The 72,089-nt window shown below is 39.2% G+C and overlaps 2 protein-coding genes across 2 annotated transcripts; both read left to right on the top strand.

Annotated features, from left to right (window-relative positions):
• The first annotated feature begins 43,276 nt into the window (after positions 1–43,276).
• Positions 43,277–47,035, top strand: LOC138883737 (uncharacterized). The gene is made up of 4 exons (XM_070164444.1): positions 43,277–43,516; positions 44,176–44,268; positions 44,602–45,070; positions 46,308–47,035. The coding sequence occupies exons 1-4, from the start codon at positions 43,277–43,279 to the stop codon at positions 47,033–47,035; spliced, it is 1,530 nt and encodes a 509-aa protein (XP_070020545.1).
• Positions 47,036–51,819: 4,784 nt separating this feature from the next.
• On the top strand, positions 51,820–52,155 carry LOC104245567 (aspartic proteinase CDR1-like). The gene has a single exon (XM_009801188.2). It carries the CDS (start codon positions 51,820–51,822, stop codon positions 52,153–52,155), a length of 336 nt encoding a protein of 111 aa, XP_009799490.2.
• Positions 52,156–72,089: the final 19,934 nt, after the last annotated feature.

The raw sequence follows: 72,089 nt of genomic DNA, 5'->3' as shown, positions 1-72,089 counted from the left end.
GTTATATCTTGAGAATAGTGAGTGCTTTAGTTGTGACGGTTAGGCTCAGATTTTGACACTTGTATGCGTACCTTATATTGTATGATCTTATCTTTGCTTAACTACTTCTACTAGAGTGTCGTGATGAGTCTAATCTAGAATAAGTTATATGACATGTGTGTGTGAGGTTTTGTGTTAGTATGTTCATTGTATTTAATGTCTAAAACTTGCCCTGTGTGTTTGCAAAGCGAAATAGTAGTTTTATTCAGTCTTGGAAGTGATATATATGTTTCTTTGTTGGGCTAGTTATATGCTATTACCCACCTAATTTTTATGTATCTTAGTTAACCCTTTTGAGCCTGTAATTTTATTTTTTGGCAACCACCTTACAAGCCTTACCTATTTGTTTGAATTGACCATCTATTTGAACCTTGTACCTCTCGTTAGCACTTGATTTTTTATGAACTTTGTAAAAGTTGAAGTTTGGGGTGGTTGGTTTGTATTTTGAGTGGAACTATTGAAATAAAGAGAAAGGTGCATTGTTGTGAAAAAGGAAGATCCACTTGAACTGAATAAGAAAAGAAGAAAAAAAAAATTGGTGTATTGTTGTGAAGAAATACATTCATTGATAAGTGGTAACTCTTGATGTAATTGTGCTTAAAGAAGTAGGGAGTCAATGTATATTGATGTGAAGGTGGAGTTCTAGTTTGACATAAGTGTGGGGTATTGAAAGGTAAATTATATGTATTAAAATGCTTAGGGAGGTGTAGTCACTCTTGTATCTAAATGTATCCTACCTGTCCCGTAGCTTACATTACAACCAATGAAAGTACTACTTGATCCTTGACTGAATAAGCTAAATTAGTGGAGTAGTACACTACGGGTAATCCTATGGTGCATCTTTTATGGCATATGAATGTTGTTTTTGAGAATGAGTGAATTCTTTCTATCTTGAGTTCCTGATTGTTCCTAATTTTTATGGTGTGTGGAACTACTCCTATTGTTGTGTGAGGGCACTTGATTCATGAAGGAAAGGTAATGTCGTTGACCTCTGTATTAGAGTAAGTGAGCGGGTTGTGAAAAATGTGTGGTACTTGTGAGTCAAATCTTGAGGTGAGGATGCTACGTTAAATTGCTTAATCTATTATAAATATTCTTAGTATGATGAGTAAGGAGAGTTGTTTAAAAAGGTCGTGTCTTAATAAAATGAAGTTTGATTGCTCAAGGACGAGCAATGGTTTAAGTGTGGCATGTTGATGGTAGGCTATAATCTTGTGTTTTAGTCGCTTATTGCACTCTAATTTGCTGCACTTTTATTGTGTTTGAGCTTTAATCGCTAGTGTTTTGTACTTATTATGTGTTGTATGCCTTGTAGGAGTAATTCCAAGTGATGTATATGTTATGGAGCTATCTGGAGCTTTGAAGTCTGAGTAGAAGCCCAAAGATTAAGTCGGGATCGCATTCAAGGATCGAGAACTATATCTGGAATTCAAAATCGATCAACAAAGAAAATTCTAGGAAATTTGCACTTATGTGACGTACTATGCGACGCATAGTGTGATGCAACAGTGTATTTTTGGCTGCCTGACAGAAGTTGAGCTTTCTGGATTTCCCCATTAATTCCACGCATGGCACGTCAGCCTATGCGGAGCGCCTGTGTATATTTTACAGAGCCAATGTCCTATTTTGTCTAGGAGAAGGTGATTTCGTCTAGGCCTGAACCTACTTGGTATAAATAAATGGGAAAATGTTATTTTTTGTACTTTTGGACAAATAATCGACCTAAAGAGGCTAAGGAAGAGTTGGAGGAGCAAAAGCACAAGGATTTCATCATTCGTTCCTCACTCAAGACCCGAGTTTGGATTGAATTTATGTTTCCTATCTTTTAATTATATTTGTGATGAATTACTCCATGTCTATGGAGTAGTGTCCCTTTAGGGTTTGATGGATTTGGTGTATTGATGATTGTTCGTGGACTATAACTCTAGTTTTATGTATTGCACTTTTGGATGATTTAATTGTTGCATCTATACACACTAGTTCATGTAATCGAGAGATGCATAACTTGTGATATCTTTGCATTATAATATTGGTTGAGTTCAATAATTCTTCTTATTAGTTGAAAGAGGCTAATTGAATCATTGATTAAACCTAGTTAGGATAATAATCGGGAAAGGTTCTCCTAAAGACCTATCCATTACGCATTCTTACATATCTTCACAAAGCTTAAATTGGTTCATCTCGTGAGGTTGAGACTTAATCAAGAGAGGAGTTTCTACTAAACGCTTGAACTATCAATTTAGTGAATTCGAGACACTCGCTTGAACATTAGAAGTGAATTATCTAGAGTTAAATCTTAGACAATTATCCTGCACCTATCATATCAAAACCCTATTTTCTCCCACTGATATCCTTTTTTTCCTATTCCTTGTTTCGATTATCATTAGTCAATAGTTTTAGATTCTTAGTTAATTTTAGCATTTATAACATAAATCTCAACTATTGATCATCTTGCATAGCAATCAAGATAGAAACTACAAGAATAGTGTTTAACTCTAATCCATGTGAATACGATATAATACTATACTATATCTGATTAGCGAGCATAATTTTAGTGTGTGTTTTAAGCTCGTCAAATACGCATTTTATGGGTCTTAGGGCGGTGTAGTTTTATGGCAGGATCTCTTGTGGTGAGCTTTGGGTAAGGATCGTGGTGCTCTGTCAGGGAGAAGTGTCAACTTGAGGGTAATTTGGAAGGAACTCGGTGAAATGGGACAGCTTGGTAGTAGGTTTGATCTACACGGCATGCATACGATTGGTTCTTTTGGGGTACTTATGATGTGGTGAGTTTTTACATGTGTTTTGTGGCAATGCTCTTGGGTTTTGGCGACCTATTGGCTTGGTTGAGTTAGAGAAATTCAGTTCTGATGGCTCGGTTATGTGCAAATGGTTTTCGAAAAGTTCTCAACGGTTTCTACCACAGTTTGAAATGGATATTTCCCACCGGCATGAGGAACTAGCCGTGTGTTATGATTTTCTCGTAGATGGATCAAGTGAAAGGTTCCTGGCTAATTGAGTATGTATTATGCTTGTGACTTAGAGTTGATTATGCGATTCTCGTACTTTTCATATGATGGCATGATAGATGGGGTATGTCGTATGGGACTAAGATTTGTATGTACAAGGTCAAGGTTCAGTTCTGAAGTGGGGGGGGGGTCATGAATTTTTAGGCAACATGGACAGTTTCAGATGACTAGGTGAATGATATTACTGTTTGATATTGCTTGAAGAGAGTGTACATTTCAGAAGGTGCACTATGTTTTGACTTACGGACGATTCGTTGATATTGCGGTACTCACCTGGTTGATCGACTGCTGATATTCAAATTTTGCTATGTGGTACGAAAGAATTTTGGAAGTATTCCTCGTGAGATGATCGTGTGAGAGAGATGTGTTAGATATTTGGTCGGTAGAGTTGGGATCAGATATGGTGATTTGTGTGTTCTACGAATTTGGAGACTAGATTTCTTAGAAGCAGATTGTTTCGTGGTTGTGGAGTGTGAAGTTGTGGACAAAGCTAGCTAGATGATACTATATATTATGACTTAGTCATTGTGGACTTTTGGAGTATTATTTATCTATTATGGGTGGCCAGAGTTGAATTGAGGTCCATTGATAGGCCCAATAAGGACGTGTATTCTACACCGGGTTAGATTGGTTGACACCATACTGCTATTGTTGAGGGATATATCATTCGGTTGGAATTGAGCTTATTCGAGTTCTAATATGATCTATGTGTTACCCTTCTATTCCACAAGGGATTGTGATTTGTTGGTCATATGCATACATGGTGCGGTTCTATTGGGGCCTTATAGCGGAATTTGAGCTAGATTAGTATTTGGGTGTTGAATGATTGATTGTGCATTGGTTATGTCCTTTCGGGTTTGTGTGGCATTTTATCATTTTGCTTCTCTGTGGTTATGGTCATGCACCTTGGTACTTGATGTCGAATTGCGTATGGTTATTGATTTTGAGCATGGTGGCTTGAGGTATTTCATATGGACCAGTGTTTGGATAGGGTCACGCATTGCAGCGGAGTTATGATGAGATATGATCCTTTGTGTTAGATTTATGTGTTATGGTTCTATAGTGTGTGATGGGTTCTTAGAATTGTGTTGTGGCGGTACTTGTTAAGCTTGCGAGATGGTTCTCTCTTTTGAGTCATTTTCCATGTTTGAGTACATTTGAATTGTTGCTTATTGGTGCTTGGATTGCACGGTTGTGAATTTAGGTTGTATTGGTGTGGCATGTCAATAGAATAGTTATGCTTGATGAGGTAAGTTCATTGGACCTAGAATGGGTGTTATTGGATCTGATTACGGTATATTTGGAAGGATAATGTTGCTGATCGGCTTAGAAATTTGGTTGTAGTTGTTGTTGATCTGATGAATAGTTATGAGTACTTTGTGTTCTTTCATCATCGGTAGTGTACGAAGGTTTTAGAACGAGGTTTTGTTTGATATGAGGTTTGTTGCCGATGTCGGGTTGGTTATCGAGCAGCTACTATGGTCAAAAGTTATTCCTGTGAGTGTCTGAGTTATGTGGTATATCATGTGATTACACCTTCGGTTATGGATATGACTTGATATAGCTTGTTCAGACTTATACAGTGTGTAAATGCGAGATTCGATTCCTAAAGGAAATTCCATATGTTGGGAATTGGATTCTGAGGTTTATGGACTAAGGTTGAAGTAATGATCATAATTCATGTTGTGTAGTCGGGCTTATATGGATTATGGTGATGTGGGGTCACCCCCGGGTATGTGCATGGTAAGGTACACAGCGATTTTATGGCTTTGGAACAACTCTTGGCACGTTCGAGGATGAACGTACGTTTAAGTAGGGGAGGATGTAACGACCCAACCGGTCATTTTGAGCATTTGTATTCTATTAAGCTATTTGAAGTCTTGAGCAGCATTGTATGATGTATTATGACTTGTGTGAATCGTCGGTTTTGATTTTTCAGGTTATTCGGAATTGACTTGGAAGAATAAACTTCAGGATTGAAGCTTTAAGTTGAAAGAGTTGACCAAGTTTGACTTTTTAGTACTTGACCTCAGATCAGAATTTTGATGGTTCCATTAGGTCTGGATGGTGATTTTGTACTTGGGCGTATGTCCGAATTTGCATTTGGATATTTCTAAAAGGTATCGGCACTATTTGGCGAAAGTTAAAAATTTGAAAGTTTGGAATGTTCATAAATTTTATGGGGAGTTGACTTTGATGATATAGGGTTCAAATTGTAGTTTCAGGTATTGGAATAGCTTCGTTGTATCATTTGGAACTTGTGTGCAAAATTTGAGTTCATTCAGAGTTGATTTGATAAGGTTCGGCACGAGTTTTGAAAGTTGAAAGAGTCAAAGTTTATTAAGTTCAATTTGAGGTGCGATTCGAGGGTTTGATGTTGTTATGCGTGATTTGAGGCCTCAAATAAGCCTTTGTTATGTTATGGTACTTATAGGTATGTTCGGACGGGGTCCCGAGGGGCTCGGGTGAGTTTCAGATATGTTTAGGTTGTGTTGGGCTCGTTTTTTATGTTTTGTCGTCGTTTCTTCAAGCATAAATGGTACCACATTAAGAAAATGAGCTCCAATTTCTGTTTTGATTGAAGCATTAGATCCGTATTGTAATTTTGGAATTATAGCAACTTGAATCATCAAGTTTTGGCATCGTATGATTAATTACGAAATTGCTATTGAATTCGTATTTAAAAATCTGAACTATTTCCAAACACTAAAACCAACATATCTCCTTCATTATAAGATTAAATGGAGTGATTCAAAAGCCTAACTTGGCTGAAATTTCACAAGGAACTATTGAAGGCATCAAAAACGAGTTTCGGGATCGTTTGGCACATGAAACGAGACAGAACAGCTGGACAAAAATACTTAATATCGAGGGTTTGTTCATTTGGTCATATTTTGAGTTGGGGAGCTCGGATTTGGGAAATATTTGAGGCTATTTTCACCATATGGATTGGGATAAATATTTTCTACTCAGTTGTAGTTATATTTTGTGAATCTATCTTTATTTTTAGTAATTGGATTGTGAATTTGAAAGAGAAAATTGAGAGTTTTTGTCCAAAGTTTCATAAAGTGAATTTTTGAGTTTTGAACATCGATTTGGAGTTGGATTTAGGTGAAAGTAGTATGGTTAGACTCGTAATTAAATGGGTTGTCGGAATTTATGAGTTTTGTCGGGTTGCAAGGTGCGGACCCATGTATGACTTTTGGTTGACTCTGGAGTTTTGCTTAAAGATTTGACCTCTATCATTTGGAATTGTTTCCTTAGGCATGATTTGATGTTCTTGAGTTGTTTTTTGCTAGTTTCGAGTCGTTCGGAGGTCGGTACGCGCGGGATGGCATGTTTGGAGCATCATTTGGCTTGCTCGGTATTGGATTTGGCTTGTTCGAGGTAAGTAACACTTCTAAACTTGGTGTTGAGGGTATGAACCCCTGAATATACGTGTTATATGTTTGGTGTTGAGGTGACACACATGCTAGGTGACGGGGGTGTGGGCATGCACCGTGTGAATTGTGACTCAGTTATTTTCGTGGTACTATGTAGTTACCTAATCTTATTTGTATAAAATATCTATGTGCTAGAGTAATTGAGCTATGATCCATGTTAGAAACCATGTCTAGGCTATATGCTTATCCTGTTGGGACCTACTGAGGTCATTTCTATTGTTGAGCTATTTTCTTACATTGCAATTACATACTAAGTCATACATTCATTAGCATATCATATCTCAGTCTCTGTCACCATTTATTGATACATCACATCATCATTTTTGGACAAATTTTCATGACATTATGAGCCCGAGAGACTGGAGAGATTGATGACTGAGTGAGGTCGAGGGTCTGATTGAGAGGATATTGATGGGATCAGGCTACACATCACAGTAGGTATTATTGATTCATGATGGGATCGGGCTGCACGCCGCATCATGTTTATTTGATTCATGCCATGATTAGCTTATTATAACGCTTGGGCTGGAATTGCCCCTCCGGAATCTGCACATCCACAGTGAGCTTAGGTACCTATTGAGTGTGAGTGCCGAGCGCGAGTGCCAAGAGCGAGTGCTAAGTGATTGGGAGGACTAAGTGATTGGAAGGACTGAGTGAATTGATAATCTGAGAGTATGTATATGGTTTATTCACTGTGTTGTATTGCATTCGACATGCACACTTGACATACATGCATATAGATGCATTTATCTCATGATGTGATGTATCATGTCATTCATGACTTCACATAAACATTGACATGTAGGCATAGAAATGTAATTGTGATGACCCAGCCAGTCGTCTCATGAGTTACCACTCCATTTTCCCCCATTTCTGCTTCTTATTACTTTGTCTATCTGTTCCAAATGTGATCGGGTTGGTTGGCTCGGGTTCGAAAAGGATTTGTTAAAGTTTGAGACACTTAGTCTCTTTTGAGGAAGCTTAAGTTGGAAAAGTCAATCAGATGTTGACTTATGTGTTATAGGGCTCGGATGTAAGTTCTGATGGTTCGGTTAACTCCGGGAGGTGATTTGGGACTTAGTAGCGTGATCGGAATGAGTTTTAGAGGTCCGGAGTAGATTTAGGCTTGAATTGGCAAAATTGGATTTTTGGTGATTTCCGGTTGATAGGTGAAATTTTGATATAGGGGTTGGAATGGAATTCCGAGAGTTGCAGTAGTTCTGTTGTGTCATTTGGGATGTGTGTGCAAAATTTCAGGTCATTCAGACGTGGTTTGGTTGGGATTTTGATCAAAAGCGTAATTTAGAATATTTTTGGAATTCTTAGGCTTGAATCTGATGCGAATTTGGTGTTTTGATGTTGTTTTGAGTGTTCCAAAGGTTGGAACAAGTTTGAATGAGGTTATGGGGTATGTTGTCATGTTTGGTTGAGGTCCCGGGAGCCTCGGGTGAGTTTCAGGTGGTCAATCGGACCATTCCATGATGTTTGGATATGCAGAAATTGTTGATCAGTGTTGTAGAGAAAATGGCCTTCGCGTTTGCGAGTAGGCCCTCTCGTTCACGAAGGGTTAGCTGGTGAAGGCTGGAATTTTAGCCTTCGTGTTAGTGAAGGGTTGAGGGATTAAGCATCGCGTTCGCGAGTGAAGCTCTGCGATCGCGTAGAGGAAAGTGGTCAGCTGGGTTCGAGGTCAAGTTGTTCATCGCATTCTCGAGTGAAGGGGTGTGTTCGCGAAGAGTTGTCTGAGGAAGCATCGCATTTGCGATGGGTAGGTCGCGATCGTGAAGAGGAAATGTTGGTCAAAGTTGGTTTGTGCTTCGCGAACGCGAGGTGTTGACCACGTTCGTGAAGAAGGATTTCAGACCTGGGCAGAATGTTTAAATAGTCGTCTTGTCCGTGATTTTGGGGTTTATTTTCACCATTGTTGAGCATTTTTGGAGCTTTTTGGAAGAGGATTGAAGAGGGATTCAAGGGGAATCACTTGGAGGTAATATTCATGAACTTAAAACTCGATTCTAATGTGAAATCTACCTAATTAATCATCGAAATTAAGCCTAAAATGGAAGAACTAGGGCTTGAAATTGGAGACCTAGAAATTGGGATTTGAGGGATCATTTGTGGTTGGATTTTGATGCTTTTGGTATGTATGAACTCGGGGAATGATAAGGAATCCATTGATGTGATTTTTACCGGAATCTGAGATGTGGGCCGGGGGGTCGGGTTTTGGTAATTTCGGGATTTTGAGTTGTAAATTGATTATTTTCGCTTGAGCTTTGTTCCCTTAGCATATTTTGATGTCGTGATTCTGATTTTGGATAGATTCAACGCGAGTGGAGGCCGATTAGAAGGGCAAAGTCGTCGCGGGCTAGAGATTTGACCGGATTGAGGTTAGTAATGATTGTAAATGATGTTCTGAGGGTACGAAACCCCGGATTTGCACATCGCGGTGCTATATTGAGGTGACACACACGCTAGATGACGAGCGTGGGGTTGTGCACTGTTGGGGATTGTAACTTAGTCAGTCTTGAATGACTGTTTTACCATGTATTTAACTGAAAACTATTTGCTATCATCATGTTTTGGGCTGAATGTCATATTTGGGCTTCGTGCCAACTATTTTAACCCTTAGGGGATTTTTATTGATAATTTCTCACTGTTTGACTTTATACTGGAACTCAGTTATGCTATATTCTATTGTTTTCATAACTCATCCATGTTTACTCTGCTTTAACACTTAAATGATATTTTAAATGATAATTTGGGCTGAGCACTATGTTTTACTGTTGCCCGAGTAGTTGTGAGATTCTGACTGAGTAAGGCAGAGGGCCTATGTTGCGAGGAAATACTGATTATGATTATGAGGCCGAGGGCCTGAGATATGTACGCCACGAGGTGTCTAGTGATGAGGTCGAGAGCCTAGTGATGATGCCACGAGATGGCTTGATATTGCGCTTGGGCCGTAAGGAGCCCCTCCAAGAGTCTGCACACCCCCAGTGAGCGTGGGTACCCAATGTGATGTGAGATGTAACCCGAGGGACTGGTATTGTTTTAAGATATTGCCCGAGGGGCAGAATTGTTGACATTGTGCCCGAGGGGCGAACCTTTATGTGTTTATCTTTCTTATTTGTCTGGCATTTACCTGTTTAATTGTTGAAAAGGCATTCAATGAAGTTTAAACTGAAGTTAAATGATTTTACATATCTTTACTGATTCATTGTTTTTACTGGTTTTACTGCTTCATTATAGCCTGTAATGTGCCTTATGTGTTTTCATATCTCTCAGCCGTTTATTTATGATTATTACTCATTGAGTTAGAGTACTCACTTTAATCCTTGCACCCCGTGTGCAGATTCAGGCGTTGCTGGTCCTGCTAGCGCGAGTTGAGAGATCCTGACAGACTTCGGAGTCCAGAGGTAGCTGCTTGGCATCCGCAGTCCCATGTTTCTCCCCCTTTATCTCATTTGTATCTCTTTATCACTTATTCTGTAATAGTTTAGCAAGCATTTCAGACTTGTAGTGTATTGATAGATGCTCATGACTAGTGACACCCCGGTATTGAGCTGTGTTGGGTTTGTTTTCCGCAAATTGTACTGTCACTGCTTATTTTGACATTTTATCATATTTAAGACTGAATTGTATTATCTTAACTGCTTAAAAGGGAATTGGGAATGTGTCAGCTGGCCTTGTCTTCATGAGAGGCGTCATCACGACCGGGTTCGGGTTTGGGGTCGTGACAGTAGTTTACTCATGCCATTTGATAATGAAACATTTACCTGTTGAAAGTTTTGGAAAAAATCACAGTTTTACAAACTTACTCATATTTTGGTGATTTCGGTAAAAGATTTGGGTTTTCACTGATATACTTGAAAAGAATGCCTATTTTCTGGAACTGTGAGCGAGCTGAGTGTTATATCTTTGAGTTACTTCTTTTATCTCTTTAATTTTGTTGTTATGAACTGTTTTTGGCTATTGGTGTTGGACTCCGACCTTTGTTCCAGCTCGTCACTACTTTAAACCTAAGGTTAGGTTTGTTACTTATTGAGCACATGAAGTCGGTTGTACTCATACTACGCTTCTGTACCTTGCGTGCAGACTTTGGATGCTAATATTGTTGTGTATGGGAGGAGCTGGATTCGAAGATGTATATGCATTCTAGTTATGGCTATCACTTGTCCTTGGTAGCATTAGATTTAGATTCTATTCATTTGCATTTCAACAGATGTAATTATTTCAATTTAGTTTTGTGAAAATCTAAATCTTAGAAGCTTATGATTTGTACTACTAGTCCTTGGAAAATTCTTTGTATTAAAGCAGTTGTATTATTATTTCCTCTCGTAATAAATCTCATTAAATTTAATAGGTGTTAATTGGCTTATTTAGCGGGTTGGGTTAGGTTCCATCACGACTAGTTATTTAGGTCATGACACATCCGATGCTGAGAAGTTCAAGCTGAGGCTGATGCGAAACATCCAACTCAACATTAATCCCTGAAGCTGATTCGAAAAAGGAAAAGGAAAATTTTGTCCCTCGACTTTTGTACGCAATATATAAGCCAAAGACGCCTCTTTTATGTCATTTAACACATGGGGAAGCGGAAAAAATCCATCACCGAATTTGGAAACCACGAAATTCGTCTTGAGTTCTTAATTTTTCCTTCTTTTACTGATTTGTATGTATTCTTGGGAATTATTTGAAATAACTACCACGACTATGCGTGGATAAACTCATTCGTTCTAGGGTTATGGTTTTACATAAACGTTGATATTTGTATATTGATTTGATGAGTTAATTTATCATATTGTTTGTTTATTCATACCCTGAGTTTAATTATTTTATTGCCTAGATAATCGTGAAATACTATATATGAATCTTAAATTGAACTTGAAAGAGGTAATTCTTGATTGGAATAGGATTAAATAAAGCGCGATCTTGAACATAGTCATTGGAAAATTGATTTGCAAATATAGATAGAAATATACCTATTTGTCGTACTTAGTCAACTGTGCAAGAAATCGTTAATGCATTCTTTTTATCTCTAATCTCATAGAAATATAGGGTTTAGAATCAATTAAATAGGCGAGTAGACATTGTCAAATTTCTACGACTATTATTGTCTTTGCAGGTTAATAACCCAGATAAATTAATAAGTCGAGTTGATTGAAGAATTCGGCAGGATTGTTATCCAACCATGACCTGGAATCTTACCTGTCATTGAATTAAAAATCTTCATGCGAAGTGTGATAATTAATTAGTTCTTTATTTTACTCGCCACTTTAGTTAGCAGAATTAACTAAACAAAAATCACCTTGAAATTGTTCTTGACTCGATAAATTAGAAATTACTTGTGTTAGTTGATAATTGATCACAAGTCCTCGTGGTAACAATATTCTACTCACTCTTTATTACTTAGTTGATCGTGTATACTTGCGTGCGCGATTTAGTGAAACACTCACCCCTCGGGGTGTTGTTATTAACCTTTTGTGATGTTTGGTTTGCGGGAGCACCGAGAGGAACTAGACCTCTTCCATTCGCATTGTTGGAAGCAACCTAAATCGCTTGCTTCAACTCTGTCATGACCTGATCTTGTCGCGAGAGATGACCCATAATAGCCATTTGTTGCTCCCTTAGGATTCTCACTGTTTCCACAATGTGCTCGTCTTCAGCATCATCAGGAGTTGCTTCTCAAACGTGTCGTGTATATTGCCCGCCATGGACGGGCGTGGCTACGTCTACCTAGTTGCGGATATCACTGATCTAATCTTCGTGCCGAGGCGTATTTCCTTATGCCGCAACGTTGTGTGTAATGTTGACATCGTTATCTACCATGTTCTTATGATTTTTCGCTAAGAAACAAAGAATTAAATAGGTTAGTAATAGATACAAGGATCAACTCAATTACGAAACTGTCTAAGTCCCACAATAGGCGCCAAACTATTTCCTTGTAACACGGTACAGTTGAATTTATAACTGATTTATAGACAAGAGAATCGATTTGATCTTAAAATAATAAATAAATTAAATAAAATACAAGAGTTAGCATTGAAAATGATATAAGACAGTAATTAGCTTAGTCTAGGGAGCAGAGATTCTGAAGGCATCAATATGAATATCAATGGTTTTTGAATATTATATAGCATAAGTTTGTCAGAAAATTCGTGTCCTTATAATGGTTGTTGAAGTCACTACTTCTAGTTGCACCTAGGGAATAAAGTCATAGGATCAGGCCCTTCTTAAATGACAATTATGGGGGCCATTGAATAATATGTAACGAGAGGTTATGAAGGCCAAAATTCTATATAATGGACAGTGTATTTAACACTGCATAATATTCTTCATTGAATGATATCGGGTGACAGACATTCGTTTGTCTTCATTAGCAATATTCCCTTCGGGGGCTTCCCGGTGCCACCGAAATTTCTGCCTCTGGTTTTGGTTTTCACCTGTCTCGCTTTCCGCCTGTCTCCGGTTCCATGTGTTGCTCTATTATACGAGGATTTAATACGTATCGATTTCATCCTATACAGTACAATTTTAATCTGTAGAGGTATTGGGACTGGGAGTCGGTCATTCTTGATAACCAAATTAAGTACTTATGGACTGTTTTGCTTTGCGGCTGAGGCTACGTGTTTAGATATACTTTACAGGGACTATGGATATGAAAATGTGCATATCATGCACTAGAAGCGGAGAATTACATTATAATACATCAGAACAAATAAACAAGTCTTTGATTTACTATGTTGTGTAATTAATAAACTATATAAATAACATATTCTAGTAATTACACAACCTATAATAACAATCAACGGTGTCAGAAAACATACTAAGGCTTGACTTTATTCTTTTTTTAATATATCGAATCCACTTTCTATGTGTATCTTTTTTTTTTTTTTTTGGGTTGGAGGGGAGACTGAGGGGGGTGGGGGGTGGGGGAGACGAAACTCAACCAGTCATCACCTCATCATTAATAGAAGCCAGCCGAAAGGTAAATGTATGACATGTTTCATTAAAATGGGTGTTCATTTATTCCTAAGTGAGAAAACTTCCAAAATTCATTGTCTTGAATCATACTGAAAACTTTTGTGACGTGAATTTATCATTTATTAGAAACGAATTCTAAGGCAGGAAGGTAATAGGTCTCGTACACATGCAGTATTAAATGTTTATATAATGATTATCATGTTATATTTCTTAACGAAAGCAAAACAATCCATGCGTAGAAAATCAATGCATTGTGTTACTCATGGTGTAAATGGAAATATGGGGAGAAAGAGTATATCAAATGAATCTTTTTCGACTTCATTTAAAAATATACTTGTCTCATCCATGGAAAATGAAACTCCTCATGTATTTAATTTTCAAGAAATGTTTCACCTCTGACTTTGCATTTGGTGTCTTTGCCATTTCTTTCAAAGTTAATATGCATTTCCCCTGAATCCCATATTTCCTTTTGACTTTCCAAATTCTTACAGGCATTCCCATTCGCTTATTTTCACCTATAAAAATATAAAAGGATACTAGTCACAAGCTTTTCTTCATCATTTCTCATCATTCTTGAATACAAGTCAACTCTCATAAACCCTTGTCACGAAAATGGTCAATACAAAATCTCGCACTCTTTTTCTTACCATACTCGTTTTAGTTTTCTTTCGGGTGTGTTTGGTACGAAAGAAAATATTTTTCGAAAAATGTTTTTCAATTTTCCCATGTAAGGTTGACCTAAATGTTTTGAATTTTTTTTTCTTATGAACACATTTTTCTTCAATTGGAGGAAAATGTTTTCCCTATCAAGAGAAGGGAAAATATTTTCCAAAACTCATTCTCAACCTTTCTCATCTTATTTCTCATCCTCACCAACCCACCCACCCAGCCTCACCCCACGCCAACCCCGCCCCACCCCACCCCCACCCTAAATAAAAATATTATTAATAGTACTTTCTTTTCATGTTATAGGTAGTTTTTTTTTAATTTCAACAAATGAGTATTTTCTTCATGATATAAAAAAGTATTTTTTTTCATTTTAACCGACAAAATACTTTCTTTTCATGTAGAAAACGTATTTTTTTCATTTCAACAAAAAAACTATTTTCTTTTCATGATGTAAAGAAAATATTTTTTTTTCATTTCAACAAAATGAGTATTTTCTTTTCATAATGTAGAATTATTTTTTTAATTTCAATAAAATGATTACTTTATTTTCATATTGTAGAAAGAGTACTTTCTTTTTCAACCAAAAAAAGAGTACTTTCTTTTTAGTTATGGAGCACAAATTTCAACTTTATTTTGGCGTAAAAAAGTAAAGCAACACATTAGTTTCTTTGGGTTTGTGTGAATTTTTAGAGACTTGGGGGAGGGGAGGGGGTGAGGAGAATAGAACAAAAACATATTTTCCTAAGAAAGTATTTTCTACTCTCTAACCAAACACTAGAAAATATTTTCCGAAAAATATTTTTCACTAACCAATCAAACAAGAAAAAATAAGTGATAAAACTACTCATTTTCCACGAAAGTATTTTCCAGAAAAATATTTTCCAGGGAAAACATTCTCTTTTGTACCATACACACCGTTCATCTTTCTTTGATTTCTTGCCGAAGTATAAGACTCTTTTTCTTACAATACTCGTTTTAGCCTTCTTTCATCTTTCTTTGATTTCTTACCGAAATATAATACGCACTCGTAGTGAAAATTGCTTCACTCTTGGTCTTATCCACAACGACTCTCCTTTTTTTCCCTTTCTACGACCCATCAAACACTCCATCATAGCGCCTTTGAAACGCTTTTCACCGCTCATTTTCACGGGCATCTTTCTTCAAGAAAAATTCCTTTGCCGGTGCTAATGACACAATCCTATCAAATATTTTTTTCCAATCCCAAGAGAATATCTCATGAAAATCTCGATTGGAACTCCACCAGTTGAAATTGTAGCCATAGCCGACACTGGCAGTGACATAACATGGACACAATGTATGCATTGCACTAATTGTTTCTAACAATCAGTGTAACGACCCTATTAGTCGTTTTGAACATTAGCATTTTGTTCAGCTAATTGAAATTTTGAGTAGCTTTATATGATGTATTCTGACTTGTGTGAATCGTCAGTTTTGATTTTCAGGTATTTCGAAATTAGTTTGGAAGAACAGATTTCATATTTGAAGCTTTAAGTTGGAAGAGTTGACCAAGTTTGAGTTTTGGGTATTTGACCGCGGATCGGAGTTTTGATAATTTCATTAGGTCCGGATAGGTGATTTTGGACTTGGGCATATGCCTGGAATTTCATTTGGATATTTCTAGAAGGTTTCAGCAATAATCGGCAAAAGTTGGAAATTTAAAGGTTTGGAATGCTCATAACTTTGACCGAGAGTTGTCTTTGAGGATATCGGGTTTGGGTTGTGGTTCCGGAAATTTCAGTAGCTTCGTTATGTCATTTGGGACTTGTACACAAAATTTTAGTTCATTCTGAATTGAATTGATATGGTTCGGCACGAATTTTGGAAATCGAAAGATTTAAAAATTTCTAAGTTTGAATTGTAGTACAATTCGTCGTTTCGATATTGTTATATGTGATATGAGGTATTGAGTAGGTCTGTAATATGTTTTGAGACTTGTTGGTATGTACAGACGGGGTTCCGAGGGGCTCGGATGCGTTTCGGGGTAGTTTTGGACCATTTCTAGGCCATTTTTAATTGTTCGTTTTTGGCTACAGCAGTGTGCATCGCGATCGCGGACGTTGGGTCGCATTCGTGAAGAGCAAAATGGGAAAAATGGGGCCTATGAATCACATTCGCGGAGACAGGTTTGCGTTCGCGAAGAAGAAATTTCGGCTGCACAAGGTTGACTTTAGAAGCTTATATCTTGCAATCAATAAGAAATTTAGAGATGATCCAAAAATAAAAGTTGTAGCCCTTGGTGTCTATTTTTTAGAAAATTAAAGCATTTGTCATTTGGAATTTTATAAAATGTTACGACCATTAAACTAGAGGTTGTCTGGAAGAGTTGGGCAAGCTTGCTAGGAATTGTTCATCGTGATCGCGGGGGAATGTGATCGCGAAGGATAAAAATTGAGCTGGAATTTTTTTTTGGAACCGCGATCGCAAATAGTAACCCCTGGCAGTGCATTTAAACATCAAATTTTGTGGGTTTCAGCCATTTTAACATATCTGAAGCTATGGAGCTCGGATTGAGGTGATTTTTAGGCGATTTTTACCATATGGATTGAGATAAGTTGCAATGACCCGACCTGTCGTTTTGAGCTCTAGTGCATCGTTCGGCAATTTAAGGCCTTGAGTAACTATACTTCAGGTATTATGACTTGTACATGTGATCGGAATTGAATTTCGAAAAACTCAGAGTTGATTTGGAAAGAAAATTCTAATTTCGGAAGCTTTAATTTGGAGGAATTGAGTAAGGTTTGACTATTGAGTAAACGACCTCTGAATCGGGATTTGAAGGTTGCAACATGTTCGTATGATGATTTTGGACTTGGGCTTATGTCCGGATCGGTTTTGGATGACTCGGGAGTGTTTCAGCGCTTATTGTGGAAAGTTGGCATTTGGGAAGAATTTTATAAATTTGGGTTGAAGTGTATTTAAATTTTATCGATGACCGTTTGGAATTTCAAGCCTGGGAATAGCTCTGTATGGTGATTCTGGTCTTAGGAGCACGTCCGTATGTGGATTTGGAGGTCCCTAAGTCATTTTGTGGTCAATTGGCGAAAGTTGGAAATTTGAGATTTTTGGAAGTTTGATCGTGAGTGGACTTTTTGATATTGGGGTCAGATTCCAATTCCGGAAGTTGTAGTAGGTCCGTATTGTCAAATGTGACTTGTCTGCAAAATTTGAGGTCAATCAGAGGTGATTTGATAGGTTTTTGTATCGGATGTGAAAGTTAAAAGTTCAATAGTTCATTATGCTTCAATGGATACGCAATTCGCAGTTTTGATGTTATTTGGTATGATTTGAGGCCTTAAGCAGGTCTGTGTTATGTTATGGAGCGGGTCAGTGTAATTGGACGGGGTCCTTGGGGCCTCGGGCGTGTTTCGGATGTGTTTGGGTTGTATCACGCTCTTATTTGATGCTTCAACATCGTTTCCTTGGACATAAAAGGTACCATATTGAACAAACGACCTTTGATTTGTGATTGGATTAAACCATTAGATCCGTTCGTAATTACAGAGTCATAGCAACAAGAATCACCGAATTCCGATGTCGCATGAGAAAGTTATGCCTATTTCCGTGTCGAAAAAAATTGCTAGTTTCTGGTGCAGACTTTGTATTTCGCAAACGCGAGAGAGGTCCCGCGAATGCGAAGAAGGAAGGTTTTCCCACGAACGTGAAGAAGAAAAATCGCCTTGATAGTGTTTTAAACTGAGAATTTTAGTATATTGGGCATATCTTGAGTTCTAGAGCTCCGTTTGAGGTGATTTTCATGGTATTGTTCTCATCCCAACAAGGAGGTAAATATCTGACCTTTATTTTGATGTTTATCTACGATTATTTCCGTTGGTTATTATTTTTATCCGTGTTTGGATTGTGGAAATTGGGATTTTGAGCCCCAAAGTTAGGAAATGGTAAATCCTTGATTTGAGGGTCGATTCATAGACAAAATTGGATGATTTTCTGAATATAGACCATATGAGTTATGGGTAATATTTATTTTTAATAATTTTCGAAATAGGGGCACGTGGGCCCGTGGGTTGACTTTACAGATTTTTCGAGTAGTGTTGGAATAATTATAAATTAATTTATTATGAGTATTAGAGTATATTTATATTGTTTTCACATTGCTTGACTAGTTTTGGAGCGACAGATACCAGTTTGAGGTGTTAGAGTGGCGTTTGAGCCGATTATGGAACTTCGACAGGATAGATACATCTATAGTTCATGTCGTTCGATCCTCGGCAATGCACATATTATGATGGGATCGGGCCATTCGCCTCGGCATAATTATGTACCACACTCTCATGGGAGCGGGTTGTTCACCTTGCAATATAATAGATGTATCTATGATTCGTGCCATTCGATGCCTCAACATTTCTATAAAATACTCTCATGGAAATCATGCGTAATATCTGACAAGAAGTCAGTGTATCTATGAGTCTTCGTGATTTGAATTATGACAACCTATCTGGTGAGGTCCATTATATATATCCCGATTGAGGAGGTAATTGCTAATTTAGAGCTTGAGTCTATTGTAGAGAGGAGGACCGTATCACGTATTTACACTTGTTTAATTTGTTTATTTACTTTGCCCTATATATGTTTGCTTTTTACTATATCTATTTTATTGGACCACTAGTAAGTGTCGATATCGACCCTTCGTCACTACTTCTATGGGGTTAGGCTAGATACTTACTGGGTGCCTGTTGATTTACGTACTCATGCTACACTTCTTGCACATTTTTGTGCAGGTACATATATGTCTGGTAATCGTTTTGGGCGCAGAAGAGCGGCTATTATGGGGACTTATCGTGAGCTGCATTTCATGTTACGATCTGCAGCCTGTAGAGTCTCCATCAGAGTTATTTGTATTCTCCTGTCTAATTTGTATCTCAGCCAGATGTTGTATTTTATTTTAGTTCCTTGTTGATGCTCATGCACTTGTGACACGAGGTTTTAGGGGTGCTTATGGGTTGTCTTTTATTGTTGTTGGCCCAAGAACAAGTGAAGTTTTGAAGATTGACAAAAGTACTCAGACATGGACCAGGTCCATCTTATGAAGCACAATCATGATCAACATGTACATGTGAGATGCACATGAAGGAGATAAATCTAACTAATCAAGAAGCAATATCTCCTGATCTGATCGAAAAGGTTGCATATTAGATAAGGAGAGAAAGACTCCTTACATGAAGAGAACACAATTTAGGAAGAAGATAGTGTTAGAGTTTGAGATCACCTTGAACTCTTCTACGATAGAAGAGTAGCATGAATCCCAGTCAATCTCTAATTACTAACCCATTAAATATCAGTGTTGTTCTCTTTTACAGGTAATGCATATAAGCATAAGTTAAACTTAAATTGAGAGCAAAAGAGCAAGGCGATTTTGCAAGCAATTTATGTATGATTCGAGTGTGCAATCCTGAAGCAACTTGAACGAGATAGAAGAACCATTTCCAAGTGTCTATCTTTTATTCTAGTTCAATTATAGTAGGTGATTTTACTTTGTACCTTTCAACTTTCATAGAAGCAATTGTATTAGGTACCAAGAGTGTTCAAGTTAGAGTTCACTTGAAGTTGCCGCAACAGTTGAGACAGTGTGCCACAACAGGATTAGAGTTAATCCTTAGGTTTACAAAGAGTTTTGTAAATGCTGTTTTGGCTCAGTGATTTTAGTGGAAGTTTGGGAAAATCCTACCGAGTAGTAGGTGGTGGTTTATTCACCTTTTAAGGCATGTGTTTTTCACGCAAAAATCTCTGTGTTCTTTATTTTCTTTATTTATTATTCCGCAAACAGTTGTAGTTGGAACACATAGAAGAACCAGGTCCTTCTATAGTTCAGTTAAGTGAAAATTGGGCACCACATAAATCACTCCCCCCTTCTTGTGTGGTATTGATATTTAAAACATCAATTGTAGTTGTGAAAACATTATCAGTAACCCTGTATATCCTATTTCTTACTATTTAATTGATGAAAATTATGATTTCAAAAATACTAAAATAAGTAATTAAGTTAAACATTCACTGTTGGCTTGCCTGACGACGATATTAGGCAGCATCACGACCTCTAGTGGATTTTGGGTTGTGACAGCTTGGTATCAGAGCATTAGGTTCATTTAGATATCACGAGTTATGAACAAGTCTAGTAGAGTCTTGCGGATTGGTACGAAGATGTTTGTACTTATCTTCGAGAGGCTAAAGGACTATTAGGAGCATTTCTTTCTTGATTCCTCATCGTGCGATTTGATTCCTTTGAGGCTTATGCCTTTATATCCTTCCTACTCATTCTTATACGATGTTCAGTGCTCGTGTCAATTGGGCATCGAGGAGTTGTAATGGTACTATAGACGTGGGAAAGATGTTTCTCCCTGCGCATTCGATCAAGTCATTATCATCTTCTTGCGGAAGGATGTTCTGTCATTTCGACTCAGTAGTTGTCTTTCAATGGTTTGAGGCTGCGTAGATTGCTATGATTCTCAGACGTTGTTGTCGCACCCTGTTGGTGTAATAGTAGGGTGCTTGTTTATGTGTCGAGGCAGTGAATGACTTGAAATGAGGTTTTTCTTAGTGCATGATTCAGAGGTTCAACATTTTATTTCCAGTGGAGAAAAGGCAATCCGACTATGAATGTTCAGGTTTGGGATAATGGAGTAACGAGACTTAGTATTTTCAAGTGTGGTGGAATTCTCAATTGTGATGTGGTGTCATCGTCCCTGTTGAACATGTTAAGGTTCACCGGTGTTATGGTCTTCATCAATTTGCCTTCGAGGCAGGGTAGTGTGAAATGGTGCCAGAGAAGTGGTTGTCAAAGATAGCTGAGTGTAGTGATTTTGGAATCAAATAAGTATTTCTAATATTGATGTATCAAGAAGGATGATCTTCTAGGAGGCTTGGAGTTGGTGGCAATTTATTAGCTCAAGTGTTACAGAGATGGATTAGGATTTGAGGCAACAATTGGGAAACGAGGGACGAGGAAGGACATGTGGGAGGTGTTTTGCGGTAGTTGAATTAGTAGATGTTCAAGTATGAAAAGCAGAAGTCGGGGAGTTGCTTAAAAGAGAGGGTTTAACCAAAGTATGAGAATGACAGAGTAACGTATGGGTTCTGTGGTAGGATGGCCACACGCCTTGAGGAAAGTTTGGAGCCAATTGGGAATTCATGGTGGATAGTGACTAGGTCCACGTATTTTATTTGGATGCAACATGACATCGAGTTTGGAATGTATTGTGAGACTTTCAGCTGATGTCAATGAGGAAGAAGGAATCTCGGTGGGTCCCAGGGTTTGTAATTGTAGCTTCAAGCTAAGTGGGAGAGCCTCATCATCTATGATTAGATTGTGTGGTTGTCTACTTGTGTGGTTTTTGGTTATCGGTGTATTGATGGGTCATTACGACTAAGGAAAGAAAATATCAGTGGTAATTTGAGCAAAGGATTTGAGGAATGTGTGCTATATTTGGCCTTATTGGCTCATGTTCAGGTTTTGGGAAAACTCAGAGTCTATGCTTCGTGTGGATGTGATGTACAAGGAAAGGAATTCAACCGGTTGCTTCTTTGAGAGGGTGTTCATGTGCTAGCAGAGCCTTGGAGTTTGATTATATTCGGGAACAAGTCATAGTGGGTGACTCTCAACAATGGTCCTAGTGGATTCAAAACTAAAGTGTGGTGCCTAAGGATTTCGAGTCCGTGGTATGGTTAAGTATCAAACTTTTGCAGTGGATTATAAAAGGGGCTTGGAGTGTTCTATGTTATCATCGGTTTGCATTGTAGTATTGGAGGAATGGGAGAAAATAACTTTGGATTCGTAGAGGAATTATCAAAATGGATGTACCAGTTGAGGATGCGAATGTGCGCACAAGGAGGGTATAAGTTAGTGCATGGGTTTTGAGGCAACATGGTCTCGTGAAATAGGGTCACTCAGGATGAGTGCGGATTGGGTTCGTTATATTTTGAATGGAGCTATTATTATTTCTAAGGCAAGTCCAGAGTAAATTAGAAGAAGTTGGTTCGGTTAGCAATGGTTGACTCGGCATGATGGTGGAAATGATCAGTTCCTTCAGCGTGTTAAGTTATGCAGGTGATTTGTGGCGGTATGTACGAGGTTTGATGGCCACAGTAATTTTATTTATTTAGAGGTATTCGATTATAATGGCATGTTATGTGTAGATGGAACCCAGAAGAATTATAGTGGTTTAGACCACTACTTGAGAATTGTATTTTTTGCGGTTATGGGAATTCAGTCGCGTGTTGGAATGGTTCTCCTGAAATGAGGTAAGTAAAAGGTTTCTATATAATGGAGTGTTTATTTAGTAGTTCAGAGTTATGACGGAATTCTTGTACTCTCGTGTAATGGCATGTTAGTGCAGTGAGCGGCATGGGAATTGGAAGTTGAGGATCAAGGTTGCGGTTTGGTGTAGACAAGAATGTTACGAGCTTAGATGACTAGGAAAAAATTCAGATGTTTAGAGTAAGTTGGTATTGTCTTTAGCGTCACCTGAGATCGGTGTCCTATGTAAGAGTCTTTGTGTACTGATTTGGGGATTCTCGATTCGCTTTACAGCATTGTATAGCTAGTGGTATGGATGTGCAGACTTTGTTACCTGGTGCGGAAGATCGTGGGAGCATATCCCACGGGAAGATTGTATAAGTGTGACATATAGTCACTTGATTGATTGAAGATTGAAACCAAGTATGGAGATTATGGTATTATGGCTAATATGAGAGCTTAGGCCTGGGAGGCGCTCTATTCATTAGGTTATGAACTGTGGAAGTTTGTTCCGGATTGGATGGCTATTCTTATATGTTATGAATAGGGTTGTTATGGATCCTTGGAAGGTTATTAGCCTAGTACAGTATGATCAGAATTGGATTGAGGTCCGTGGATGGATCTAGATGTAAATGTGTGCTCTATATCAAGCCGGATGTGTTAATTTTAGCATACTATTGCTTACGGAGGGGTCTTTGAGCCTTGGATGTTATTTCTATCGTCAGCTATTCTGTGTAATCTCGATTGTGCGATGTGGGTTGTGAGATGGTATCATTATTCACACTCGTATCAAGATCCCATGTATTTTATGGTGTTGTGAGAGTAGGATGGCTCTCGAGATGCGGATCATTTATTGCACCTTAGTCATGCTTGAGTTTTGTAACGTATGGCACTATCTGTCTCCCTAGGGATGATATTATACGTTTGGCATACTTGTGGTCGACATTCGAGTATTTCATAGGTTTGAGCATTCTGGTTCGATAGGTATTTCCATATAGATTATTATGTTAGGATCTGGTGGCATGCCGCCACGGGTATGTTGTTTGGATCCGGTGGCATGCCTCCATGGGTATCATGGTTGGATCGGCTTGCATGCCACAACGGTATCATGTGTGGATCAGGTTGTGATCGGATCCAACCCTACACCATTACAAAGTGGCAAGAGCGGTCGAAGCGACTTTTACCCGAGATGGTCGGTATCGAATCCACAGAGAGCTAGAAGTGGGAATTGGATTCCTATCTAAACTAGAGATGCGTAGTGCTCTTAATTACTCTTCCAATCATCTTTGGTTGGATATTACTTCTAATATTTATGCTAATGATAAACTAAATTAAACTAAGAGTGATTGCTTGTAGGGTTTTCTAATTAGTTAAAGAGGCACTAGGGAAGTGACTTTCTCCTAGGTGAATACTTGGCGGGATCTAAAGCCTAAGGCAAAGACGTTATGTTGGGGATTGTGATATAGCCAATGCACGGAATTACTCACTCTATACCTCTCGGTAGCTTGAGTGAATTTGCCCTAATTGACTTTCTCAAGACCAATTGGGTGTCAAAATTGTGCAACCAATATAGGCTCAAGTCGGATATTACTATCTCTAGGTTTAACCCTTTAATTGGGGTTATCAATCTCTTTATTACACCCCAGTTCCTTATTGGACTGATTTTCCTTGACTCAAGTTCTCTTTCTCAAGAAGATCCCAAGTCAAATAGGCACAAGTTAGTGTTTGTTACCACTAATTCAACATGGAAAACACAAATCCGTCCAAATATGAACTACCCATAAACATCTAAGCCTTAAATCAAAAGACACAACAAATACCCATACTAGGGTTGAGCCACAACCGTAGCTAATGGGTCTAGCTACTCATAATAATGGAAGAAAACTAATAAATAGATGAAGAATAACCCATAAGATTCAATTACAAGCTAATAATTGAAGATTCGATAATAAACCCACTATAAAATTACTCAAAATGGTCAAAACCCACCGTTCACGTGCTCAGTTGAAAGTTAGATTACAAAAGATGCCCTAAAAATGGGAAAAGAAAGTATTTATACTAGGCCAAATTTTCTGGACAAAAATACCCCTGCGGGGGTACCGCGGACCGCAAGAAATGGAGTGCGGCCGTGGTGAGGCATTTTGGCTTCAAGTCTCTACTCTCTGAACTTGGCCACCGCGGGCCGCATAAAATGCACCGCGGTCGCAGTTGCTTCAACTGCAATCTGCACAAAAAGGACCGCGGACCACATTGGCATAATCCTACAAACTCCCAACTCTCTGAACCCCCATCTTTGCGGACCGCACAAACTCGATTTCCGCCGCGGTGAGGACACTGCGGTCCCCACAAAATGCTTTGCGGTTGCAGTGCTTGAGTTTCCAAAATATGCACCTCCCTGAATCTCCTCACTACGACTGCACTAAATGGAATGCGGCCGCAGTGGATCTATTGCACTATGCTAGGACTTGTTCTTGGTACTTGTGCATGTTTCACTCCTTTTGAGCTGGTTTTGACTAATTGTCGCCTTTTTGACCAAACCCTGCAAACAAGTACAACATGTAAGCCTTTGAGACTATTTTGTATACATTTTTAATCAAAACTCAAGTAAAAAGTAGTGTAATATGAGCTATAATCCCTAGTTATCAACTCCCCCAAACTTAAGCTTTTGCTTGTCCTCAAGCAAACAAAATAAGACCCACCTCCTTAAGAGTAAATCCAAGAAATTCAGCTGATCTAAAGTGACCTCATCTAGCATCAATTAGGACTAACTATTGCCCTCAATTCAAATGAATCATTAACAACATTCGACCTTCTAAACACCATGGATTTAGTGCGACACAAGAGCATCAAGTGTTGACTCAACTCATCAAAGAAACTCTTTCTACTAATTCATACTCCTCAACTCTCCCTAAGAAAACCTCACTTTTAGATTTGTAGCACTCAGAACGAGGATAGTGCAAACACACTCATCTCTCTCAAAGAAAGGTCACAAGTTCGGCTCTAAGTACCATAAGCTTGCCCCTTATGTGAGTCGCCACTAATGTAAGTTTCATTAAACTCAAGATCATATAAGGCTTTTGTGGAGATATAGTGAAGGCTTTTGGTTTAGGGTAGGAAATATTTGGTCTAGGTAGGTTCCATTTTCCCTTAAGAACTTCATTTGCTTCATTTTGGCATACATTCTCTTGACTTTTTGAGTCATTAACTTCTTTCTGAGGGGATAAAGATACACACTGTCACTCTTTCTTGTTCATTTCAAACCTTTTTCTCCTTTCTCAACTTTCCACACCTTTCATCTCTTTACTTTTATTGAATCCCTTCATTTTTATTTTTTTTCACATTGATCATTATTTTTGACTTTTTTTTATTTTCTTTCTTTTTCATTGCCTTTCATTTTCTTCATTTTGTACCTTTTACCACTTTGTTGCATTCCTCGTATCTCCCCCCAAACTTATGTTTTTTCCTTGTGTTAAGGAAAGATCGGGTGCCAAGAGAGGGTATTTTTAAAACGGTAAAGGCTTGTATCGTGATTTTGAAAGAAAAAGGTCTATGGCTCAAAAGGGTTGACTAGGGATATTAACATTGGTAGGCTATGGATCTTTTTAATACATCATTCGGATCAAAGCGAGCCTATAATCACATCACATCTCAAGTCAAACTACACTTAGAATTTTGCCTAGACAGACATTCAGGGAAAGCTCTAGACTAATGGCTTGGGACTTGGACTTGCAATTCAAATTCTCACCACACAAGCTATAGGGTTGCTAAAGAGATAGAGTGGGGGCCCACAACAACTTTAGCTAAGATTTGAGCAACACGAATGGTCCTGAAAAACCACTTGATGATTATCGGCCAACACAAATGTCTCAAGGTCGCAACTTTTACCATCCTATACACAACAAATTATTTTTTTGACCATAGGATCAAAGACAAATGTGTTAGGCCCAAGTGAAGCTTTGCTTGAGGCACCTTTACTCACTAGCTACAATTTACGCAAAAAGCAAAAGAAAACAGACTCAAACCCTTAAGAAGGTTGTCATGCCATTCATCATCGGGAAGAGCCACCGGTTCACACAAATTTCACCTTTGGAAAGAACCGTGGCATTAAGAAAACCAAAGGTTTATTAAACGCAAAACTCAAAATAAGAAGCTATCAAAATGAAATAAGAAGCTATGAAAGAAAAAAATGCGGAAAGTATAATGAATATGTACAAGAGGGGATTTAGATGAATATACATAAGGGGGAATGAATATATACATAGAAAGTAACTTTAGATACATACCAAAGTTGCAAAGTACAAAATGTAAACTAGAATGGTAAAAGTATGTACATACCAAAAGTAAAAAGAAAGCATAATAAAAGAAAATAGTGTCATATATACAACCCAAATCATCCAAATAGGGCTACCCCCTCAAATGAGAGCTAGCATTATCCTCAATTCTAACTAACCAAAAATAGCTCAAAGTAAAATATAGAGAGTAAAAAGAAACTCCCTATTAGCCCTCCGTCTGCATAGGATCATGAGTTTGGGTCCCTAGATCCTCGGACTGCTCGGGAACCTGTGACTAGCTCCCTATAATCTGTGTCTCCACTAGGACGTGGGCCTGCACTGGGTCCTGGACCTGCACTGGGGCCTGAGGCTGGTTAGAGGAACCTCCCTATGGCTCTTCCAACTCTATCATAGCATCATTAGCACGAGGAATCACCCTCTTCCTCTTTGTTGGCCTCTCTGTCTCCTACTCCGGCTTATGCTGGGCTGCTGGAGCCGGGTCATGCAATAAAAGGTCCAAAGGCAAGTGATCGTCCTTCAACTTATCTGCATCTACCCTCAACTCCTTCATTGACTCCTTCGATGCCCGAGTCTTTCTCAATTTCTTTGTTTCTTTGGTCAACTCCTTTAGTGCTTTTCCATGTGAACCCACAACGTCTAATATTAATTGATGGTTCTCCAGGAGCTTCTTCTGGTTCTCCAGAAGCTCCTTGAGAGTGTCATCCACTAACTGTAGGACCTGTGGCTAAGGAGGTGCAGACTAGGTTGCCACCAAAGTCAAAAGTACAGACAGTTTAGAAGTGGCTGCCTGCATCCAATTGTTGATACTGGTGAGGGTCTGGATCAAGTGGTGAGCAGTCAATGGGCAAGCTGAAGATGAGGGTATATCTGGAACTGTAGAAGTGGAGGGTCCTGAGGCCATGTCCGGGGTGGCTGAAGGGGGCTGAGTAGGAGCCACTACTACTACTGGCTCTTCAGACTGGCCAGTAGAAGTAGTGTCTTTGCCTTTAGGGTCCTTGGGGTTGTCAACATCTTTGGTGTTGTACCAGGAGAAAGGTGCATTGGGTTTTACTTTCACATAAAATTTTCTCTTCTCCACATCTTGATACTCAAAATACATGGTCAGAAATTTGGGAAGAGGTAGGATCTATCACCTTCGTTCACTACCCATGTAATCACCCTGAACATCACATTCCCGATGTTGATCGGGTACCCCGCCATGATAGATGCCACCAATATAGCCGGGGAGATAAGAAGAGAGTTGTCCTGAGTGGTGGGGTCTAGCCTGTTGCATTCAAAGGTCTCCCACCCTTTTGCTTCAAAGTTCAAGTTTCTCCTCAAGATTTTTACTCCTGCTGTCAACCATGTTGGGGTGGTACCTGGGATTACCATGCACTCTGCTAACCACGGACGACCATCCTCCCCTAAAGCTACCTTCTCTAAGTACAATGTATCATTCTCCTTCGGGAAGCCCAGGTAGTCATTGGTCGTTTTTCCATCAAACTTTATTTTCAAATTTTGCACCTTAGTCACTGTAGTGCCCTTTTTGATGTGGGCAACATTGATATAGAACTCCTTGACTAAGTGCTCATTGGCATTCTCCATGTGGCCTATGAAATAGTCCTAGCTTGCTCTCTCTCCGAACTGCCTCAACACATTGGGGTTGTGAGGCAAAAGGTCCTTCGTAATGAATTTCCGCTCAGGTATCAACTTCATATGGGGCCACCATTCTCTAAACTTGTGGTAGGCCACTTCACTCACGAATCTATCTTGCCATGCTTCCGGTTTCCTAGTACTCTCTACTCCTCCTACTTGGGGCTCACCCCCTCCTTCTTCTTCTTCTTCTACGGGATCCTCACCGGATATTGAAGCTTTAGGTGAGGTAGAATAGGCATTGTCACTACCCGCAGCTGAGCCCTCAGAAGACTCAGAAGAAATTTGCACTGACGCTTGGGCAGTAGGAGAGCCCAGAGGTGTATCTCTCAATTTGTTTCTCTCCGGCCAGTTAGGAACATATTCTGGCAAGGAGTCTGAGTCGGATGCCTCTCGGGAGGGCACATACTCACTTCCCAAATGGGAAGCAGCTCTATCAACAACCCTTATTATCTTCCTGGTATCTTTGATAGCTTGGCGGACTTAGGGAGTCAATTTGATTGTGCCTTTTCCTCTACCCTGGGAGGACTCTCCTTTTCCTTATTGCTTTCTACCATCGCCTCGTGATTGAACCATTGTCTACAAGTGGAATTCAGTTGAAGCTTGTTAGTATCACAATATCAGAAGAATCAGAAAAGAAAACAATTGAAACACAGAAGAAAATAGTTGCAGACTACAGACTGCGAACCACACAAAATGCAGTGCGGCCGCAAAGGGACCACCGCGGACCGCACAAAATCGCATTGCGGTCCGCATTGAGGTGGGGGTCATACTACCCACTCTTTAATAAAGGCCACTACAGACCGCACAAAATGGTACCGCGGTTCGCATTAAGGCACCGCGGACTACACAAAATCCACCGCGGCCGTGGTCCTCAATTCTCAATTTTCAGAAGTTTTACCATTGCGGTCCGCACAAAATGGCATTGCGGGCCGTGGAGAAGCACCGCAGACCGCGGTAAACCACAACCAGTAATACCAACTTAGGGTTTTAGATTTTGCTCAATTTAAGCCTAAATGCACATATTATGATCCCACTAGGTTGTTAATTATGGTATTTAACTAACTAATCCTAAACTAAACACAGTATGTAACCTAAGCTAAAAATTTAAAGAAAAAGGGAAGAAGATGTATTAAATAATCAATTACAAGAAAATAAACACAATTAAAAGCTAGGGAAAGATTAAAAGTACAAGAAATGAGATACAATGTAGATGAATAAGACTCAGTAATTGAATTCGTGGTGTGATGAACAATACTTTTTTTTTACTATTGAGAGCAAAGGATCGAAAAGTTTGAAATGAGGGCTTGAGGTCCTATTTACAAAAAAAAAGAACAAGGGGCCCACTTCACCTACCTACCGCGGACTGCACAAAATGGCACCGCGGTCCGTGGTACTCACAAGTATGAATCACTAAGGAGACGTCCACTGCGAACCGCAAGAAATGCAATGCGGCCGAAGTGGTCCACCGCGGACCGCACAAAATGCATTGTGGCCACGGTGGCAAACTTCAGGGAACCCTAATCTTGACCAATTAACTTTGCGAACCGCATTGAAATGTTGCCCCCGTACTAAGGCTTTTGCGGCTGCACAAAATGCAATGCGGCCGCAATGCAAACTTCAGAGAGTGTACATTTTTCCCAACTTGGTCGTGCACTGCATCAAAACAATCCTACACACATCTCACAACTAGTTAGTCTAAAAGCAAATCCTGCACTATAAAGAAAATCAAAGAAAAATAAAAAGAAAGACACATGGGTTGCCTCCCAAGACGCACCTGATTTAACGTCGCGGCACGACGCAGGTTACCATCAAATCACTTTAGATGGAGCAGTGCCACCACGTGGCTATCATCAATTTTACCCAAGCAGTGTTTGACCCTGTACCCATTAACTCTTAAAACCTCCCCATTTTTGTTCTTCAAATCAAGTGCCCAAACAGAGTCACAAACACTACTTCAAAAGGTCCACTCTATTTTAACTTAAGCTTTCCCGAAAACAGACGTAACTGAGAATTGAACAAGAGAACCAAATCACCCACTTTGAACTCCTTGCCACGAGCATATTTATCATGAAGGTAATTCATCTTGTCCTTGTACAAGGATGAACTGGAGTAGGCCTGGAATCGAAATTCGTCAAGTTCATTAAGCTGCTCCACACGAAGATTTGGTGCCACATCCCATTCAAGATTCAGCTTCCGCAAAGCCCACATGGCCTTGTGCTCTAACATAACCGGTAGATGGAAAGCCTTACCAAACACTAACCGATACAGAGACATACCAATCAGAGTCTTGTAAGCTGTCCAAATAAGCCCATAGAGCATCATCGAGCTTCGCTGACCAATTAGTCCTATTTGCATTAACCGTCTTTGACAATATACTCTTGATTTCCCTATTTGAGACTTCAACTTGGCCACTCGATTGAGGATGATAAGGAGTAGAAACTTTGTGATTGACACCATACTTTGCAAGCAAAGTGTCAAAAGCTCTATTACAAAAATGAGACCCCCCCCCATCACTTATGATTGCACGAGGAGTGCCAAACCTAGTAAAAATGCTTTTCTTGAGAAACTCAACAACACTCCGGACCTCATTGTTGGGTAAAGCCATAGATTCAACCCACTTTGAAACATAGCCAACCGCCATAAGAATGTATGTGTTCCCACATGAGCTAACAAACGGGCCCATAAAATCAATGCCCCATACATCAAAAATATCAACTTCAAGAATGGTATTGAGAGGCATCTCATCTTTCTTCGAAATTCTACCCGCTCTTTGACATTCGTCGCATCTCTTCACAAGTTCACTTGCATCTTTGTACAAGGTTGGCCAATAAAACCCGCAACTAAGAACTTTTGAAGTTGTCCTCGCCCTGCCATAATGGCCACCATAGGGAGAGGAATGACAAGCCTCTAAGATACTCAATTGCTCCTCCTCCGGGACACACCTTCGGATCACACCATCCGTGCAGATGTTGAACAAGTACGGCTCATACCAATAGAATCCAAACTATACCGTTTGATATTCTTCCTTTGGTTAGAAGAGAGCTCACACGGGATTATACCAATCACAAGGAAATTAGCAACGTCCGCAAACCACAACATACCATTTACTGACACAGTAAGGAGTTGCTCATCAGGAAATGAATCATTGATCTCTAGGACATCACGAGGCCTCCCCTCCTCCTCCAAACGGGATAAGTGGTCTGCCACTTGGTTTTTACTACCCTTCCGGTCCACAATCTCCAAATCAAACTCTTGAAGTAACAAGACCCATCGCATCAGTCTAGCTTTGGAATCCTTCTTCGTCATCAAGTACCGGAGTACAACATGATGTGTATGAACTATGACCTTGGCACCCATAATATACAGCCGAAATTTCTCCATTGCGAACACAATAGCCAAAAGCTCTTTCTCAGTCACCGTGTAGTTCACTTGAGCATCATTCATTGTTTTGCTCGTATAGTACACCAGATGAAATATTTTGTTCACTCTATGACCCAAGACTGCCCCAACTGCAACATCACTCACGTCACACATAAGTTCGGAAGGCAAGCTCCAATTGGGTGCGGTAATAATAGGAGTGGTGGTCAACTTGTGCTTGAGAAGTTCAAAGGCTTGGATACATATCTTATCGAATACGAACTTGGCATCCTTTTCCAATAACTTGCATAAGGGATTCACTACCTTCGAAAAGTCTTTGATAAATATCCGGTAGAACACCACATGCCCAAGAAAGCTTCTAACTCCCTTGACAAAAGTAGGGGGAGGAAGCTTTGAAATCATATCAATTTTTGCTTTGTCCACCTCTATACCATGCTTTGAATTTTATGCCCAAGAACTATGCCCTCCTCAACCATGAAGTGGCATTTCTCCCAATTAAGAAAAAGATTGGTTTCTTCAAAACGGGCAAACACTCTATCAAAATTTTTCAAACATTCATCAAACGAGTTACCCACAACACTAAAGTCATCCATGAACACCTCCAGAATATCTTCCACCATATCGGTGAAAATGGTCATCATACACCGCTGAAATGTAACTGGTGCATTACACAACCCAAAAGGCGTCCGAGAAAAGGCAAAGGTGCCATATGGACAAGTGAAGGTGGTCTTCTCCTGATCTTACGGAGCAATCAAGATTTGGTTGTACCCAAAATACACATCCAAGAAATAGTAGAAGGCACGCCCAGCAAGTCGATCTAACATCTGATCAAGAAAAGGCAATGGAAAGTGATCCTTGCGGGTCACTTTATTCAACTTGCGGTAGTCCATGCATACCTTCCACCCGGTGACAGTTCTTGTTAGAATTAACTCCTTTTGCGAATTTGTAACCACGGTCATACCACCCTTCTTCATCACATATTGCACCGGCGAAGTCTAAGAGCTATGGGGTGGGGTACAAAACCCTGACATCCAACCACTTGATCACCTCCTTTTTCACAACTTCTTGCAGTGCGTCGTTCAACCTCCTTTGATGTTCGAATGAGGGATTTGCATCATCTTTTAGAATAATCTTGTGCATACAGAATGTGAGTCTTATCCCCCAAATATCAGCTAAGGTCTATCCAAATGCCTTTTTCAGCTTTTGAAGCACCGCCAATATGGCATCAACCTGCATGTTAGTAAGACAAGAAGAAAGAATAACTGGAAAAGTTGAACTAGGGCCTAAGAATTCATACCTGAGGTATGGAGGCAGCAACATCAACTCCAATACCGGAGGTTCCTCGATTGAAGGTTTTGTTGGTGGAGTCTTCCTATTCGCAAGATCCAAAGAGAGTTTCCTAGTCTCATAAGAGTAAGAGTCCATTCCATGTAAAACATCCGCACACTCCACTCGGCCTTCATCCTCATTTATATCAAGATTCAACAATACTGCCTCTAGAGGGTCCTCCACATTGATCATTGCACTAGTATCATCAACAATCACTGCCATGACAAGATCCACAAAAGAGCACACCTCTGAACTATTGGGCTGCTTCATTGACTTGCACACATGAAAGACCATTTTCTCATCACCCACCGGGAAGGTGAGTTCCCCTGCTTGCACATCAACTAAGGCCTTCCTAGTAGCAAGGAAAGGTCTTCCCAATATGATTGGAACCTTATAATCTACCTCATAATCTAAGATCACAAAATCATCTGGCAAGATAAATTTGTCCACTCGGATAAGAACATCATCAATGATACCCAATGGACTTTTCATAGTTCTATCCGCCATTTGCAATATCATGGAAGTCGGCCTCGGTTGCCCAATACCTAAAGTCTTGAAAACTGAGTAGGTCATCAAGTTGATACTTGCCCCCAAATCACATAGAGCTTTTGCAAAGTCGGCACTCCCAATGGTGCAAGGAATGGTGAAAGCACCGGGATCTTCTAGCTTCGGGGCCATTGAATGCACTATTGCACTAACTTGGTGGGTCATCTTGATAGTTTCACAATCTATGGATTTTTCTTTGTCACAAAGTCCTTCATAAATTTAGCACAACCAGGCATTTTCTCTAGAGAATCCACCAAAGGCACATTAATAGATAAGGTCTTAATTATGTCAATAAGCTTCTTAAACTGATTCTCATATTTCTACTTCGCAAGCCTTTGAGGATAAGGTGGAGATGGCCTTGGCAAAGGAGTCTTGGCTTTAGGCACAACTATTTTCAACATGTCTATTACGTGTTCCCTAGACGGGTTCACGTCATTCTAAGTCTCCATCTCGGCATCTTGAATATCAATCCTCACTTCTTCATTCATGTTCTCATCAATCACATTTTCAACCACCAAAGGGATCTCATTCTCTTGCAACTCAACTTCATCACTCAAAATTTGTTTTTGGTTGGAGGCATGCATATCACCCCTAGTCCACTTCTTGTAGTTATCGCCATAACATGATTGTTCCTACCCTTCGAGTTAACTACCATATCACTTGGTAGAGTCCCCTTAGGGAGAGTATTCAAGAATTGTGAGATTTGGCCTAATTGAACCTCCAAGTTTCTGATTGAAGTATTGTGGGAAGCCAAATGAGCATCAGAGTCCGCATTCTTTTTCATCATCTGTTCAAACATTATTTCAATTCTCCCCATTTCATTGTTGTAAGAACTAGGACCTTAGGATGGAAATGAGGCTGGATTGTTCGGTTGTTGATACATTAGGGGCCTTTGAAAGCCTTGCCCTCGATTTCCTTGATTGTCATTGTTCCAACCACTCTGATTGTTGTTGCCACCCCAGTTGTTGTTGTTGCCATTCCAATTACCCTGATTGTTCTGATTGCCCCAATTGGAATTTTGGTTGTTGTTTCCCCAATTACTATTCCCTTGTTGTTGTTGACTGCCCCAATTGCCTTGGGGTCTCCATTGTTGTTGGTTGGAAGAATTGTCCCTTTGGCCCTGATAATTGTTCACATATTGCACTTCTTCATTCTGCCCATCATAACCATCATCTTGGAATCCACCACAATCATTGTCATATTGATCCGAATTCCCTTGGTTCTGTTGACCTCTTTGTCTTCTTTTGTTCACTAGCATGTTGACACCTTCCATAGCATTTACTTGGCGTGGATTTTGAACCTGCTGTAACTATGCCTTTGCTAGTTGGTTCATTGTTATTGTCAGCTCTACTATAGCCTGCCCATGATCATGTAGCTCTTTGTGCAAGTGAGTGACCGTGGGGTCACCCTGTGGCACATTGGCTCTACTTTGCCAAGCGGAGGACGTGTCAGCCATCTCGTCAAGAATGTCACAAGCCTCATCATAAGACAGCTTCATGAAATTATCCCCAGTATGTTGGTTCACTATACACTAATTTGTTATGTTAATGCCCCGGTAGAATGTCTATTGTATCATTGCCTCAGTCATATCATTGTTGGGACATTCCTTTACTATGGTTCTATATCTCTCCCATATCTCATGTAATGATTCGGTGGGCTCCTGCTTGAAAGCTAAGATCTCATCCCTCAATGCTGCCATGTGCCCCGGCGAAAAAAACTTTGCGATGAATTTATCCGCCAACTCATCCCAAGTATTGATGGAATGGTTGGGAAGTCGTTCAAGCCAATCCAATGCCTTACCTCTAAGTGAGAAAGGGAATAATCTCAACCGAAGTGCATCCTCTGACACATTAGTTTGCTTGCTCTCCCAACAGGTATCCACGAAACCCTTGAGGTGTTTGTAAGCATTCTGATTGGGGGCACCCGTGAAATACCCTCGCTGCTCCAACAATGTCAGCATGACATTTGTAATTTGAAAATTTTCCGCTCAGATCTAGGGTGGGATAATTGCACTAGCATAGCCTTGGTTGGGAAGCACTTGAGTAGCCACTCTTGGAGGTGGCGGGGGAGGGTCTGGAATATTATCATTGGCCTGGAGGACTCTCCTTTGTCCTTGAGGTACAATACGAACCTCGTCATCAATATTGTCATCTACCTCTTCCCCCAGCGGAAGATCTCCAAGAGGTGCGTTGTCTGCTACCATCTTGTACTTGAGGTTGCGACACACACAAATTAGTAATGTAGAAGGAAAGAAGAACAATATACAAAACTATTTAGATAGATAGCCAAAATAGTTAGCCCCCCGGCAACGGCGCCAAAAAGTAATTAGAGCCAACCCTACACCACTACAAAGTGGCGAGAGCGATCGAAGCAGCTTTTACCCGAGATGGTCGGTATCGAATCCACAGAGAGCTAGATGTGGGAATTGGATTCCTATCTAAACTAGAGATGCGTAGTGCTATTAATTACTCTTCCAATCATCTTTGGTTAATATTACTTCTAATATTTATGCTAATGATAAGCTAAATTAAACTAAGAATGATTGCTTGTAGGGTTTTCTAATTAGTTAAAGAGGCACTAGGGAAGTGACTTTCTCCTAGGTGAATACTTGACGGGATCTAAAGCCTAAGGCAAAGACGTTATGTTGGGGATAGTCATATAGCTAATGAATGAAATTACTCACTTTATACCTCTCGGTAGCTTGAGTGAATTTTCCCTAATTGACTTTCTCAAGACCAATTGGGTGTCAAAATTGTGCAAGCAATATAGGCTCAAGTCGGGTATTACTATCTCTAGGTTTAACCTTTTAATTGGGGGCTAAAATCTCTTGATTACACCCCAATTCCTTGTTGGACTGATTTTCTTAGACTAAAGTTCTCTTTCTCAAGAAGAACCCAAGTCAAATAGGCACAAATTAGTGTTTGCAACCACTAATTCAACATGAAAAACACAAATCAGTTCAAATATCAACTACCCATAAATATTTAAGCCTTAAATCAAAAAACCCAACAAATACCCACACTAGGGTTGAGCCACAACCTTAGATAATGGGTCTAGCTACTCATAATAATGAAAGAAAACTCATAAATAGATGAAGAATAATCCATACGATTAAATTACAAGCTAATAATTGAAGATTCGATGATAAACCCACTATAAAATTACTCAAAATGGTCAAAAACCACAGTTCACGTGCTCAACTGAAAGTTAGATTACAAAAGATGCCCTAAAAATGAGAAAAGAAAGTATTTATAATAGGCCAAATTTTCTGGACAAAAATACCCCTGCGGGGGTACCGCGGACTGCATGAAATGGAGTGCGGCTGCGGTGAGGCATTTTGGCTTCAAGTCTCTGCTCTCGAAACTTGGCCAATGCAGGCCGCATAAAATGCACCGCGGCCGTGTGGCTTCAACTGTGCTCCGCACAAAAAAGACCGCGGACCGCATTGGCATAATCCTCCAAACTACCAACTCTCTGAACCCCAATCTTTGCGGACCGCAACAAACTCGATTGCAGCCGCGGTGAGGCCATTGCGGTTAGCACAAAATGCTTTGCGGCCGCAGTGCTTGAATTTCCAAAATATGCACCTCTCTTAATCACCTCACTGTGGACCGCACTAAATGGAATGCGGCCGTAGTGGATCTGTTGCATTGTGCTTGGACTTGTTCTTGGTGCTTGTGTATGTTTCACTCCTTTTTGAGCTGGTTTTGACTAATTATCACTTTTTTTACCAATCTCTGCAAACAAGTACAATATGTAAGCCTTTGGGACTATTTTGTATACATTTTTAATCAAAACTCAAGTAAAAAGAAGTGTAAAATGAGCTATAATCCTTAGTTATCAGGTTGTACACCGCAATAGTGTGATGTTGAGTACAGTTCCCTATATCTACTCGTGTGTGTTTCACTTTTCATTTTCTGAGGAAGGTTCATAACATCTTTTTGGTTGTTTAATTAGTTATGTGGGTGAGTAGTTCTTTTGAGTGTTCATTTTTTCTTATGTATCACATTCGAGTTTGTAGATTGTTGGCACATTATGGCATCATATGAGACTTTTGGTAGTGTTTGAGGTGGCTTATTGCCTGAGCAGGTTGTACTGGGTGAGACGAGATTATTGGACATGTGATCACTGCGATCGGATTTATATAAGGTATATTAAATAGAAAATATTGTTGTCCAGTTCAGAATTAAGTAATGCTTCTTGTCAGGAGGAGAGACTCCATGATTTGTGATTAGGCAGATGGTTATGAGTTTCTACAAATCTCTTCCATCGTGGCAGTATTGCGAGAGTTGTAACAGGGCTTATATATGTTATGAGGTATACTACGAGCTTCGGGTTAGTGGAAATTTTAGCCATTGTACTTGGGGGAGATTGCCTTGGGCAAATGAGTTATGTGGTGCATGGTGTGATTTCAGCGGAGGAGCATGGACACGTTGGGTTCAGTGTTTGGTGATTAATACGGTTCGGTGTGATTAAACGGGGTCCTGGGGGCCTCGGGTGTGTTTCGGATGTGTTTGGGTTGTATCGTGCTCTTATTTGATGTTTCATCCTCGTTTCCTTGGATGTAAAGGGTATCATATTCTGAAAACGACCTTTGATTTGTTATTTGATTTAACCATTAGATACGTATCATAATTACGGAGTCATAGCAACAAGAATCACCGAATTCTGACATCGTATGAGAAACTTATGCCCATTTCCGTGTCGGGAAAAATTGCTGGTTTCTGGTGCGGACTTTGTATTTCGCAAACGCGAAGAAGGAAATTTGGATTGACTTGTCAATGCGAAGAATTTCTTTTCGCGAATGCGAAGGTTTTCCCGTGAATGTGAAGAAGAAAAATCGCCTGGACAGTGTTTTAAACCGAGAATTTTAGTATTTTGGGCATATTTTGAGTTCTAGAGCACCGTTTGAGGTAATTTTCGCGGAGTTGTTCTCATCTCAACAAGGGGTAAACATATGACCTTTATTTTGATTTTTATCCATGATTATTTCCGTTGGTTATTATTTTTATCCGTGTTTGAATTGTAGAAATTGGGATTTCGAGCCCCAAAATTGAGAAATGGTAAATCCTTGATTTGAAGGTCGATTCATGGACAAAATTGGATGATTTTCTAGATATAGACCATATGAGTTATGGGTAATATTTAGTTTCAAAAATTTTCGAAATCTGGACACGTGGGCCTGAGGGTTGACTTTATTGATTTTTCGAGCGGTGTTGGAATTATTATAAATTGATTTATTATGAGTATTAGAGTATATTGTTGTTGTTTTCATATTGCTTGACTAGTTTTGGAGCGACGGGCACCGGTTTGAGGTGTTAGAGCGGCGTTGGAGCCGGTTATGGAACTTCAGACCGAGGTAAGTCTTCTGCCTAACTCTGTGAGGGGGAAACTACCCCCTAGGTGTTGTAATTGATATGTGTTTTTGCGGGGGCTACGTACGCACGAGGTGACGAGAATCCGTACGTAGCTACATTCATGTTATTGTCTAGGTAGACTCAGGCTCCCGCAATGCTATAACTATACTATTTGGGTTATCTCTTGCTTATTAAATTCTTTTACTTCGCATTACTACTTGAGATTAGACAGACGTAGAGTGATAAACTTGCTATTGTAGAGATTTGACAAGTTTCATGATTAGCCATTGAATAATTGTACTCCTTTAACGAATTTCTCTCGCATTATGCGTTCTCATCGAAAGTTTTCCTTAAAGTCCTTATAACTCACATGTTCCATCGTGAGTGGGGTCAAGGACCCGTCAATACTTTTTATTCTAATGGGATCGGACCGTTAGCCTCAGCAGGATAGATACATCTATGGTTCATGCCGTTTGACCCTCGGCAGTGCACAGATTATGATGAGATCGAGCCATTCGCCTTGGCAGTATTATATACCACACTCTCATAGGAGCGAGTCGTTCGCCTCGGCTGTATAATAGATGTATCTATGGTTCATGCCGTTCGATGCTTCGATATTTCTGTAAAATACTCTCATGGAAATTGTGCGTAATATGTGACAAAAAATCAGTGTATCTATGAGTCTTCCTGATTTGAATTATGACAACCTATCTGGTGAGGTCCATTATCTATATATATATATATATATATATATATGTTCCGGTTGAGGAGGTAATTGCTAATTTAGAGCTTGAGTCTATTGTAGAGAGGAGGACCGTATCACGTATTTACATTTGTTTAATTCATTTATTTATTTTGCCCTATATCTATTTGCTTTTTACTGTATCTGTCTTATTAGACCACTAGTAAGTGTCGATATCGACCCCTCGACACTACTTCTCTAGGGTTAAGCTAGATACTTACTGGGTATCCGTTGATTTACGTACTCATGCTACACTTGCTGCACATTTTTGTGCAGGTACATGTATGTCTGGTAATCTTTTGGGCGCAGAAGAGCGGCTATTACTGGTACTTACTGTGAGTTGCATTTCATGTTACGATCCGCAACCTATAGAGTTTCCATCAGAGTTATTTGTATTCTCCTATCTAATTTGTATCTCAGACAGATATTGTATTTTATTTTATGTCCTAGTTGGTGCTCATGCACTTGTGACATGAGGTTTTGGGGGTGCTTATGGGTTGTCCTTTATTGTAGTTATGAAAACATTATCAGTAACACTATAAATTCTATTTCTTACTATTTAATTGATGAAAATTATGATTTCAAAAATACTAAAATGTGTAATTAAGTTAAACATTCATTGTTGGCATGCTTAACGGCGATGTTAGGCGCCATCACGACCTCTAGTAGATTTTAGGTCGTGACATCAGTATTCTCTACTCGGTTTTGATTAAATTACATGAATATATTGTTGTTTTTATCATTAAATTGATGTTTGGGTTGACAATGGTAGAAATTTTATAGACTTTAAACTGAGGATTTGGAGGTCGAGTTGTGATCGAAATTTGGTATGATTGGACTCGTGATTGAATGAGTGTTTGAATTTTTGTAACTTTTGTCGGATTCTGAGGCTTGGGCCCTACTGTTGACTTCGGAGTTGTAATTTTAAATTTGACCTTTATTATTGGGAATTATTTCCTTAGACATTATTTGATGTATTTGAGTCTCTTTTTGCTAGTTGCGAGCCGTTCGGAGGATGATTTGAGTGGGATGGCGCTTCTAGTGTATTGAATTGGCTTGGTTGAGGTAAGTGTTTTGCCTAAATTTGTTGAGGAAATATTTCCTATTAATTACCATTGTTTTCCACATGCAGGGGTGATACATATATGAAGTGATGAGTGTATATGTATGTGCCAGGGTTAATCATGCTTGGGGGTAAATTATACGATTAATTGTGCGTTGAAGAATTATGTGACATTCTTGTTTCATATCTACCTTGACTTCTAGATTACTATGAATAGAAAATTAAATTCTAGAAACCATGATTTAGCTTCTAATTATGGATGCTATGTACGCACGAAGTGACGAGAGTCCGTGTGTACCTACAAATCATGCTTATGTCCGGGTAGTTTAAGGATCCTATCATGAAATACTTGTATTGTTTGCACTCTACTTGTTAATTTAAGTGCTTAGCTTATATTGAAACTTGATAAAGGATTCGTAAAGACCGAACTTCACTTATTTTGAGTTTTGACGAGTTACTTGGCCGTTAATAGAAATTGTGCCTCCTTATGAATTAGTCTTGTGATAGCCTTTAAATCGAAAGTCCGTAGAGTATTCTCTCTTCTTATGGAGCGGGCCGAGCGCCTCGGCAGTATAATAGATGCATCTGTTGTTCGTGATGCCGTACGACCTCGGCATAAATCATGCGTGATAAAGTTAGGAGTTCGGTTACACTTGATTTTACTTTAATGACTTGAGAAAATATAGTTTATCTGATGGTCGTACTCGTGGAATTTAGTGTGTGCTAATTGGAGGTTTTTAAATTGACTTCTACTTAAAGAATCACCTATTTACTGTTTGTTATTGTGTTATTATTATTGATGTATGCATGCCTATCTAGAATTTCTGTACTTATTTATTGGACCATAGTAAGTGTCAATGTCGACCCCTTATTACTATTTCTTCAAGGTTAGACTAGATACTTACTGGGTACATGTTGTTTATTTACTCACACTATACTTCTGCACTAATCGTGTAGGATCTGAGACAGGTGCATCTGCAGTCATTCAGGCGTGCACCCTCGATACACCGAGGCATAGTGGTGAGCTCCTCTTTGAGTCCGTTCTGCAGTACCCGTAGTCTCTCTTTTGTATTTATATTCTATCTATATATTTCAGATAGTAGCATAAGTATTTTTTATATTCTATTAGTTGCTCATACACTTGTGACTCCGAGTTTTGGGAATATTCTAGTAGACACTTTATGATTTTGAGTATTTATTTCAGTGCATTTACTCTTTAATTAGTTTTACTTTACTATAATTTTCCACTTTTTATCTACTTAATAAATAAAAATCGACTATTTTGAAATTATTAAAAAGAACAAATACATGTCTAGTACACTATTGGCTTGCCTAGCGGCAACGTTAGATGCCATTACGACCTATAAGGAAATTTGGGTCGTGACAACTTGATATCAGAGCACTAGGTTTACATACGTCTCACAAGTCATGAGCAGGCATAATAGAGTCTTGTAAATTGGTGCGGAGATGTCCGTACTTATCTTCGAGAGGCTATAGGGTGTTAGGAAACCTCTCTTTTTTCATCTCCTATCGTGCAGTTGATGTTGTGCTAAGTATCTTTCTCTTGTTCTCTCACAGATGGTAGGAACGCGCGCGGTAGATGTACCAGATCATGAGGAGCTGCTCCCCCGATTGTTAGAGGCCGAGGTAGATGCCGAGGGAGGGCTCCAACTCGTGCTAGAGGATGAAAGCATCATAGAGTTGCTCTAGTTATGCCACCAGTGGATACAGTGGAGGATCCTGTTATTGAGGACCAGGGAGAGTTACCTACGACAGAGCCGGCCCCAACAGATTTCATGTCCGCACCAGGATTCCAGGAGGTCATGGGCCGTATACTGTGGTTTATGGACTCTGTGACGTAGACTAGTTTATTTCCAGCAGACCTAGCCACATCTCAAGAGGGAGGGGGTGCACATACCCCTATTGCTCAGGCTCCAAGGCATGCAGTTGTTGTATATAAAACCCAGGTGAACTACCCGTGGGCCTAGCTCAGCCAGTTGCAGCGGCTATACTAGAGAAAGACCAACCACAGCCGGCAAGCAGCAGAAGCTATTTGATAGATAGACCAGGCTACATCCTCCCGCCTTTGGAGGTGAGCGACATAAGGAACCCCCATAAATTTATTAATCGTTGCAGGGACAGACTGCACAATATGATGATATTGTAGTCCCGCAGGGTGGACTTTATCACCTTTCAGCTGGAGGGGCAGGGCCCATAGATGGTGGCAGTCCTATCTTCTCAGCAGACAAATAGGTTCTTCTCCCTTAACTTGGGACCAGTTCACACATCTCTTTCTAGAGAAATATATCCTACCCTCTTAGAGGGAAGAGTTACGGGGTCAGTTCGAGTGGATCCAACAAGGTCAGATGTCTGTGACCGACTATGAGGCGAGATTCTCTGAGTTGTTCCACCATGCATGTATGATAATCCCCACTGATGCAGAGAGAGTACGGAGGTTTATTGAGGGTTTGCATTGTGGCATCCAGGTCACTATAGCCTGAGAGGTTGAGATGGAGACTCCTTACGAGCAGGTGGTGGAGATAGCTCGGAGGATCGATGGTATTTGTCAGCAGTTCAGTAGTGCTCCGTATGAGGGCAGGGGTCAGTTTGTGAGGGGACAGTCTAGCAGGCACCTTCTCGGGGTGCTCCAGTGCGGCCCTACTTCAGCGCTATTCCAGAGAGCTCCTACCGTCTACCAACTATTTAGGATTTCTCCAGTCAGAGTTCAGGTCCTCAAAGTTAGACTCAGGGTTAGTCATTTTCTGAACTGAGAGGGTTTTTCAAATGCAGGTATCTTTGTCATGTGAGGATATTCTACACCAAGCCTCGGGGCAAGGCAATACAGCATTAGCCTATGATTATTGCAACAGTTGATGCATCAGTCGTATGGCCACCCAGAGGTGGAGTGCAGGTGGGTAGGGGCTATTCTAGAGGTAGAGGCCGATCAGTGGCACTCCAATTAGGTTCAATGACTTTCTAGCTAGACCAGATGTAGTAGCCTCAGATGTCGTGATCACAGGTATTATTTCTATCTACGGTAAGGATGATTCGGTACTATTTGATCCAGGGTCTACATATCCATATATCTGTTTGTTCATTTTTTGGGTGTTCTCACGAGTCCTTGTTTACTCTTATATATGTTTCTACGCTAGTGGGCGATTTTGCTGTTGTGGATCGGATTCATCGGTTCTATGTCATGACTTTCTGTGGTTATGAGACTAGAGCGGATCTTTTGTTGCTTGATATGACCAACTTTGAGGTCATCCTGGTCATGGATTAGTTGTCTCTGTACCATATCATCCTTGATTGCCATGCTAAGACTATTACATTGGCGATACCAGAGTTGCCTAAATTTGAGTGGAAAGGTTCATCTGTCAGTGCATGTAGTCGGGTTATATCTTTTTTGAAGGATCGACATATGGTCAAGAAAGGTTGTTTGGATTATCTAGCTTATGTTTTGGATACTGCTGCAGAGACTACAGCAATTGATTCAGTGCATGTGGTTTAGGAGTTCTCATATGTATTTCCTTTTGATCTACCAGGCATGCCACCAGATCATGATATTGATTTCTGTATTGATCTGGCTCCAGGTACCCGGCCAATCTCTATTCCACTGTACCGCATGGATCCAAAATAGTTGAAGGAACAGCTTGAGGAGTTGTTGGAAAAGGGGTTCATAAGACCTAGTGTGTCTCCTTGGGGTACATCAATGTTGTTCGTGAAGATGAAGGATAGGACTATGAGGATGTGCATTGACTACCGCTAGTTGAACAAAGTTACCACTAAGAACAAGTATATATTGCCACGTATTGATGATTTATTTTACCAGTTGCAGGGTGCTAGGGTGTTCTCTAAGATTGACTTGAGATATATGTATCATAAACTGAAGATCCATGCTTCAGATGTTCCGAAGACAGCTTTCCGGACTAGATATGGCCACTATGAGTTTCTAGTGATATCTTTCGGCTTGACTAATGCCCCGACGGCATTTATGGATTTGATGAACCGAGTGCTTAGTACCTATATTGACTCGCTTGGCATTGTCTTTATTGATGACATATTGATCTGCTCGCATAGCATGGAGGAGCACGAGCAGCATTTGAGAGTTGTGCTTCAGACCTTGGGGGAACAGAATCTATATACTAAGTTCTCCAAGTGTGACTTCTGGTTAGATTTTGTGGCATTCTTGGGGCATGTTGTATCAGGTGAGGGTATTAAGGTAGATCCCAGGAAGTTCGAAGTAGTCCAGAGTTGGCCTCGTCCTACCACAGTGACCGAGATTAGGAGCTTCTTGGGGCTAACAGGTTATTATCGCCAGTTTGTGGAGGGATTCTCATCTATTGCAGCACCTTTGACTAGATTGACCTAGAAGACTACTCCGTTCTGATGGCTCGATGATTGCGAGGCGAGCTTCCAGAAGCTCGAAACCGTATTGACTACAGCACCAGTGTTAGTATTGCCTTCCAGTTCAAGGATGTATACTGTGTATTGTGATGCATCACGCGTTGGCTTGGGTTGTGTATTGATGTAGAAGGGTCGAGTTATTGCATATGCTTCACGCTAGTTGAAGCCCCATGAGAAGAATTACCTCGTACACCATTTGGAGTTGGCTGCAATAGTTCATGCTCTTAAGATATGGAGGCATTATCTTTGTGGGGTGTCTTGTGAGGTTTACGCCAATCATTGCAGCTTGCAGCATTTGTTCAGAAAGAGGGATCTCTATTTGAGGCAGTGCAAGTGGCTTGAGTTACTAAAGGACTATGATATTACCATCCTTTATCATCGAGGCAAGGCGATTGTAGTTGCGGTTTCCTTGAGAAGAAAGGTTGAGAGTATGGGCAGTTTGGCATTCATTTCAGAAGAGGACAGACCATTGGCTTTGGACATTTAGTCATTGGCTAACAGACTTATGAAGTCAGATATTTTTTATCCCAGACGAGTTCTTGCATGCGTCATCGCTCAGTCTTCATTATTCGAGCAGTTCAAGGATCATCAGAACGACGATCCACACTTATTGGTTCTCAGGGAGATAGTACTACGGGGTGTTCCAAGGAGATTACTATCGGTGAAAATGGTGTTCTACGAATCTAGGGTCGTCTATGTGTTCCTAATGTTGATGGCTTGAGGGAGAAAATTTTAGAGGAGGCATACAGTTCTCGATATTCTATTCATCCAGGTGCTACGAAGATGTATCGTGACCTGAGGCAGCATATTGGTGGCAGCGGATGAAGAAAGACATAGTTGAGTATGTAACGATGTGTCTAAATTTTCAGCAGGTCAAGTATGAGCATCAGAGGCCAGGTGGCCTACTTCAGCAGATGGTTATAATTGAGTGAAAATGGGAGCGCATTACTATGGACTTCGTAGTTGGGTTGCCGCAAACCTTGAGGAAGTTTGATGCAGTTTGGGTCATTGTCGACTGGTTGACCAAGTCAGCACACTTCATTCCGATTGTGTCTACATATTCTTCAGAGAAATTGGCCTAAATTTACATTCAGGAGATTATTCGGTTGCATGGTGTACCTGTTTCCATCATTTCAGATAGAGGCCCTCACTTCACTTCACACTTCTGGAGAGCACTTCAGAGCGAGTTGGGTAGCCGGGTGAAGCTTTGCACAGCATTTCACATGCAGATCGATGGCCAGTCAGAGCGGATAGTTCAAATTCTAGAGGATATGCTCAGAGCATGTGTCATTGACTTTGGAGGTCAGCGTGATATATTCTTTCCATTGGCCAAATTTTCTTACAACAACAGTTATCAGTCCAGCATCGAGATGGCTCCATTTGAGGCTTTATATGGTTGGCGATGTCATTTGCCTGTCGGATGGTTGGAGCCCGGCGATGCTAAGTTATATGGTACTGATTTAGTGAAGGATGCCTTGAAAAAGGTAAAGTTGATTCAGGAGCGACTTCGCCTAGCACAGTCTAGACAGAAGAGTTACGCAGATCAGAAGGCATGTGATTTATCATTCATGGTGGGCGAGAAGGTTCTCTTGAAGGTATCGCCGATAAACGGAATCATCAAGTTTGGGAAGAAAGGCAAGTTGAGCCCAAGATTTATAGGTCCATTTGAGGTCTTGAGGCGAGTTGAGGAGGTTTCTTATAAGCTTGCTTTGCCTTCCAGTCTATTGAGAGTCCATCCGGTCTTCCATGTGTCTATGCTTCGGAGGTATCATGCCAACAGGTCGCTCGTGCTAGATTACAACACGATTCAGCTAGATGAGATTTTGGGTTATGAAGAGGAGCTAGTTGCCATTGTTGACAGATAGGTTCAATAGTTGAGGTCCAAGAAGATTTTCACGGTAAAGGTTTAGTGGAGGGGTCAACCAGTCAAGGAAGTGACTTGGGATACCAAGGAAGACATGCAAGGCAGATATCCATAACTATTCGGCACTACAGGTATGATTCTAGACCCGTTCGTGGATGAACGTTTGTTTAAGAGGTGGAGAATGTAATGACCCAACCGGTCATTTTACTTTTTAGATCCTTGTTCCCCTAATTAAGACTCTCTATATTTTCTTTACTATTTTATGACTTGTGGGGATGGTTAGTTCAGGTTTGGAAGAGTTCGGGTTGATATCAGAACATTTAATTCCTTAATAATGGTTTAAAATGGTAAATTTGACCTAAGTCAACGTTTTGAGAAAACGACCTGGGAATTGGGATTTGACAGTCCTGATAGGTTCATATGATGATTTTGGACTTGGACGTATGCTCGTATCGGATTTCAGATGACCCCGGGGTGTTTCGATGCTTAATATTGAAAGTTGCCGCAAAATTGAAAGTTTTCAAGTCCTTTAAGTTTGGTTTGGAGTAGGTTTTGGTGTTATTGAGGTCTGTTTGAGATTCCGAGCGTGGTAATAGTTCCGTATGGTGATTTGTGACTTGCACACAAAATTTGGTGTCATTCTGAGAAGTTTACGTATGATTCGACGCGTTCTAAGTTGGAAGAACATGAAGTTCATAAGTTGATTTGATTTGGTTTTGGGGTGCGATTCTTAATTTTGATGTTGTTTTACGTGTTCTGAGGGTTCGAGCGAGTCTGTCTTATGTTTACAAACTTTTTGGTATGTTTGGGTGAGGCCCCGGGGGCCTCGGGTGCTATTCGGATGATGTATGGAACATGTTTGGACATGGAATAATTGTTGAAGCAGCAGGGCTTCTGGTGAATTCACACCTTCGAGAAACTAGCCGCGGGTGTGATCTTGCAGATGCGAGCCAACGAGCACAGGAGCAGCTGGGAGTGAGTTGGCCAGTGTCTGCAGAAGCAGACTCGCTTATGTGATGGAGGGATCGCATATGTAGAGGGAGGCAGCATGGCAAGGTCGTAGGTGCCCGAGGCGAGCCGCAGAAGTGAGCTCGCAAATACGGAGTTTTTCTGTAGGTGCGGCCAGTGCTGGATCATGCATGTTCCACAGAAGCGGACATTTGCCCGTAAAAACGGTGAAGCTGCCGCAAGTGCGAAATCGCTGGAGGCAGTGAGGTGCATTTAATTTGGACATAGGCTCTTTTCCCCCATTTTCACTTAGAGATGTCGACTTTGGAGCTCTTGGAGAGGAGTTTTTCGCCTTTGTGAGGTAAGTAATTCATACTTAATGTGAGTTTAATACGCGGATTTTGGATAGATTCTTAACATGTAAATTGTAGAAATCATGGGTTTAGTTGAAAAACCTAATTTCTGATAAAAATAGGAGTAGGTCACGAAAACAATTATGGGATTGGGTAGAAATTATATATTTGAGTTCGTGAGGTTATAGGTAATATTTATTAAAAAAAAATCAGAATCCGAGTACATGGGCCTAGGGGTGAATTTTAGGAATCTTCAATTGGGCTGGGTAATTACTCTAATAGCTAAATTATGAACTTTTGAGCATACATTGATTGATTTATATAATATATGACTAGCTTCAGATTGTTCGGCACCAACTTGAGACTATAGGGTCAATTTGTTGGCCAGAAAGTGAGCTTTTGGACGAGGTAAGTCTCTTGCTTAACCTTGTAATGGGAAATTTAATCCATAGGTATTTTAAGTTACTATTTTCTTTTAATTGTAGGTGGTACGTACGCACAAAGTGACGAGAGTCCCTGCATAGCTACAAATCATGCTTATGTCCGGATAGTTTTGGGATCCTATCATGAATACTTGTATTGTCTGCACTCTACTTGTTAATTTAAGTGCTTAACTTATATTGAAACTTGATAAATGATTCGTAAAGACCGAACTTCACTTATTTTAAGTTTTGGCGAGTTACTTGGCCATTGATAGAAATTATGCCTCCTAATGAATTAGTCTTGTGATATCCTTTAAATCGGAAGCCGTAGAGTATTCTCTCCTCTTGTGGAGTGGGTCAAACCCCTCGGTAGTATAATAGATGCATCTGTGATTCGTGTCGGTCAACCCTTGGCGGTGTACACATTATTCTAGATCGGGCCGTACGACCTCGACATAAATCGTGCGTGATAATGTTCTGAATCTGATTACACTTGATTTTACTTTCATGACTTGAGAAAATATAGTTTACTTGATGGACGTACTTGTGGAGGTTAGTGTGTGCTAATTGGAGGTTTTTAAATTGACTTCTAGTTAAAAAATCACCTATTTTCTATTTGTTATTGTGTTATTATTATTGATATATCCATGCCTATCCAGAATATCTGTACTTATTTATTAGCCATAGTAAGTGTCAATGTCGACCCCTCGTCACTACTTTTTCGAGGTTAGACTAGATACCTACTGGGTACATATTGTTTATGTACTCACACTACACTTCTACACTAATCGTGCTAGGATCTGAGGCAGGTTCATCTAGCAGTCATTCAGGAGCGCACCCCTATACCTCGAGGCATAGTAGTTAGCTGCTCTCTGAGTCCGTTCTATAGCACCCGTAGTCTCTCTTTTGTATTTTGTATTCTGTCTATCTTATTTCAGACAGTAGCATAGGTGTTTTGTATATTCTACTAGTTTCTCATACACTTGCGACACCGGGTTTTGGAAATATTCTAGTAGGCACTTTATGGTTTTGAGTATTTATTTCACTACATTTGCTCTTTCATTAGTTTATGATTTACTTTACTATAATTTTCCACTTTTTATCTACTTAATAAATAAAAATCAACTATTTAAAATTATTAAAAAGAGAAAATATATATCTAGTACATCGTTGGCTTGCCTAGCGGCGACGTTGAGCGTCATCAAGGCCTATAAGGGAATTTGGGTCGTGACATTATTGATGTGCTAACTTCGGTCATTATTATACTTAATCACAAATATGACGCTACGACCGTTATTCTTAAGATTTTGAATTCTATACTTGAGTTGAATATTATTTTTGAGACTTGTTGAAATAATTGAATAATAAATTAATTGAAGTTTATTGAATTTTATTGGCTTGAAAGTCGTGATTGATGTTTAATTGGAACATTCGCTTAAACACTCTCCTTGATGTTATTTATGCTTCCTACCTTGCTTATTAATGATATACATGCTCTTGGTAAGAAAGATTATAAAGCACAAAGGGTGATACCGTGTTATTTTATATACATTATCATGTGAGGGAGACTGTAAAGCATGAAGGGTGATTTCGTATCATTTCATCTACATAATCATGTGAGGAAAAGTGTAAAGCACGAAGGGTGATGTCATGTCATTTCACATTCATTATTACGTGAGGAAAAGTGTAAAGCACGAAGGGTGATGTCGTGCCATGTCAATTATATTATCATGTTATCATATACATTATCATGTGAGGATGAGAGTAAAAGCACGAAGGCTGATGTCGTGCCATTTTAGTTACATTATCATGTTTTTATATTACCCTATGTCCATGGCACGAAGGGTGTTTCCATGCAGGCGAGGATGAGGGACATGCATTTTATTGTGATATTTTTTACTTGTGTATGTATCCATGCCTTTACCTATGACTGTTACTGTTATACCTATGTTTTTCTATGTGGTTGTCGATATTGTTCTGTCTTTGTCTTTTATCCTAATTGTTGATGTGGTGTTCATGCATTCTATCTGTTTAACTTGCAAATATCACGCTAATTTTCCCTTGTTGTATCATTTACATCTATGCATTTTTCTCAGTCTGTTTTTGTTGTCCATATGTACCGCCTTGTTTGCTATTGCTTCATGTGTGTCTTCCACTTTATGGTTATTGTTATTGGCATTTTTCACACCTAGTTGGTATTGTTATATGTATGCTCGGTGAGAAAGAGATAAATGCATGAATGGTGTTATCGTGCCAATTGATTTGATCTACAAACATATATTGGGTGAGAATGAGATAAATGCACGAAAGTGTTACCGTGCCATTCAATTTGATATCTTGAATACATTTCTCACACCAGGAAAAATTATGAATTTACTACTGTAATTTCTCCTAGTAACCATTTATTGCCTCGCACAATTGTTTTATCGTACCTTTATATGTTATGCCCTATAAATGTTTCTATTACTAGTCTACTGTACAGGTTATAACAGTGAGTATCTTTTTAACTAAAAATCCTCGTCACTACTTCGACGAGGTTAGTCAATATACTTACTGGGTACATGGGGTCAGTTGTACTCATACTACACTTTTGCACCTTGCGTGCTGATTTTGGATGCTGATGTTGTTGTGTATAGCGGGAGCTGTCATTGAAGATGTATCTGCGATCCGGTTACAGCTGCCTCTTGTCCTTGATAGCTTTGGAATTTTAATATGTTCACGTTTATTTCAACAAATGATGTATTTTATTTCATGCCAGTTTTGTAAATTCTAAATTTTAGAAGCGTATGGTTTGTAATACCAATCCTTGGGAAAATTAGAAAGGTTCAGCTATTTTATTATTTATTTTTCTCGATAAATCTCATTAAATTAGATTGTTGTTAATTGGATTACCTAGCAGGTTATATTAGATATCATCACGACTAGTTGGATTTTGAGTCGTGACAATCAGCACGCCTTTCTGATTCCCAAAAAGCTCTACTTATAAAACTGTACAATGTGACGCTGAAGAATGTGTATCACTAGAGACTTCTTGTGTGAGAGGAAATATTTGTGAATATCAAATGAGCTATGGTGACCAATCACAAACTATTGGTGACCTTGCTTTTGAGAAATTCACATTTCCTTCTATTTTTGGAAATAATGTTAACATTCTTGATGTTGTCTTTGGCTGCGGTCATGACAATAGTGGCACGTTCAACAACTATACTTCTGTTATTATTGGCTTAGGTGGTGGTGAAGTTTCAATTGTCAACCAATTGGATAAAGAAATCAATGGAAAATTCTCTTATTGTTTAATCACAATTCCATTACAATCATCAATTTCTAATGCCACCAGTCACATAAATTTTGGTAGTAGCGTCATTGTGTCTGGCCCTAACGTCATTTCAACTCCTTGATAAAAAAAGGAACTGTCTACGTTCTATTATCTAAATCTGAAAAGTATTAGCGTCGGAGATAAGATAGTGGATTTCAAATCTCCTAAAATTGCTTCATCACTACTGGAGATGATGGTCAAGGGAACATTATAATTGATTCTGGTGCGATATTAACATTATTGCCTAGCGAATTACTCGAGTTTGGAATCAACTTTAGTGGTTTTGATCAATGCTACTAAGAAGGATGATCCTTCGGGCACTTTTGGCCTCTGTTACGAGTATTGATGCTCCAAGATTGCCGCGCATTTTACAGATGCAGATTTAGAGTTGTCGCCTTCGAGCACGTTTGCAGAAGTGGAGGAAGATTTGGTTTCTCTTACAATAGTGCCAGCAGAGGAAGTTGCCATTTTTGGAAACTTGGAGCAGGCAAATTTCCTAATTGGATATGATCTTGTTGCCAACAAAATCTCCTCCTTGCCAACAGACTGCACTAGCTAATAAAGGATTTAGCTATAGTTGAAAAGTTTATATAATGAATTTGGCTTGGCTACCTAGTGTTAATTTTTTTTCCTTCTTCGTTTGTTGGTCTTTTAATGTTATTAGCAGTAATAGAATGTTATTGATCAATTCGTGATGACTTATATTTTATTCATTGTAATGCTCACCAATTGAGATGGAATTATTTCATTCATTGTAGTACAACCACCAAAGGATGTGGTGCAATCGGATGGGATGTGTTCGCATTATCTCTGGTCGAATTTCCAATGCTCGCTTGTCCTATTACATCAGGTTTCCCTACTCAATGTCCTTGTCCTAAAGGATGAGGTCATTCTAGAAGTGGGAACTTGCTTAGGTAGCTGAATTATTCCATCTATCTTATTTTATGTGTTAGTAACTAGGCGCAAAGTTTAAAATATTAAAGAAATTTGTTAAATTTTGTTATCTTATATAATAAAAATTACCAAAAATGAATTGAGAATAGGTAGTAGTGATTACAATATAGGTGTCTATATTAAATTGGGTTATTCAAATTCATATATATAACGTCAATAAATAAAACTTAAATATATAGAAAATAAGGTGGGAAGTTAAAGTCTTTATTCAACTTCTCTATATGAGATATAGTCTATTGAAATTGATGTGTGGCTAAAATATTAATACTTTATATTGTATTCACCCTATAATCGGTATAAAATATTGATGATTTGTGCAACGTTTGAGCTTAATTGAGTTGTTCTACGTGTAGGGATACTTGAAAATGAAATAAAGAGAAGAATGCACGAATTGGCATGTAGAGCACGTAGTGAAGTTGACGGCTTACATGGAGCGACGCCTGGTGAAAATGGTGCCCCATGCAAAACTAGGCAAGGAAAGAATGGCGCCCCAGAGGGTGCTAGGCAACCAAAAGTCGGCGCCTTACATGATGCCTTGTGAGGCTTAAGGCACCAAGAATGTGCCCCAGCGTCGTCTGGGTGAGCTCCGGGGCGAGGTTGATTAGGCATGACGTGCCTGGCCCTATTCCGAGGCTTTTTGCACGCCTAGTCAACTTAAGACCTAGTTATTTTAGTCTAGTTGTAACCTAGCATATAAATACCCCCCCCCCTCCCAACCTAGTTTTAATAGGTTAGAACTTTTGAGGAGGAAAAGACCGCTAGAAGAATTGCAAGCACGAGATCACAAGAGTTTTTCTTCCGCTCTTCCTTAGTTTGTAGATTAATGCTTTCAATTATTAACGTAATTGTTAGCATGACTATGAGTAGCCAAATTTCTTTCTAAGATTTTGATGGAACCTTTTGTAGGATGAATTCTTTATATGTTTTGTTATAATTGAGTCTTTAGATTTCTCTATTTGATTTACTACATGGTTATTTTAGTCAATTGAAGAGCTCTAAATTAACATATTTATTATATATTGCTTGAGAGAGAATATGTATTTAGCTAGATAGTTGTTGAAAAACATCATTCCCTAGGTATATGAGAGATCGGTACAGCGAGTTTAAAAGCGGGAAGGAAGCTTTGGTGTGGTCGTCGTGAGCTTTGAGAAATTGCCAGCTAGAGTAGTTCGAGAGAACATGTCTAGTAAATTATCGAGATTGCTCGAGAGAAAATTACGGTAAGTTGAGTGCTCACAATCCATAAAAAGCAAAGGCGAACTTATAGCTAATGTAGCTAGAAAGATTCCGACAATTGGAGAAATCATAACTCTAGTCCTCTTTAATTTTGTCTCAAATCCGTAGTCTGTTTAGTTGAGAATTTTCTGTTTTTTCACAATCCTTATAACTTAAAAATTGTTGAACTTGTTTTCTTGTGATAGTGAACAATTACAGCTAAATTTTAGTTCTCAATGAGATTTGACTCTGGATTCTAAAATCGGATTATATTTGCAGTGATCGCTTAGTTCTTTTTATAAGGTAATAATTAGGCATAATTGTTAGATTAGTTAGTGTTTGATGGGAGTATTTGAGAAGAGGTTGTTTTGTCCCTCATTGGAAAAAGAAATAAAGGAAGAGGTGTTTAAAAGAACATCTTTGTCTTATATAGTTTAAATATTTTGAGGGTGTTTTGGAGGAAAATTGGAATTTGACTATATTATTAATAGTCGAGATTGGGGTTTGGGCCAATTAAGTAGCCCGAATTAATATTTTAGTCACCCATTATTTGATTAATTAAAAACGTTTTAGCCTTTTAATTTCAGAAAAACGTTTTAATATTTTTTTTTAAATTCAAAAGAAGGTGGTTGTTGGTTTTTAAAAGGTGACTGTTATGAAGAGATGAGTCTGTTAATTCCAACAGATTCCAAGAGGTATTATAAATACCTATTTTATCTCCAAAACGAAATCATCTGAAACTTTTATCTCTTTCTCTTCAACTTATCTTCTACAACTCACAACTATTTTGTTCTTGTGGAAAATTCGAGTTACTTGCTGAAACTCGGATTTCAGAGGTTTTGTAGAATCCTGGAGGAATTCTGCCATAATCCCTGCAGCAACGAAATTGGGAGGCTTAAATTCCTTAAAGGACAGTGACTACATTATCAAGGCCTAATTATTTCGTCCCTTATTTTGTTATTTTTCTAACAATAATCAGTAACCACAAACCAAGCTGACGAAATGCTAATCGGTTGAACTAGAGCAAGTTAGCTGCGTCTTTAACAAGGAGAAAATCTAGAATATTATTCAGAAAAATTGGTCCTGTTTTGGCTAAAACCATAAGTAAACTCATTTTTACCAACGGAATTGACTAAATGTAATCTTGATTTCGTTGACTCCCTTTGTTCTAAATTGTATTATATGTTCCTATAGTTTTGAGAATCATTACAAAAACCTCCTATAGTCATTAAGTTTCTTACTTCACAGTGCTAAAATTTATGAAGATATCATTTTGTTTCTCAGCCAACAAAGTTCCTTGTTATTATGTTCCTCAACCTACAATGAGGAATTCACTTGAATTTATTAGGAAGGGCCTGTTGTATTTGTCCAAGTTAAATTTTCTTGAAAAATAAAAATCTTAGTGTATAAGTCTTCATTAACCTTGCTAAGAAGATTTGAGTTATCTTCGTTAATATAAACTTATTGGATAGATTTCTTTTGTGAGAGCGTCTTAAAAGCTATTTGGGATTTAAGGATGATGCAAAGTTTACCAGATTATACTTTTCGGATAATGTAACTAAGGACCCGTTTTGACATAGATTCCCAAATATTTTTTGAAAAAGCTGATTTAGGTGAAGTTTAATGTAAAATTGAAAATGTGTTTGGACATAATTTTGGGGTATGTTTTTGTACGTTAAAAAATCCCTTTTTCTTCCTTTTTTTCAGCTAAAAAGCCCCAAATATTCATGATTTGGTTCAAAAAGAAGCCTTAAGCTATATTTGGGGTTTCAAATTTTGGTTTTCAAAATCTCCCAAAAACTAGTTTAATTCTATAAACAAGCTTATATCTTGAAGAAGAAAAAAAATTGAAAAAAAACTTCAAAAACTTATGGCCAAAGCTTACTAAAACTCAAATTTTGACTTTTTGATCTCGTGACATCCGTAATAATGGCTTTTAAAAATTAAAACAAGAGAATTAGATCAACTTAATCACAAAACATTGAAAAATAAATTAAAGCAGAAAATTTAAGACTCGTGATGAAATTCATGCGCAAACCGAGAGACAAATATGGAACAAAGGGGATCTATCACCAATGCATAGCGGCAAAGGTAAGAGGACTCATACACGGAAAATTAGTTGGAACGACAAGGTTAGTGATTTTTTAAATATTAGGCGACCTCCAATGAGAGTTGCCAAACAAAAGAAGGCCGCCCCAACTACATCTACAAAGTCCAATCGTTCAAAAAAGAAATCATGAATTTTGAATACATCTTGAAGAATTGGGATTATGATGAAAAAGAGTTACAAATTGAAGAAATTACAAGTTCGGACAAGAAGGGACAACATTTTAATTCCTTCATCATTTTATTCTACCATTATATTAGTATTCTCATTTGTAATATCATCACAGAGTATGTTATAAACTCTGTGATGATCATTGAATATTTAATACTTTCCAATTCTTATTTTTTACATGCATGTTAGTAGGTGAGGCTATTTAAAGCCTCAATAGGATTAGTAAGGTAAGGTTTAGCCCGGTTTGAGTTGCCTTGGTCATATGCCTTTGAAAAAATATCCACACGGCTATGAGATTATATGCCCTCGTGAGACTTTGCCGGCAGCTACACCATGAATCCTCTACATGAGGCTGTCATCATAAGGCAATGTGAGGCGGAGAGGAGTGATTATATAGCCAAGGCATATGGTAATAATACCGGTGCTATTGTCCCCCTTATTTGTACTTTTCCTAATGGTTGTATTTTTTCTTTTTCTTTTATTAATAAAAAACTAGCCCTAGGCGCTTGCCTAGCGGATTGCCAAAAAAAAAATTATGGACTAAAGCCATGCATGGCACAGGTTGTGGAGGGGGATTTGCGTCTATACCTACTTTTTGGGTCACGTTTTAACTTGTGCCGCTTTGCAAAAAAAATTACAAACATACCCACTTTTTCGTGTAACTTCAGCATACGAGGCTGAAGTAGCAAATGTAATCACGCAAAATTTCAGCAGTCTAGTAGACGGGTCTGAAGTAGCAAAGGCAATATGCTGAAGTTTTTTTCTCCTGGATAAGATGCTGAAGTTTTTTTGTCCCGGATTCATTAGTTTTGTCATAAAGCTTTTTCAAAAACTTCAGCAGAAGATGCTAAAATTATTTAGTTCATTTGTAAAAACTTCAGCACTAAATAAATTGAATTTTTTTTGTCTTGGATAAGCTTTTTCAAAAACTTCAGCAGAAGATGCTAAAGTTATTTAGTTCATTTGTAAAAACTTCAGTACTATATAAGCTGAAGTTTTTTGTCCTAGATTCATTAGTTTTGTCATAAAGCTTTTTCAAAAACTTCAACAGAAGATGCTGAAATTATTTAATTCATTTGTAAAAACCTCAGCACTATATAAGCTGAAGTTTTTGAAAAAGCTTTCTAACATACTAGATAAATAATTATATTATTCTTTCACAATGTATTACTACTATAAAATAATCAGATTGCCAACAGTATCTAAATCATAAATTTTGGAAACAATAAACGTGAAAAGAACATAATTACGTATAAATATTCACAAATTATTGTCTACTAACTTACATAATTATTTATAATTTATTTTTCAATAATCTGATAAACATAATTATGGCAATCATCCCCTGAACTAAAGTTTCATAGCAGCACCAACAACAAAAAAAGAAGAAGAAGGAGAAGAAGGAGAAGAAGAAGGAGAAGAATGAGAAGAAGAAGGAGAAGAAGACGGAGGAGGAGAAGGGGGAGGAGAAAGGGGGCTGAAATTGTTTAAAAAGTGGGTACAAGTTAAAACTTTTTTAACAAATGGGTATAGGTTTAATGGGGGCGACCAAATAGGGCACCCCGTGCAATTTTTATGTTGTGGAGTCAACATTGGGTTCATATGATATTTTGCTGCAACACGAAGAGTTCCAGCGTAATATATTGGACGTTGGTGCACTTGTGTATGAATTTCCAACATATTATGCTGGAACTCCAACATTCGAAAAGTTCCAATATAATATATTGGAGATTGTAGCATTGGTGCTCCAATCTCCAGTATATTATACTGGACCGGTATATTATACTAGAACTCTAGTATATTATATGGGAGTTCCAGTATACATATGCTGGAACTCCAGTATAATATATTGGAGTATTTTTCTGGATTTTGAACAGTGTTTTCATTCAGATTTATCTTTACAAGAAAAGTGGCTAAAAATCGATTACTTTTGAAACTGTGGCTATTTTTGAATGACCACTTGTAAATCTGGCTATTTTTGAATTTCTTCCTCATTCTTTTGCTCTCTCTTTGCTCCCCATCCCGAAACAAATTTGGGTTATATTTATTCAGTGTTTAAATATTGGTATTAGTTAAAATGTTATAAATTTTATACTAAAATTATTTTGATATTAATTATCACATACAGAACTAATTCCAGATTATTTGTCCCGAACCAAATAACTCCTCAAAATTCTGAAGGGAAAATGACATTGTATAGTCGCTCTCAAAATAATAGCCCCTACACACACACACACACACACACACACACATATATATATATATATATATACACTTATGTGGCTATCGGATGTCACGCACCTCCTTTTTCTTGAGGGGATAGGAAGTTTTCCCAATTAAAGTGACATTAATCGAAATGAAGTTATTTATTTAATCAGATTCGCCACTTGGGATAATTATATGGTGTCCCAAGTCACCGGTTTATTCTAATTCCCAAATCGAGTAATTTGACTATGTTTTAAAGTCTGCGAAATCAGAAGACCAGGTAAGGAATTTTGTTAACCCGGGAGAAGGTACGAGGCACTCCCGAGTTTCGTGGTTTTAGCACGGTCGCTTAACTATTAATAATTGGCCTAATTATCTGATTTATTACATGTTTAAAACCTATTGTGCATTTTTAATTTTTTTAACCGCTTTTAATAGAGTTTTAATTGCTTTTAGGACTTATGGAGTTTATTTAAATAAGTTGCGATGTCGCACACTTATTATTTTTGTACACATTGTGAATCGCATCACGTGGAACGCACCCACGGTCTACAACATAATGATTTTATTATTATTCCAAGTTGTGGTCGAGTTGGGTAAAACGTGCACTCAAATTGGGATTTATGTATCTTAATTTTACCACGGGAACTGTACTCATAGCCATGATGATTTATTTAATTAACGCGCCTAAAGAAAACTACGGAGCTCATAATTATTTTACTAAGTTTTATTGTGAGGCTTAAGAGTTATACATTCTTCTTACTTAACACCACTCATGGCCTATTCTTAATCCTTGCCAAGAAAGAAAAAACTTCAATTTTTCCATCTATCCAATTTAATAACTCACTTAAATCACCACTTCAACGTGCTTGCAACGACCCGATCCGATCAATCGTTTTGAGCAATTGTACTTTGCTCGCCAGATCTCGGGCATGACTCGCCCTATATGATGTATTATGACTTATGTGAATTGACGGTTTTGGTTTTCAGGTTAAACGCAATAGATATTGAAGAATTATTCTCAGCTTGAAGCTTTAAATTTGAAAGGTTTGACCCAGTCTTCACATTTTAGTATTCGATCTCGGATTTGGATTATTATGATTTGGTTAGCTCTGTTGGGTAATTTTGGACTTAGGAGCGTGTTCGGAATGTATTTTGGAGGTCCGTGGTAGATTTTGGCTTGAATTGGCAAAATTGAAAATTTGGCGTTTTCCGGTTGGCAGTGGAAATCTTGATATCGGGGTTGGATTATAATTTCGGAAATTAGAGTAGGTACGTTGTGTCATTTGTAATGTGTGTGCAAAATTTCAGGTAATTCGGATGAGGTTTGATAGATTTTTGCATCATTTGCGGAATTTGAAAGTTTGGAAATCCTTAGGCTTGAATATGAGGGTAATTTGATGTTTTGATATTATTTTGAGTGTTTCAAAGGTTCGACTATGTTCGTGTGTTGATATATGACTTGTTGGTATTATTGGTTGAGGTCCCGAGGGTCTCGGGATGATTTCGGATGGTTAATAGAGAGTTTGGACAAGGAATGATGCAGCTGAAGCTGCTGCTTCTGATGTTTCTGCACCTGCGGAGTGAGAACCGCAGGTGCGTCGTCACAGGTGCGCTAGGAGGACCGCAGATGCGGAAATGGAAGGTCTGGGCTGGACCGCAGATGCATAGGACTGGCCGCATCTGCGTGGTCGCAGGTGCGATGTAGGGGCCATAGATACAGATATGGTACATTAAGTGAGTTCTGCACATGTGATGGAATTTCCGCATGTGCGGTGCCGCAGAAGCGGGTATTGGACCGCATGTGCGGTTTTGCTGGACAGAAAACCTCAGCTCGATGTTTGTTCTTCATTTTTCGATTTTGGGCTTATGAAACTCGGAAGAGAGGCGATGGGTAAGTGATTCTAACCTATAATGGTTTAAATTTCATGAATTTATGATCTTATTCATCATCTAATTGAGAAGTTGGGCTAGAAATTTGGAAATTTAGGGCTTGAAATTGGAGAGTGAATTTTGAGAATTTGAGTGAACAATGAGGTCGGATTTTGGCAAATTTAGACTGTATGAACTCGCGAGAGGATAAGGATTCTGGTTTTATGATTTTTGTTAGATTCCGAGATGTGGGACATGGGGTCAGGTTTGGCCAATTTCAGAATTTTGGGTCTAATTTGATAATTTTCGTGTTGGGTTTTGTTCTTTTGGCATGTATTGATGATATGATTCTGATTTTGGATAGATTCGAGGCGATTTGAGGCCGAGTCGAGAGGCAAGAGCACCGCGGTATAGATTTTCATCCGGTTTAAGGTAAGTAACGACTGTAAATCTTGTCCTGAGGGTATGAAACCCCGGATTTTACATCGTTTCATTACTTTGAGGTGACGCACACGCTAGATGACGAGCGTGGGGGCATACACCGTTGGGGATTGTGACTTGGTCCGTCCTATACGACTATTAAGTCGCGTATTTGATTGAAAACTATTTGATACTATTGTGTTTTGGAAAGTATTACTATGTTTTGGGCTAGATGCCATATTTGGGCCTCGTGCCAAGCTGATTGGACCATTAGGGGCATTTTACTACCACTCCTCACTGTTTTGACTTAATATCTGTACTCAGTAATGCTATGTTTTACTAATTTAACAATTCAGCCATATTTACTCTGTTTTGATACTTTAAATGATATTTTGGGCTGAGCATCCTGTTTTACTGTTGTCTGAGTGGCTTGAGAGGTTTCCGACTGAGTGAGGCCGAAGGCCTGTGTTGTGAGGATATCATGGGATCGGGCTGCGTGCCACAGCATGTTGTATTGATTTGTGATATATGAGAGGCCGAGGGCCTGATTTAATATGCCACGAGATGGCTTGTGATAGCGCCTAGGATATAGGAGCCCCTCCGGAGTCTAAACACCCTTAGTGAGTGCGGGTACCCAGAGTGAGTGATATGATGTTGCCCGATGTGCTGTTCTTGATTCATGTTGTGCCCGATGGGCTGGTTCTGATTGATGTTGTGCCCGAGGGGCGATTATGATACATGTCTTGCCCGAGGGGCTATTTATGATTTTCGTCATTTTTACTCTACACTTCATTAAATCTTTGTTGAAACTGTTAGAAAGACATTTTCAAAGGATTTTTACTAAAATTGGATTTTTACGAGATGACTTGATTTATATAATGTTTTGGAAACATCCTATACTTATTGTGATGTTATGACGTGTATTATGTGTTTCTTACTGCTCAGTCTTTATTTACTTTTATTATTTACTGAGTTGGCATACTTACATTACTCCATGCACCTTGTGTGCAGTTTCAGGTATTTCTAAACCCGGTAGCATGTGTTGATTACTCTGTGGCAGATCCATCGGAGTTAGCAATGTAGTTTCCTTACGTTCGCAGCCTTGCTCTTCTCCCTCTAATCTTCCTTAGATTGTTTTAGTATTTTCTAGACTATGGTAGTATTCGTTGTATTCAGACCTTAGTAGGTGCTTGTGACTTGTGACACCCCGATGTCGGGCTTGTGTTTTCTCTTTGCACTTGTTATTTAGACTCATGTTATGGGATTTTATTTAAATTAATAGTTTAAGACGTCCATTTTTTGAAATATTGGTTTGACTTGGGATTGTGTCGGCTGGCCTAGTTTCATGATAGGCGCCATCACGATCGGGTTGGTTTTGGGGTCGTGACAAGTTGGTATCAGAGCCTAGGTTACATAGGTCTCACGAGTCATGAGCGGGTTTAGTAGAGTCTCGCGGATCGGTACGGAGACGTCTACACTTATCTTCGAGAGGTTGCGAAACCTTTAGGAAAACTTCGCATTCTAGAATTCTTATTGTGCGATATTGATTCAACTTGAAATATAACTCTTTGAATTTTTTCTACGCGTTCGTATGCATGCGTGAGTGCTCGGTATCAGTTGTGCATCGACGGTTTATGATTCCCTTATTGAGAGGCGAGATGTAATTTCTGTGTGTTGATGTTGGGCCAGTCTAGAGGACTTGAGGCCGGGTTTTGACTGTAGTTTGAGCACAAAGGTGTGAGTGTGTGAGCATGTGCTTTTGGACTTATATGTCCGATAATATCCTTATTAGTGGAAATTAGTGGTTGGATGGACACGTGATGAGTATGATGTGACTAGAGATGTGTTCATATGATTCGGATGTGAAGAGAAGGGTCTGCTTGAGGTGTAGAAAGGACTATTTGGTGCTTGAATTCCTTTGACGTATAGTCTCGAGGTATGGGTGTGTTGAAGGATCGTTTTATGTTGTCTAGTGGGGAGTGAAGTAGATGTCATGTTATGATATGAGTGAAGTAGATGTCATGTTATGATATGAGTTCAGACTCAGGAAGATTAAGTGATTGCGTGATGTTTATGACGGTGGAAGGGTATGAAGAGATGTTAGTTTGAGGCGAAGCAGGTGGGTTATCTCCTGCGGAGTGTTCTGAAGTTTGTGTGATCCTTATGTTGTTTGTTGGAAGACCTCTTTTACTAGTGAAATATATGTATTGCAATTTGAATTTGAACCGCTTAAAAGAGTGGGCTTCACTGTTACGAGGGTTAATGCTAGATTTGCAAGAATATTTGAAGCACTAGATGGTTTGTATTACACGAGCTTATGAAGGATTTAATTTAATCTCGCTATGGTATTATCGCAATAATAAAGTATGGGCATCGTGAGTTTCTTTGTGTGTTTTGACCTAGAGTATTGAGCCAAACGGGGGAGTCTGCTATTGATAAGTTGATTGTGCGGCTAAGTATCGTATTAGTTGCAGTTTCGGGTATTTCTAAACCCGGTAGCAGGTCTAGATTACTCAGTGGAAGGTCCATCGGAGTTAGTAAGGTAGCTGCCTGACATTTGTACCCTTGATCTTCTCCCTCTCATCTTCTTTAGACTGTTTTAATATTTTCTAGACTGTGGTAGTCTTCGTTGTATTCATACCTTAGTAGGTGCTCGTGACTTGTGATACCCCGATGTCGGGCTTGAGTTTTCTCTCCGCACTTGTTATTTAGACTCATGTTATGGGATTTTATTTAAATTAATAGCTTAATACGTCCTTATTTTGAAATATTAGTTTGACTTGGGATTGTGTCAGCTGGCCTAGTTTCACGATAGGCGCTATTACGACCGGGTTGGTTTTGGGGTTGTGACAGTGCTAAAAGAAATGCAATGTAAGATATCATATAAGTAAGAAAACTAAATCAAAGTCCATACCATATTTAACAAAAATCGTCCAATCAAACTTACATGTATTCAAACGAATTAATCTTTAAAACCAATATATAACCCAAATAATACGCAATCAGTACACAATTAATACGAAAGCGATCAAGTATTTTCCATAGAGCAAATGGAATCTGTCACGAGCAAATAGAAATACTAATATATCAAAGCAAGTGTATACTTAAAACGTAAACAAATACTGAGAAAAATGGATTCGAATGGACCTTTATATTGATGAATAAAGCTGAAAATTTGCAACTCAATCGGAATAATATCCAAATTGTACTGAAAGTGTAAAAAAAAAATCTTAAGCCAAATCATCCCATGCATGCCACTTAGTCATCCAAGCCCGATACATGTCCGAAATATGTTGTCTTAACATCCTTACCTCTTCAACCAACCCAGTGTATTGTTCAACTAATTGCTTTTGGGCACTAGTATCAACCAACTCAATTCTGTTGTCGTCTGCCATTACCTTTCTACTTTATATTGTAGGGATGAGTTACCAGTTTAAGAACCACACACCAACCACCCTTCTGCTCAATGAAGATAAATAAGAGGAACAAAATAAAGTCATGACATTAGCGTTAGGGCATTTAACATAAGATAATCTCACATTATGTGCAATGCACCTAATCATAATTATAGGCTCTAAAATGACTTCGAAGGTGCGAAAGTCAACTTGGCATCATCCCAATTTTACTTCTCTTGTCCTTTTCTTCTTCATTTCCTCTCTTGTGCTCCTTGATTTGCTCCTTTTCTTTACTCTCTTTTTCTTTCTGATTATCACTCTTTTCATTCCTCTCATTTCTCACATCCCATAACTTCATCTTTTTTTTTCTTTTTCCTTTTTTTTTAGTTTCAAAAACAATTCGATCGAACCCTATGTAGGTTGTATGCGTATCATATGGAGACATAAATCAGATCTTGCGTAGTTCGGGAAGATAACAAATTAAATAAACTAACTATTTTTTTTATTTTTTTTAAAATTCCGAAAGAAGAAAGAATTTTTTTTGAATTTTGATTTGTTTGTTTTTTTAAGAATTTTTTTTAGAAAGACTTCTAAAGAAGAAATAATTTTTTTTTTTTTTTGGAATTTCGAAATAAAAACTTCTAAAGAAGAAAGAGAATATTTTTGGATTTTTTGGACTTTTATTTTGAATTTATGAAAGAAATACTTCTAAAGAAAAAAGAAAATATTTTTAAATCTTGAATTGTCTTTAAATTTTCGAAGAAAGAATGATAATATTTTTGGATTTTGAGAAGAAATTAAAAGAAAATATTTTTATATTTTTTTAAAATTGGGGTCTGAAAGAAAGACCTTCTAAGAAGGAAATAAAGGAAAATATTTTTTTGGATTTTTAAAAATTGTGGTCTCAAAGAAAGACTTTTCTAAAGGAGGAAGTAAAAGAAATTATTTTTGAATTTTTAAAAATTGTGGACCGGAACCGATGAGGTTTGCCTACGTATCTCATATCCGGTGAGAATCAGACCCGCGTAGTTCGGTCAAAAGTGGGAATATTTTAAACTCTTAGTCTATTTCTCAACACCGCTTGAATAAAATCATATACAGTTTGATTTTTCACCATAGAGATTTTATGAGAACAGGTGAATTTCACTCTCGTATTCTTCTTTTTTTCTCAATTTTCTTTCCCTATTCTAAAAAAGCGGTCAACATACAAATTAGATCAAACAAATGTATAAGTAGCACGCAAGATGCATCAAGATGGTCTTTTAGTTTCGGGTATACCTATCCTAGACGGACCCAACCCCTATGTTGAGTTCCCTAAGTCAAATACACGTGATACAAACAAGCGTACTTACTAGGGATCCGGCATGAGGCTATGCAATTCTAAGTTTAAATCCTGGGTGTATTGTTCTAGACCTGGCTTAATCGAGTGGACAGCTTGAGCCGGGGAGGGAGGGCAACGTACCGGGAACCAAAAGGCAATCCGGCTTTGTAACTGATCTAATCCTCTTTCTAAATTAGGAATATGACTCTCTAACAGAAAAGAAGTCACGCCAGCGTGCACTTTCCAGAGGATTTAGAAGACTCAGAGAGAAGAAGGGTTTCATAATAGTTTACATACAGTTCAAGCAATATCAAAGCGGTAAAAAGCGGCATTTAGCACTTTAGGCTCAAACACGTAAAAAATCAGATAATAAATAAAAGCCAACTATAACAGTTATTGTAAGCTCGAATTCTTAACCCTGAACCAGAAGTTCTGGGTTCTTATCCCCAACAGAGTTGCCAAAGTTGTCACACCTCCTTTTTCCTGAGGGGATAGGGAGTTTTTCCAATTAAAGTGACATTAATCGAAATGAGATTATTTATTTAATCAGAGTCGCTACTTAGGATAATTATATGGTCTCCCAAGTCACCGGTTTATTTTAAAACCCAAATCGAGGAAATTTGACTCTGTTTTAAAGTCTGCGAAATAAGAAAATCGGGTAAGGAATCATGTTAACCCGGCAGAAGGTGTGAGGCACTCCCGAGTTCCGTAATTTTAGCACGGTCGCTCAACTATTAATAATTGGCCTAATTATCCGATTTATTACATGTTTAAAACCTATTGCGCATTTTTAACTTTCTAACCGCTTTTAATAGAGTTTAATTGCTTTTAGAATTTATGGAGTTTATTTAAATAAGTCGCGGTATCGCACACTTATTATTTTTGTACACATTGTGAATCGCGTCACGTGAAACGCACCCGCGATCTACAACATGCTGATTTTATTATTATTCGAAGTTGTGGTCGAGTCGCATGAAACGCGCACTCGAATTGGGATTTATGTATCGTGACTCTACCACGGGAACCGTACCCATAGCCATGGTGATTTATTTGATTAACGCGTTTAAAGCAAACTACGGTGTTCATAATTATTTTCCTAAGTTTCGGATTATCGTGAGGCTTAAGAGTTATACATTCTTCTGGCTTAACACCACTCATGTCCTATTCTTATTCTTTGCCAAGAAAGAAACAACTCCAATTTTTCCATCTATCCAATTTAATAACTCACTTATATCACCACTTCAACATGCTAAAATAAAGGCAACTTAACATAACCATATAAGTACGAAAACTAAATCAAAGTCCACAGCGTATTTAACAGAAATCGTCTAATTAAACTTACATGTATTCAAACAAATTAATCTTTAAAACCAATATATGACCCAAATAATACGCAATCAGTACACGATTAACACGAAAGAGATCAAGTATTTTTCATAGAGAAAATGGAATCTGTCACGAGCAAATAAAAACACTAATATATCAAAGCAAGTGTATACATAAAATATAAACAAATACTGAGAAAAATGGATTCGAATAAACAAAATTTTAGTTTCACCTTTATATTGATGAATAAAGCTGAAAATTTGCAACTCAATCGAAATAATAAAGCAACAATCGTTGGACTGAAACGCCGAAATTGCGAACCGGGTCAAAATAGAGGCAAATATTTTGTGTTTTTTTTTAATCTTTGAAGTAGAAACCTATATCTTGTATTTTTCTCTACTGAAAATCGAACACAAATTATCTTAACAAAGAAACGTCATCTTCTTTTGTATGCATATTTAATATCTCAAAGAAATAGGGATTGAGCAGCTTCTTGGTGACACTAGCGTCAAAATTCAAGAAAAGCTTACAGTGGAGTGGTTTTCTGTTTTTCCAAATCCTCCTCTCGTTCTCACTATGTCCGTCTAATCCCTCCCACTCCCCATTCTTTTCTTTCTTAGCCGTTTTTTTCCAGCCTCCCCTTCTCCCATCCGTTCTCTTTCTATGAGTATGTGTGCGTCTCTTTTTCTTAGCTTAGGAGATTCAGTCTGCCGCTACTCCTTAGAATGTAATGACTCGGTCAGTCGTTTCACAAGTTATCGCTCCGTTTCTTCCATTTTTACTTCTTATTGCCTTGTTCCGCGATATTATGTGTTATCGGGTTGGTTGGCTCAGGTTCGGAGAGGTTTTGGTAAGGTTTGAGACACTTAGTCTCTTTTGAGTAAGATTAAGTTGGAAAAGTCAACCGGATGTTGACTTAGGTGATAAAGGGCTCGGATGTGAGTTCCGATGATTCGGATAGCTTCGGGAGGTGATTTGGGACTTAGGAGCGTGATCAAAATGTATTTTGGAGGTCCGAAGTAGATTTAGGCTTGAATTGGCGAAATTGAAATTTTGGCGTTTTCCAGTTGGTAGGTACGATTTTGATATAGGGGTCAGAATTGAATACCGGAAGTTGCAGTAGGTCCGTTGTGTCATTTGGAATGTGTGTACAAAATTTTAGGTCATTCGGGCGTGGTTTGATAGGCTTTTTGATCGAAAACAGAATTTAGAAGTTTTTGGAAATTTTAGGCTTGAATCCGATGCAAATTTGGTGTTTTGATGTTGTTTTGAGCATTCCGAAGTTTAGAACAAGTTTGAATGATGTTATGGGATATGTTGACATGTTTAGTTGAGGTCCCGAGGGCCTCTGGTGAATTTCGGGTGGTTGAACGGATCATTTCATGTTGAAAAAGATTGCAGAAAATCTGTTGTGTGTGTTGCAGACTTTTGGCCTTCGCGTTCGCGAGTGGGCCCTCGTGTTCGCGAAGGGTTAGGATGAGAGGCAGGATGTTTGGCATTCACGTTCGCGATGGAGGTCCCGCGTTCGTAAAAGGTTGGGGTAAGTGAGCTTCGCGTTCGCGGGTGTGGGGTCGCGTTCGCGATGAGTGGGAAGGTTGAGACTTCGCATTTGCGTAAGGGGTGTCGCGTTCGCGGTGAAGGAAAAGTGGTCAATGCCAGTTTGTGCTTCGCGAACGCGAGGCGTTGACCACGTTCGCGAAGAAGAGGTTTTAAGTGCTGGGCAGAATGTTTTAAAAGATCAATTCTGTGATTTTTAGCCTAAGTTTCACCATTGTTGGGTGATTTTAGAGCTTTTGAAGAGGGAATCAAGGGAGAATACTTGGAGGTAAGATTTATGGATTCAATAATCAATCCTAATGTGTTTTATACCTAATTAATCATAAAATTTATAGAATTTAAGCCTAAATATTGAAGAACTAGGGCTTGTAATTGGAGACCTAAAATTAGGGATTTGAGGGGGTCATTTATAGTTAGATTTTGGTGCTTTTGATATGAATGAACTCGCGGAGTGAAAAGGAGTATATTGATGTAAATTTTATCGAATTCCGAGACGTGGGTCTGGGGTTTGGGTTTGGCCAATTTTCGAATTTGTGTTGTAATTTGATTACTTTCAAGTGGGGTTTGTTCCCTTAGCATATTTTAATGGTTATGTATTGATTTTGGTTAGAGAAGCATCCGGAGGCCGATTCGAGAGAAAAAGGCATCGCGGGCTAGAGTTTGGACCGGATAGAGGTGAGTAATGATTGTAAATGTTATCCTGAGGGTAGGAACCCCTGAATTTCACATTGTTGTGCTATTTCGAGGTGACGTACACGTTAGATGACGAGCGTGGGGTCGTGCACTGTTAGGGATTTTGACTTAGTCCGTCCCGAATGAATGTTTAACTGCGTATTTGTTTGAAAACTGTTTGCTATCATCATGTTATAGGCTGAATGCCATATTTGGGCCTCGTGCCAACTGTTTTGGTCCCTTAGGTGATTTTTACTACTATTCCTCACTGTTTTGACTTTATATTTATACTCAGTCATGCTATATTCCACTATTTTCATAACTCGGCCATGTTTACTCTGTTTTTGACATCTTAAATATTATTTTGAGCTGAGCATCATATTTTACTGTGCCCGAGTGGCCTTTAGAGATTCTGACTAAGTAGGGCCGTGGGCCTATGTTGTGAGGCTATTATGGGATTGGGTTGCGCACCGCAACAGTATTGTGCTGATTTATGATTATGAGGCAGAGGGCCTGAGTTGTATGCCACAAGGTGGCTTGATATAAGGCCGAAAGCCTATTCATTATGCCACGAGATGACTTGATATTGCGCTTGGGCCGTAAGGGGCCCCTCCCGGAGTCTGTACACCCCCAGTGAGCGCGGGTACCTAGTTTGGGATGTGATATAGCCCAAGGGGCTGATGTTGTTTCATGTTATTGCTCGAGAGGCTGATACGAGTGATTGTGGGATAGCCCGATCGGCTGATTCTGTTGGTCTTTTTTGCCCGAGGGGCTAATTTTATGTGTCTATCTTTTCTTATTGCTTTTTCTTTCACTCGTTTAGCTGCTAAAAGATATTTTAAAGAGATTTCTACTAAAATAAGGTGTTTTGTACAAGGTTTTCACTATTTTATTGCATTTTATTGGTTTTGTACTGCCACTTTGTAACATTTTGCTGTGTTTTATGTGTTTTCTTATCGCTCAGCTACCTTTACTTTTATTACTCACTGAGTTGGCGTACTCACATTACTCCCTACACCCTGTGTGCAGATTAAGGAGCCTCGGGTCCTGCTAGTGAGGGTTGATTGCTTCCAGCAGATTGTTCGGAGTTTACTAGGTAGTTGCTCGGCGTTCGCAGCCTAGTGCTTGTCATTCCTCAAATCTATTTTCACTTGTATTGGATTTGTAGTAGACTTTGTAGTCTCTTCCTACTCTTAAACGGATGTTTTGATGCTCATGACTGGTAATATCCCAATGTCGGGCTGTGTTTATTTCCGCACTTATTCTATTTCACTCTATTTTTGAGATTTAGTACTTATTAATGACTTAAATTAAATTATTATAACTGTTTAAATGGATTGGGAATTTGTGTCTGCTGGCCTTGTTTCACGATAGGTGCCATCACAACCAGGTACGGGTTTAGGGTCGTGACAAGTTGGTATTAGAGCCTAGGTTACATAGGTCTCACGAGTCACGAGCAGGTTTAGTTGAGTCTCGCGAATCGGTACAAAGCCGTCTGTATTTATTCTCGGGAGGCTGGAAAACCTTTAGGAAAAACTTCATATTCTTTAAATTCTTGTCGTGCGAATCTGTTGAACCGAGTTCTGAACTTATATTATTCTATTCTCTCATAAATGGTGAGGGCACGTGGTACCGGTCAGGATGGATGACCATTAGTACCACCAGCTGTGGCCACTAGAGGCCGGGGACGCGGTCGAGGCTGTGGTAGGGGCAGTGGTGTAGCCCGCACAGCAGCTAGGGCAGCACCTGCAGATCTACCAGCCGCCCTAATTCAGGATCAGGTCCCAGTTGTGGATGCTCAAACAGCACCAATTGTGCCCATTGTGATTCCGGGTCTTCAGGAGGCCCTGGCTTAAATTCTATCAGTATGCACCGGCCTAGCTCAGGCAGTCTCAATTACTACAGTCGCAACTACTTCTCATTCCGGGGGAGGCACTCAGACTCCCGCCGCTCGCACACCTGAGCAGGTTGTGCAGGGACTTCAGACACCGGGGGCACCTCCAGCCCAGCCGGTTGCAGCTGTTCAAGACTATGTAGCTCCTGCTATGCCAGAGGACGAACAGCGCAGGTTGAAGAGGTTTGGTAGACTTCAGCCTCTGACTTTCAGTGGTGCAGAGGGTGAGGATGCCCAAGGTTTCTTGGACAAGTGTCAGAGGATTCTTTGTACAATGGGTATTTTGGAGACCAGCGGGGTCGCTTTCACTACTTTTCAGTTTTCTGGAGCTGCCTTCACTTTGTGGGAGGCTTATGAGAGGCGTAGGCCTGTTGGTGCAGCACCCCTTACCTGGCAGCAGTCTTCCGTTCTCTTTTTGGAGAAGTATGTGCCATAGTCTCATAGAGAGGAGCTGCGCAAGTAGTTTGAGTGGTTGCGTTAGGGAGAGATGACTGTGACGCAGTATAAGATGAGGTTCTCGGAGTTAGCTCGTCATGTTGTTTGGTTAGTTCCTACAGAGAGAGAGGATTAGGAGGTTTGTTGATGGCCTCATGTATCAGCTTCATATTCTCATGACCAGGGAAAGGGTGTCTGGTGCTACTTTTGAGGAGGTTGTAGACATTGCTCATGAGATTGAGTTAGTGCGTCACCAGGAGCGAGATGGGAGGCCAAGAGGCCTCGGGGATCTGGTAGTTATGGTGGCACTCCTTCGAGGGGGTCAATTTCAGCATGGCAAAGGTCGTCCATTCAGGCATGCTCAGTCAGCTCGCTCCAGGTTATCGTGGGGCATCATCGGGTCCTGGCTCTCACAGTTCTCATCAGGGCCAGTCATCACTCAGTACCCTTCCAGCCTAGAGTTTGTCCTGTG

This window comes from Nicotiana sylvestris, chromosome 12 (assembly GCF_000393655.2).
Source record: "Nicotiana sylvestris chromosome 12, ASM39365v2, whole genome shotgun sequence".
Taxonomy (NCBI): Eukaryota; Viridiplantae; Streptophyta; class Magnoliopsida; order Solanales; family Solanaceae; genus Nicotiana; species Nicotiana sylvestris.
The sequence above is the reverse complement of the archived record's forward strand: the minus strand, read 5'-3'. Positions and strand labels throughout refer to the sequence as shown.

Bases quoted from the DNA above. Each gene is read 5' to 3' on its own strand.
- LOC138883737 (XM_070164444.1), top strand. From the start codon at position 43,277: ATGGAGACTCCTTACGAGCAGGTGGTGGAGATAGCTCGGAGGATCGAT. The intron at 44,269-44,601 runs GTTTAGGAGTTC...TACCAGTTGCAG, and splicing joins CAATTGATTCAGTGCATGTG to GGTGCTAGGGTGTTCTCTAA. The intron at 45,071-46,307 runs GTTATTATCGCC...CCATCATTTCAG, and splicing joins GAGCTTCTTGGGGCTAACAG to ATAGAGGCCCTCACTTCACT.
- LOC104245567 (XM_009801188.2), top strand. From the start codon at position 51,820: ATGAGCTATGGTGACCAATCACAAACTATTGGTGACCTTGCTTTTGAG.